The sequence below is a fragment of the Tachyglossus aculeatus genome, chromosome 10 (assembly GCF_015852505.1).
Source record: "Tachyglossus aculeatus isolate mTacAcu1 chromosome 10, mTacAcu1.pri, whole genome shotgun sequence".
In the NCBI taxonomy this organism is placed as follows: domain Eukaryota; kingdom Metazoa; phylum Chordata; class Mammalia; order Monotremata; family Tachyglossidae; genus Tachyglossus; species Tachyglossus aculeatus.
In genome coordinates this window covers 42,205,133-42,269,184 of record NC_052075.1, presented here as the reverse complement: position 1 = coordinate 42,269,184, position 64,052 = coordinate 42,205,133, and the positions used below count along the sequence as shown (strand labels likewise).

General features: G+C 52.7%; 4 protein-coding genes across 5 annotated transcripts; 2 read left to right on the top strand and 2 right to left on the bottom strand.

Annotated features, from left to right (window-relative positions):
• Positions 1-12,493: 12,493 nt before the first annotated feature.
• On the top strand, positions 12,494-16,328 carry PAX4 (paired box 4; the record flags this gene model as incomplete). Its single annotated transcript, XM_038751982.1, has 8 exons — positions 12,494-12,524; positions 13,412-13,459; positions 13,703-13,833; positions 14,081-14,296; positions 14,679-14,754; positions 15,072-15,197; positions 16,036-16,118; positions 16,227-16,328. Coding segments are annotated over exons 1-8 (813 nt in total), but the record flags the coding sequence as incomplete, so codon positions are not given.
• A 1,843-nt stretch (positions 16,329-18,171) lies between these two features.
• Positions 18,172-25,092, bottom strand: FSCN3 (fascin actin-bundling protein 3). Of its 2 annotated transcripts, none has more exons than XM_038753064.1 (7): positions 24,885-25,092; positions 22,486-23,182; positions 21,615-21,733; positions 20,558-20,717; positions 20,159-20,329; positions 18,712-18,791; positions 18,172-18,449 (listed from the first exon to the last, which is right to left on the bottom strand). In XM_038753064.1, the coding sequence occupies exons 1-6, from the start codon at positions 25,026-25,028 to the stop codon at positions 18,718-18,720; spliced, it is 1,365 nt and encodes a 454-aa protein (XP_038608992.1). In that variant the 5' UTR covers positions 25,029-25,092; the 3' UTR covers positions 18,172-18,449; positions 18,712-18,717. The 2 variants fall into 2 exon arrangements, with proteins under 2 accessions (XP_038608992.1, XP_038608991.1); XM_038753063.1 differs by lacking the exon at positions 18,172-18,449 and adding an exon at positions 19,007-19,212.
• A 1,794-nt stretch (positions 25,093-26,886) lies between these two features.
• Positions 26,887-29,974, bottom strand: ARF5 (ADP ribosylation factor 5). Its single transcript, XM_038752774.1, has 6 exons — positions 29,817-29,974; positions 29,476-29,556; positions 28,694-28,803; positions 28,349-28,420; positions 27,545-27,670; positions 26,887-27,417 (listed from the first exon to the last, which is right to left on the bottom strand). The coding sequence occupies exons 1-6, from the start codon at positions 29,881-29,883 to the stop codon at positions 27,331-27,333; spliced, it is 543 nt and encodes a 180-aa protein (XP_038608702.1). The 5' UTR covers positions 29,884-29,974; the 3' UTR covers positions 26,887-27,330.
• Positions 29,975-37,064: 7,090 nt separating this feature from the next.
• Positions 37,065-45,337, top strand: GCC1 (GRIP and coiled-coil domain containing 1). Its single transcript, XM_038753200.1, has 3 exons — positions 37,065-37,102; positions 40,299-41,332; positions 42,301-45,337. The coding sequence occupies exons 2-3, from the start codon at positions 40,310-40,312 to the stop codon at positions 43,591-43,593; spliced, it is 2,316 nt and encodes a 771-aa protein (XP_038609128.1). The 5' UTR covers positions 37,065-37,102; positions 40,299-40,309; the 3' UTR covers positions 43,594-45,337.
• Positions 45,338-64,052: the final 18,715 nt, after the last annotated feature.

The following is a 64,052-nucleotide window of genomic DNA, read 5'->3' as shown; positions in this document are numbered from 1 at the left end:
CCTCACTTCTACCTCCCTCCTCAACTGCTCGTTAGCTGCCTCCTTCTTGTAATTCTTCTTCTTGAACCCTCCTTGTTCCCTGCCATTCCTGACTTTCTCCAAACATCCTCTTATCCAACTTCAAAATAACAATAATAATTATTACGGAACCTGTGAAGTGCTTACTATGTGCCAAGCACTGAGCCAAGCACTGAGGTAGCTTCAAGTCAATTAAGTTGGACATAGACCCTGTCCCACACAGGCCCCACAGTCTAAGTAAGAGGAAAAGCAGGTATAGAATGCCCATTTTATGTGTGAGGAAACTGAGGCACAGGAAATTTAAGTGACTTGCCCAAGGTCACCCAACAGGAAAGTTGGTGGAGCTGGGATTAGAACTCAGGTCCTTTGATTCTCAGGCCTGTGGTCTTTCCAATCAATCAATCATCATATTCGTTGAGCACTTACTATATGCAGAGCACTACTTAGTGCTTGGGAGAGTACAATAGAGCAGAATTAGCAGACATGTTCCCTGTCCATAGCAACTTGGCTATGCTGCTTCTCAAAATCCAACAAAATAACAGAAAAATCCTGAGAAACGTGGCATACGGAACCAAGAAGCATCTCACTTCCATTCCACATATGGGGTAATTCTCAAAGCCTCTTGGGTCAGAGGGTCTGTTTCCCCCCTCAAAAGTAAGCAGTCCTTGGTGTCGAGGAACTGGGCTTTTTCTGGGCACACAGAAAAAGACTAAATACTAAGAAATGGGGAGTCTGAGGAAGGTGAACCAAAATGAAAGGGTGCCAAAGTCTCCGCCCCTGGAAAAGACAGTACCAGGGTTTCTGCCAGACTGGGGTAAGGGAAAAGTTGGCTTTGCAGAACAGCATGGGCTCTTAGAAACAGCGTGGCCTCGTGGAAAGAGCTTGGGCCTGAGAATCAGGGGACCTGGATTCTAAATCTAACTCTGCCCCTTGTCCGCTGTGGGCAAGTTACTTAGCTTCTCTATGAGCCCAGTGTGGGACATAGACTGAGTCTAACCTGATTAGTTTGTATCTAGCCAGTGCTCAATACAGTGCCTGGCACATTGTAAGTGCTTAACAAATAACATAAAAACAAACAACAACATTAACAACGAAAAAAAGTGCAGCAGGGAAGAGTGTCTCTTGAGAGAGAGAAGCCTGTCTGATCTCTCTGACAGAGACCTGGGTTTGCTGAACAGGAGCAATTCCAAGCTGGCACTAGCCAGTCCAACCACATTTGACTGATAATTCCTGCCTGGTGGAGGCAGAAATGGACCCATTCCAGCCAATTCCCTTGGGTTTTGGTTACAACTGCATGGACTGAAAGTCGCTGGGGACTTTGCTAAAGACCAGTTTGAATCAGCCCTCTACCTGGAGGCCTCTGGGATGATGGAAGAGGGAGTGATCCAAGAGCTTTCAGTCCAATCTCGTTCTATGGAAACGTGATCGAGACCCTGCGAAGGCTCAGGACTGCCAGTCCTCTGAGGAGAAAATGATCCTAAAAGAAAAACATCATTTGCCATCTTGATTTTGATTCCGAGATGAATCAATCTATGTGGGGAGGTGAAGGCAGTTTTTGGTTCTGCTGCCTCACAATAATACCAATAATGTATCATTGTGTAATATGAGTGATCGATTTTTATTTAGATTTTGCTCTGTGCCAAGCATTGTGCAAGGTGCTGAGGTAGATAGAAACCAATCAGATCAGGCACAATCCCAGCCTCACATGGAGCTTATGCTCTGAGGAAGAGAGAACAGGTATTTTATCTCCATTTTACAGCTGAAGAAATGAAGGGTACCTAGAAGTTAAGTGATTTGCCCAAGGTCACAGAGCAGGCAAACGGTGGAGCCAGGACTAAAATCTGAGTCTCTTGGCTCCCAGGCAAGTGCGCTTTCCACTAAACCATAGTACCTCAAGCTTGTCAATCAACGTGCACAGAGGGAGTACCCATTTCCATTATTGTCACCATCTCCACCTGCCATTCTGCCAATTCCATATGACCCTCCCCCTCTACTCCAATCTTCCATCTCCTCTGGGTCCTTCTGTGCTTCCCGCAAGAACAAGGATTCTTCTTTCATGTTAGGTAAAAGACATGGTGCTCAGTACCTTTAAGAAAGTTCACACAGTTCAGTGATGGCCCTAGACACTTGAAAAGTAGAATATTGGTTTAAAAGTGCCATTTCTTTTTTCTTATCAAGATCAGGTGGAATTTGGATAAACACATGGATGGGAGGTCCTAAATGGGGTTCTAGAGGGAAAATTTGAGATGCAGAGGGAAAAAAGTTAGTTAGGGGTATTAGCTGTTCCGTCAGGATGGTTGTCCGAGAGGACAGCCCTCACACAGTTCCTTCAAAGTAATAAACATAATAATAATGATAGTATTTGTTAAGCACTTACTATGTGTCAAGCAGTGTTCTAAGCGCTGGGGTAGATACAAGGTAATCAGGTCGTCCCATGTGGGGCTCACAGTCTTCATCCCCACTTCACAGATGAGGTAACTGAGGCACAGAAAAGTTAAGTGACTTGCCCAAAGTCACGCAGATGACAAGTGAGGGAGCTGGGATTAGAACCCACGACTTCTGACTTCCAAGCCCATGCTCTTTCCCTATGGGTACAGACTATTGGACTGGATGGATCATTTGTTTGCTCAGATGTATCTATCCCAGCGCTTAGAACGGTGTTTGGCACACAGTAAGCACTTAAAAAATACCATCATAATTATTATTATTATGTAGAGTGGAGCAGCAATGTATTTGCCTTCTCCCGACAAAACTGAAGGTCAGAGAGCAGGGGTTCTGTCCAAAATTCTATATGGCACTGACAACTGGATCTACCACCCACGCCAGTCAAAGTTTTTGAGACAGTTCCATCGGTGACTACCAACATGCCGTACTCAACATCAAATGTCCAAACTGGATCACTGACATTAAGGTCCCTGAAAGTAGCCTGCCTACCAGCATCGAAGCAATGCTCGTTCCCAACAACCCTAGTGCACAGGACGTGTGTGGAGAATGGATGTTGGGCAGACACCCAAATAGTTGCTGCATGGAAGGCTAATTTGGGAAGACCAGGATGTATGTAGAAGAAACTAGAGAAACCAAAAAACACAGCCTCCCCTGGAGAGGCATGGATGTGGTCTGCAGAGTTGACTATAAGATCATTATGGGTAGGGAAAGTGTCTATTAATTCTGCTATATTATACTCTTCAAAGTGCTTAGTACGATGTTCTGCTCATATAAAGCACTTGATAAATACCATTTGTTTGATTGATTGATTGATTGACTGACTGACAGTCTGGCAGGTGGAAATCCAGGCTGCAATGAGAATACAAGTCCTCCTCTAGACTGTAAGCTCAATGTGGGTGACTCTGTAACTCTGTTACATCATACTGCACTGCACACAGGAAGTGCCAAATAAATACAATTGGTTGATCGATAAAACCAGGCAGAATTAGAGAAGCAGCGTGGCTTAGTGGAAAGAGCACAGGCTTGGGAGTCAAAGGACATGGGTTCTAATCCCAGCTCCGCCACTTGTCTGCTGGGTGACCTTGGGCGAGTCACTTAACTTCTCTGTACCTCAGTTACCTCATCTGTAAAAAGGGGACTAAAAGTGTGAGCCCTGCATGAGACAACCTGATTACCCTGAATATACCCCAGTGCTTAGAACAGTGCTTGGCACATAGTAAGCACTTAACAAATACCATTATTATTATTATTACTTAATTAAAAAGAGGACCAGGGCTGCAAGAGCAGGAGCTGCAAACCAGAGGACAGTAACTATGGGTGCACGATGTAGAAGAGATTGCTGGTGGACTGTTAAACCAGTGTCTTTTCAGCACAATCCTCTCCCCACCCCTATGCACAAATAGGGTTTCACCATCAGCTGTGTCCTCTTTGAATGCAAGGGACAGCTACCTAGACGGAGAAAGTTGGCCTGTCACTGGGGAAAATTTGATGCTGGGATGTACCCCAGCCAGGAATGGGAGCCAGTGAAATGTGAGAGGAGGACTGGAAAAACATAAAAGAAAGGAATCAAATGGAGAGACTCGAGGAGTGACTCCGATAAGCAATGCAAACTTATTTGAATTCTAAATGCAGAAGGTATGTCCAGGTGGAGGCAGGTCTTCTACCTATGAGACACAGAGTAGGGGTGGAGGGTTTGGGGATGGGGGTAGAAAATCTGTCCCTGGAGGGAGTAGTGGAGACCCGCCTAAGACCTCAGCTGTTTTCCCCGAGAGAGGGAATGAGACTGCATCTTTCCCCTGGATTCCTGGCCAGGCGGCCTTTCCTCTGCCTCTCTCTCCATCCAGAACAAGCATTTTGTCGGTCAGTGGCTGAAGTGCAAACCCTTCCCCTCACCCCCCCCACCCCCCCCGCAATTCCCTCCTGCACCAGAGAAACAGGCCTTGTGTGAGGGGAGGTGGGGTGCTGCGAGGGAGAGGGAAGGAAAGGCACCCCACAGCAGGGCCCCGGCAGCTGTCAGTTTCCCTCCTCTTCTAAGCCGAGGGGGCTGAGGGACTGTTGGGACTTCCTGCCCATTGGGCCCAGTTTTAACCTTCCTTGGGGTTAAAAATAGGAAAGGGGGCTGAGGCCGGACACCTTTGGGGCTGAGCGGGCTACCACACAGTCAGAGCTCAACAGAGCAGCAGCAGCAGCAGCAGCAGCAGCAACACCTATCAGGGGCAGCGGGACTGTACCCCGACATAGGCAGAGCCCAACCTAGCTGCAACAGGGCGGCCAGTCATCTGGGTCACCCGACCCAGTTCCCCCGGGGCTGGTTTGACTCTGAGACTCGCTGCCTCTGGACAGAACCCCATCCGTCTCCCCGCCGCCCCACACCCCACTCGTGAAAGGGCCCCAGAGACCCCAAGGGATGAATACAGAGCTGCCCTCCGGGGAATCTGGAACAACTGTCTGGCCCTGGAGAGCAGACAGGGAAGAACCCCAAGTACCGAGGAGGCCAGGAGGCCGTCCCCACCGGCTCCATCCCTACTGCTGGGGTAGGGGATTTAAAGAGCCAGGAGCCAAAGCCAAAGGGTGGGTGGGTGAGACAGAGAGTGCTCTCTGTCACTCAGGTGTCCCTACTTTCGACGTTTGTGACACTTCCATTTTGACCCAGGAAAGGGCTCAGTTTCTCAAACATCCACCCACCCCCATCCGCTATATTGCTGGGCTGCAGCTTCTTCAGAAAGGCAAGGACTTCCTCCCCCACCCCCCAGTCCAATAATAATAATAATAATGATGGTACTCGTTAAGCCCTTACATTGTGCCAAGCACTGTTCTAAACACTGGGGTAGATACGAGGTTAAAAGGTTGTCCCACATGGGGCTCACAGTCTTTATCTCCATTTTACAGATGAGGTTACTGAGGGCTTTGGAGTCAGAGGTCATGTGTTCAAATCCCGCTCCGCCAGTTGTCAGCTGTGTGACTTTGGGCAAGTCACTTAACTTCTCTGTGCCTCAGTTACCTCATCTGTAAAATGGGGATTAAAAAACTGTGAGCCCCCCGTGGGACAACCTGATCACCTTGTAACCTCTCTAGCACTTAGAATAGTGCTTTGCACATAGTAAGTGCTTAATAAATGCCATTATTATTATTATTGACTTGCCCAATGTCACACTGCTGACAAGCGGCAGAGCCGGGATTAGAACCCACAACCTCTGACTCCCAAGCCCATGCTCTTTCCACTAAGCCAGTAGCGAGTCCCCTCTCATTCAGCCCTATAGAGAGGGTCCCCGCCCCATCCAACCTAATAGAGAGGATCCCCATCCCAACCAGCCCTACAGAGAGGGTCCCCACCCCATCCGACCCAATAGAGAGAGTACCCATCCCATCCGACCCAATGGAGAGGGTCCCCACCCCATCCAACCCAATAGAAAGGGTCTCCATCCCAAGCAGCTATGTAGAGAGGGTCTTCTCCCCATTCAGTCCAGCACCATGTCCCCACTCAGCACTCCCATCTCCATCCAGCCCAACAGAGAGGGTCCCCATCCCATCCAACTCAATAGAGTGGGTTCCCACCCCAACCAGATGAGTAGAGAGTAACATCTCCCCATCGAGTCCAATCGAGAGCGTTCCCACCTAGCATTTCCCCTCCATCCAGCCCACTAGAGATGGTCCCCACGTCATCCAACCTAACAGAGGGGCCCAGGATTCCAGGGAGGGCAGTCTCGGGGCAGACACCCAGCCGCAGACTGTCTCTCTGTTTCCCAGAGCAGCTTCCTTGGCCTCGGGGCCGAGGAGAAAAGCTGCTAGTGGCCCCGGGGTGGGGGAGAAGACTCACAGAAAGAAGGCCTAGACCACAACCCCCAGCCTGCTCCAGCACGCAGATCTGCTCAGCAGCCCATGAAAGACTAGCAAAGGGCCAGAGCCCACTCGCATGGGCTAGTCACTCTGGCTTCCTCCGACTGGCACAGGCCTCCCCTCAGTATAACGAACCCCATTCCCTGGTCGCCAGGACAGCTCCCGGGAGCACTTTCCTGCCGCCCTGCCCTTGCCCTCCTCCTGAACATGCCCATTTTGTCCCATTCTCCGGCTGGCCCCATGCCTACCACTCAGGCTGCCAAGACAGCTGGGCGGCGCTGGAGTTGAGCCCGAAGCAGAGTTCGCTTACCTTGGTCCCGCCTCAGTGTCCTGGACAAAAGTGTTCTCTAAGGTCCTACATCTCTGGCCCGATGTGGGGTGGGAGAGCAGAGAGCCCGGCAGAGGGTAGATCCTGGAGATGCCGGCCACAGAGAGGTGGCCAGGCCCTCGAGTGGTACGCTGCTTCAGAGCAGCAGAGCGATGGGAAGGGGAAGGGGCAGCATCCAACAGCATGAAGTGGAAAATTAGGAGGGGCCGGCAGGGGTGCCACCTTGAGCAGGAAAGGGGGAGGAAGACGAGGAGACCAAAGAGGAGGGACTTCATTTTTAACTCCCAAATCAACCACGGGGTCGTGGGAGTTGGTTTCCCTAAAGAGGAGTCACTTCCAGGGATGTAGAATGAGTTGTGTGAGTGTGTGCGCGTGCTCGGCTCTGTCCCAGGGGCACTGTCTGGAAAAGCCTGGACAGTGGACAGTGGAAGCGGAAGAGCCTGGACAGTGGACAGCCTGGAAGATGTATGCTCTCTATCACCTTGCCCCTTCTTACCTCACCTCCCTTCTCTCCTTCCCCAGCCCAGCCCGCACCCTCCGCTCCTCTGCCGCTAACCTCCTCACCGTGCCTCGTTCTCACCTGTCCCGCTGTCGACCCCCGGCCCACGTTCTACCTCTGGCCTGGAATGCCCTCCCTCCTCATATCCACCAAGCTAGCTCTCTTCCCCCATTCAAAGCCTGAAAGCGCACCTGAAAGCTCACCTCCTCCAGGAGGCCTACCCAGACTGAGCCCCCTTTTCCTCCGCTTCTCCTCCCCTCCCCATCGCCCCGACTCCCTCCCTCTGTTCTTGAGAAGTAGCATGACTTAGTGGAAAGAGCCCGGGCTTGGGAGTCGGAGGACGTGGGTTCTAATCCCGGCTCTGCCACTTGTCTGCTGTGTGACCATGGGCAAGTCACTTTGCTTCTCTGTGCCTCAGTTACCTCATCTGCAAAATGGGAATTAAAAGTGTGAGCCCCACGTGGGACAACCTGAATATCTTGTATCTCCCCCAGCGCTTAGAACAGCGCTTGGCACATAGTAAGCCCTTAACAAATACCATAATTATTATTATTATTACCCCCTCCCCACCCCACAGCACTTGTGTTTATATATGCACATATCTATTATCCTATTTATTTTACTAATGATGTGTACATCTCTATAATTCTGTGTATTTATATTGATGCTATTGCTGCTTGTTTTGTTGTCCGTCTCCCCACTTCCAGGCTGTGAGCCCGTTGTTGGGTAGGGATCGTCTCTGCTGCCGAATTGTACTTTCCAAGTGCTTGGCACAGCGCTCTGCACACAGTAAGCGCTGAAGAAATACGACTGAATGACGGCATGCCCCTGGCGCAGGCTGCAGATGGCTGTCCTGCGGCCTGCGGCCTTCTCGCCCTCTGCGGGTGCCCTCGGCTGCCCGGACCCGGGCGGGGGGCGAGACCCCCTCTGCCCCCTTCGACTCCCGGTGGGCTCCTCCTCTCAGACCCCCTTGCCCCGTCCCCTTCTTGCGGGCGGTCCTGTGCCCAGCCTAGAGCGCCTGGCCTAGAGGCCCGGGGCAGGAGCCGGGGGCGAAGGGCTTTGCGTCTGCCAGGCCTGCGTGGGCCTGGTTGGGGGGCAGCACGGGCCCGGGGCCCGGAGGAGGCCGTCGGAGGGCTGGTGAGGGGTCTGGGGGTCGCAGGAGCTTGGGGGTCCGGCGGCACCGGGGGCACCGGGAGTGCCCCTGGAGAGAGCTCCTCCGTGCGCCCCGGCGGACGGAGCCAGGGTCGTGCCAAGCCTCGCTGCCCGTGCCAAGCGGCCCCGGCTCCCTCCCCGAAGCTGGAGGCCTGGGGGGGCACCCTCGGAGGCCGGCCTGGTGGAGGGGGGCCGCCGCCGACCGGGGCGGGGGAGAGAGGCTGGCGTGGGCCTGGCCCCGGCCGGCTTTACGCACGGGCTCCGGGCCTGGTCTGGGCGCGGGGCCGGGCACCGGGGGGCTCCCTTCGTGCCCACGGGGGCGGGAGGAGGGACGGGACGGGCTGGGCCGGACGGAGACGCCCACGCGGCCGGCAGGATGGAGGGATGGAGGGATGGAGGGATGGATGGGCGGATGGATGGATGGATGGATGGGCGGATGGTTGGATGGATGGATGGATGGATGGATGGATGGATGGATGGGGGACCGTCTCTGTTGCCGATTTGTACTCTCCCAAGCGCTTAATCCAGTGCTCTGCGCACAGTAAGCGCTCAGTAAATACAATTGAATGAATGAGTGGATGGATGGATGATGGATGGATGGATGGGCGGATGGATGGGCGGATGGATGGATGGATGGATGGATGGATGGATGGATGGATGGGCGGCGGGCCCGCCGGGTTAATGTGTAATTGGGAGCAGATGGCGAGGACCAGCGGCAGCTCGGGGGCCGGCAGGGCTGATTAGGCCTGGGGCACGGGGGCGGGGGCCCCGGGCACGGGGAGAAGAGGAGGAGGAGCGGGAGGAGGAGGAGGAGGAGGGGGGGCGTCTGGTGGGGAGAAGGGCCGGTGGGGGGAGGCGGGCCGGCCCGGCGGCCGTTTGCTCCTCAAACAAGAGGAGGGCGCAGGGCAGGGCAGGGCAGGGCAGGGCGGGGCGGGGGGCAGTCGGGTGCCCCTGCCGCCCCCGGCCCCCAACCTGTCCCCCGGGCCCCGGGCCCCCCTCGCCCTCCGCGGCCAGGAGCCTTGTTTGCTCAGCCCCGAGAGCGCGTCGGCGAGGCGGGGGTTTATGGGCACCGGGGCCCCCGCCATCTGCCAGGGCCCAGCCCCGCTCCGCGGTGCCCCCCGGCCGGGCACCCCCCGGCCCGGGCCCGCGCACCTGGCCGCCCCGGAGCGCCCTGCTCTGCCCTGCCCGGCCCGGCCCGGCCCCGGGGGCCCCCGCCGCCAGCAGGCCCGGGCTGGGGGCGGGCAGGGGGGCCGCCCTCCGGGCCCCTCTGCCCCCGGACCCCCGGACCGCGCCCGGGCTGAGCCGGGGGGCGAGCCGGCCAAGGGCGAGCGCCGCCGCGCTCCCCAACTGGCCCCGGGGGCGCACGGTGGAGAGGCGCGCCCTGGGCCGTGCCCGGCCGATGCCAGGGCCCCCCGAGCCCGGGGGGCGGCCCTCTCCGCGGCCTGGAGAAGCTCAAGGCCGAAGGGGAGCCCTGCCACCGGCCCAGGCCGCCCTGCCAACCTCTCCAACGAGACGCTTCCCGGGGGAGCGGAGACGCCTGCCCCTAGCCTCTTCTTTTCGGGTCCGTCTCCCTCCCCCGCTTCTAGACTGGAAGCCCGGAGTGGGCGGGGGTCGTCTCTCTTTGTTGCTGAGTGGCAATCCTTCCATCGTATTGACTGAGCGCTTCCCGTGCGCAGAGCACTGGACTAAGCGCTTGGAAAGTACGATTCGGCCCCTGAGACGATCCCTACCCAACAACGGGCTCACAGTCTAGAAGCGGGGAGACAGACAGTAAAACAGAGCAAGTAAAGAGGCAGAATTGTACTCTCCGAGTGCTCAGTACAGTGTTCTGCGCACAGTAAGCGCTCGATAATACGATTGAGCGAATGAATGAATAGCCCCTGCCCGGAGTCTCCCCTGGCCAGGCCCATCCCCTGCCCTGAGTACCCTACAGGAGCGGGAGGGAGGAAGGAGAGGGCGTTCACACCTTCACCCTGTAAAGGGTCTAGCCACCCCTTACACAGCCATGTTCCTGGAACATCTATCTATTGGCCACGACCACCCCCTCCCTCGCACCCCTTTCCTCTTTGGCACTCACCTCGCCAGGAGCTTCACAAAAGTCTCCATGCGCCCAAAGCCACATCGCCACATCGCCACTTTTACCCTCGGGAGGCACAAAGGTCTGTGACATCCCACCCGATGAAAACTCGTTCTCCAAATGCCCCCACTACACAGTCATCCTCATCATCAATCGTATTTATTGAGCGCTTACTATGTGCAGAGCACTGTACTAAGCGCTTGGGAAGTACAAATTGGCAACACATAGAGACAGTCCCTACCCAACAGTGGGCTCACAGTCTAAAAGGGGGAGACAGAGAACAAAACCAAACATACTAACAAAATAAATAGAATAGATATGTACAAGTAAAATAAATAAATCAATAGAGTAATAATCCTCAGCCGCATCCCCTCTCCCTACACCATGCATTGCAATCCTGGGGGGCAGGTATGGGTGTCATCTCATCGCCTTCACCCCCCAAATCCTCTACCATCCACACACCTTCCAGAGAAGAATGATCTCATGCCGAAGGGGATTTCGGACCTAAGTCACCAGCCAAAGCGAAGGGGTAGGACTCCTCAAACACGTGGCTCGAATGGGCCTGATTACGTGCACCAAAGACTTGAGTGGAAGAAACGGAAGGGTCTGGACTCCCCTCCTTCCATGCTAGTGAGGAGGAGGAGGACGGTGGAGAGAGCAGAGTGACATTCCCCGGGTCCTTTTTCCTGCACCCCGAAAAGGTATTCGATGGGGGAATGGCTTGTCTGAATTAAGCGTGCGCACGTGTAGATGGGGGGCGGGCGGTATCTGCTCTCAGGATGCACGTTCAGGTAAGGTCTGCGCCCATGGTGGGCATTGGCAGCTCAGAGACATGGCACAGAGAGGGAGTTATGGGTTCAGAGCCCCTCAGGGGATGGGGGACTCCTGGCCCTGAGGGCTGGGGGCCATGGTGGGTGGGCAGGTGGCCCTGGCATGCCTGAGCTCAGGGACTGGATCAGACCCACACTGCACCAGTTCCCTCCTCCTCTCCCCTCTGTGCTCAGGGCCTGTGACATCATTGGCTGCTCCCAGAAGTCTGCTCTCTGCACCTGAGCCTGGGCTCTTTGCCGTCCTGGACCCCCTGGCAGGGACAGGAGCTGCTCTCCTGGGGAGGTTGGCCGAGGACTGCTGCTGGGACAGGACCCCCCCCGCCCCCCACGTCCTCCAGGAAGACTGGAAACAAGCCCCAGGAGCCCACCATCCTTGGAGAGGCTGAGCCTCCATCTGAAGCGTCCACTTGGCTTCCCACAGGTAGCTCCCTTTGCCTGCTCATTGTCTGCTCTGCCTCCATGTCTTTGTGGGGCCAGACTCAAACTTTCTCCCTTTGCCTTCTGCCCTCTCAACTCCCCATCTTTCGCTCCCACCACCCTAAGCAGTGATGATTATCATTACTTACTATTATTATTAATAATAGATGATTTCGTGTGCCTGGTGGGAAAGTGAGAGGCTGTTGTGCAATGGATTGGGGGAGAGGGGAGCAAACCTTGACTGGCTCCTAAGTTTGAACCCTCAGCCCACCCTCCAGCCCCATGACCCAGGGTACCGCACGATGGAATTCTACCCTTTTTTTCCAGCTACGTGATGGTTTTCTCTCTTTCTCTCTCTCTCTCTCTGGGTCTCTCCATCTCTGCTGAGGGGTAGCCCCTCAGAGGAGTAGCAGTGGAGAATCGGGGAGAGAAAGCCCCCAGACCAGCCACCAGTCTGCCCCTGCCTCTCTGTCGCTTGCTCCCCACTCCGGGACTTGGGAAGGGGTCACTTCGTCCTTCTCTCTGCCTTCCTTGGTTAGAAGAGCCCAAGGGAGGTCTGGGCTCCTTCGGGAATGGCAGGGGGAGGAGGACAGCGGCATTAAAGCTGGAGAAAGGGGTGAAGACGAGGGGCTTCCTTAGCTACTCAGTTTCCTGTCTGCAGGGGAGGGAGCTGCGTCTCTCCTGCCTCTTTGTCTTGAGCCAGAAGTTGTCTCCAGCTGCTCCCGGGGTGCCCGGGTTTCCTGCTGCCCCCGTCCCAGGCCTGCAGGAGGGCCATGCCAGCCTCAACATTCCCTCTGACCAAGGGGCCCCGCGGTGATGATCTGGGGGTCGGTTTGGCCTTAGGGAGAGAGACAAGGGGAGAAGAGAGCCAGGTGGGACAGCCGGGGGAGATGCCCGAGAGCGAGCGGGCCATAAAAGAAGGCAACCAGGGGTCCTCCCATTTGACCTCCCTTCCCTGAAGAGGGATCCCCGTGGCTGCCAAGACCCCAGGGCGGGGGCAGACCTAGTGACCCCAGGCTTCCTTGAAGCACTGGCGATCCTCCCTCTGCAGAGGTTGGGCAGAGAGCGTGGCCTGCGAGGTGCCCGGTATCAGAGCAGTCACAAGCTGGGGTCCTCACACACACACACACACACACACACACACACACACACACACACACACACACGAACCTGACAAAGTCACCCCGATCCCCAGACCTATAGCCTTGCCTGACTCGGGTCCCTCGCGGCTGGGCCTGTTCCGAGGCAGAACAGCCCAGGACCTTGCCGTGTCTGTGGTCCTTGGGCTCCGGTGGCCCTGACCAGGAGGGCGGTGCCAGTCATGGCACAGAAATAGCCCTTGGGGTATGAGCGGGGAGCGGGTCTTGACCCCCTCAGTTTCAGGGGAGACAAGGTGCAAACCCCGGGGCAGGCCCAGAGGCACCGAAGCCGGTCCTGGCTCCCCATTTCCCAGAGACCACCCAGGCCCAGGCCTCGCTTTGCCTGAGCCCCTGGGGTACCCTTCCTTCTGTTCTAAGTCAGCGGTGGAGTCTGGGACTGGGCAGCAGAGCAAGGGAGGGGAGGAAGGCTGGCCGCTGCCCATTTTCGCCCATGGGCAGTGGTGACTACATGGGAGAGAAGCCTATGTCAGAGGAGACCTCCAGGTCGGCGCTGGGGACACTGTGACTGTGCCACCCCCAGACACCACCAGCGCAGCCCGGCTTTCTCCGCCAGAACCAGCCCCCATCCCTGAGCAGGCTGAGCCGGAACCGAGGAGGGAACCTAGAGCCTCCCGTCTTTCTCCTGCTTCCAGTCCCACAATTGTCCAGTACAGGGCAGGCTGGCTGGGCCAGAGGCCCTGAGCATGCAGCTGCAAGGTAAGAGAAACCCTCATTTCCGGAGAGGATGGGGTGGCCTCGGGGGAAGGGGAGGAACAGCCAAGAAGGAAGAGGCCGCTGCTTCGGCTCTCCATTTCTGGCCTATTTTTCCTGTTACCCTGGGGGGCCCCAGCTGTTCTCCAGGTCCTGATGGGGGATCCAGGGCCAAGGAAGGGGATGGGATTCCCAGGGGGGTGGGGAAACCTGACCCGCAACAGCCCCGTTTCTGGTTCTCCCCACCAGGGGCCAGTGGGGTGAACCAGCTCGGGGGGCTGTTTGTGAATGGTCGGCCCTTGCCTCCGGGCACAAGGCAGAGGATTGTGCAGCTGGCTCTAAGTGGGGTGCGACCCTGTGACATCTCCCGCAGCCTCAAGGTCGGGTGCTGAGGGGAAGGGGAGATCCCCCACCCTGGAGTGGGCAGGGGTGGGAGCAGGGCCCTCCCTGAGGGAAGGAGGGAGGGAGAGAGGGCTGGGCAGATCAGGCAAGTGAGGCTGATCCTGGTCCCCCTAGGGCTAGGACCGGGGGAGGCCAAGACCCTGTCCACACCCGTGGGGTGACTCCCCTCTCGCCTGTGCCCCATCCTGAGACACCCATCCTACACCCCTGCACCTCCTACCCCAGGTGTCCAATGGCTGCGTGAGCAAGATCTTGGGAAGATACTACAGCACGGGAGCCCTGGAGCCCAAAGGGGTCGGGGGGAGCAAGCCACGCCTCGCCACCCCCATCGTAGTGGCCCGCATCGCCCAGCTGAAAGGGGAATGCCCGGCCCTCTTTGCCCACGAGATCCGGGGCCGGCTGTGCGCTGAGGGGCTCTGCACTCAAGACAGCACACCCAGCGTAAGGATTTACTCCCCCGGCCATCCCGTGGCCCGGAAGCTGGACTGGGCGGGAGAGGGAAGGGGCGGGCAAGCTGCCTCGCCCTGGCAGGCAGGAGTTCTCAGAAGCTGGAACCCTGATGAGAGGGCAGAGGGATGTCTGGGAAGCAGGACTCGGGCTTTGGCCTGACTTGTCCGGGGTGCCTTTCCTGACCTGCGGGCAAGCTTGAGGGGCTCAGGGGAGGGGTCTCTTTGGGGAGAGGGGTGGGCCCGGGAATGGGGAGAATAGGGATGTGGAAGGGGAAGAGAGGTACTGGGCTACAGAACGGTGAGGTCGAAGGGCACTGGAAGGGGTTGGGCTGCCCCTTTGGGGACAGTCCACCTCTCCCTTCTCTGGGAGCCAGGTCTCCTCCATCAACCGCGTGCTGAGGAGCTTGGAGAAGGACAGAAGGCCGCCTCTGGCGCTGCTCATACCACCAGGTGGGTCGGGGTGCAGGACTCTGGGATGGTACGGGGGTCAGGCCCAGGAAAAGGCACCTCCCTAAGCTGTCCTTAGTGTATTGCCCCAGCCTAGTCAGGCCCTTCCTACCTCTAACTACCTGCGAATATCTGCCCCCTCAACCCAGCCCTCCCAGCACATGTCGACAGTGGGCCAAGGGGTTGCCCACCCCTCTCCACCACCCCTTCCCCTCCCTCACCTCTTCCTCTCCTCTGGCCCACTCCGGGGAACAGGGCTTCTCTTCTACTCTGCCACATGCCCCAGCCTCTCCTCTCTCCTCCACCCCCACCCCCGACAGGTACCCCGGCGCTGGCACCCCCTTCCCTCCCGCAGGACCCTACGTTGTCCCGGGGGCCCCGGCCCGGCCCACGTCACAGAAACCGGACAGTTTTCTCCCCACCCCAGGTGGAGGCCCTGGAGCAAGGTGCTGGGGCTGTGGGTGGATGGGCGGGCTGGGGGGGCTGGACTCTTAAGGTAGGGCGCTCTCGGCCTTGGGGGCCCCAAGGTCCATCTGTAGGATTTTTAGCTGGCCGGTAGGTCCCCTGCCTAGAATGGATCCAGCCTGGGACGCCTCTATACCCAGGATTTTCAGCTTAAGGATCCAGCCTTCCTCCACCTTGGCTCTCGCCGCCCAATTCTGCGGCTCAGAAGTGGTAGTTGTGATCAGAGGAAGCCAGCAAGGGAATGCGAAGGCCCTGGAGCGAGTTGCGCTAGGGCAGGAAGGGTCAGGGGACCCGCAGAGAAATGCTCTAGGTTTGGTCAGACCTGGGCAGACTCAGGGGACCCGCAGAGAAACGCTCTAGGTTTGGTCAAACCTGGGCAGACTCCCGCAAAACGTTCCGAATGATGGCGTTCCGTTGAGGGGATCCCTCGCTGAAAGGCATGTGATGATGTCACATGCATCTGGGTGTCCAGTTCCAGCGAATGCTGTCACAGGGCACTCTTGCAGGGAAAGAAAAGAGGAGTGGGACCCCCGCATGACCCCAGAGCCCCGAAGCAGCCTCGGGGATGGGACTGGCGGAGGGAATAGGCAGGCTTCCCCTGCTGGCGACCTCGGAGGCACTGGAGTGGTCCACAGAGGTCAGAGGCCATGCACTGGGCCAAGAAGGGCAGAGCAGAGTTTAGGGGCAGAGAGGAGGTGTGAGGAAGAGGGAAGAGGTCTTGAGGGGAGGGGCTGGTGGGGCAGGGTTGGTGGAGAGAGATGTGGGGAGGGGTCCCTTGGGCAGTGCCTCCGGCCTCAGCAAGACTCCTGCTCCCCTCAGAGTTCCAGAGGGCGCAGTACCCGGACCCCATCACGCGTGGGAAGCTGGCGGCTGCTACCCACCTGCCAGAGGCCACAGTGCGGGTGAGGACCCTCGCCTGAGGAGTGGGTGGCGGGGAGGGTGAGGAGGGAGGAGGAAGGGACAAACCCAAGGAGCTCAGACGTGCTCCTTGCTCTCCCCTTCTCCCCCAGATCTGGTTTTCAAACCGGAGAGCCAAGTGGAGGCGGGAGGAGAAGCTGAAGTGGGAAACCCAGCTCTCAGGTGACCCCTTCTGCCCAGTGGAAGCCAGCATCCTTCAATGCCCAGCCTCCACCGGCACCTGGTCCCTCCTTCTTTCCCTCCCTCTCTCTACCCATCCTCTCCCACAGCTCCAGGATGGTTCTGTGGCACGCTCTCTCTCTCTCTCGGGCTGGGGAAACAAGGAGCCGGGGAGGGTGCACAACCCTTTCCCCCACACCCATATCCTGGGCCCCCTGTGGCCCCCACCATGCCCTTTTTTCTCTTTCTTTCCAGCTCCAGGCTCCGAGTGGATCGCTCTTCGGTGCACGCTCCCGGGCACGCCCGAGCGGCTGGCGGTCTTCAGCCCACCGCAGGGGGTGACCTCTGCACAGGTTCCCAAAACCCCGGGCAAGCTGGGACCTGGCAGGGGAGGGTCTATCCAGTGGAGAGCCAGGCCTCAGCCCCACCGCCTCCCTTTCCTTCTTCTCTGTGGGATGGGAGGGGACTGGTGGAGCCAAAAGGCTGGAATTGCTCTTCCCACTGGGGAAGCCCGGCTCTCTCCCACCCCCGTGATGACTTCCCGAGCTGTGGGGTGAGGAGGGGAGGGAGAGAGAAGGGACAAGGGGTACGGGCAGCCAGCTGGACTGGGAGTCGAAAGGGCCGCTGCCCACAGGGCTGTCCTGGCCGGTTGGCAAACCGAGTTTCCACCCTACTTTCTGTGGCAGCCCCGGCCCAGCCTCGTCGCCTCACTCCAGCCGGATTCCACCCCTCTGAATCCTCTGGGTTTCCGTCGACCATACCCAGGGGCGAGGTCTGGTGGGGGTCTGAGCACCGTCCCGCCCTGGGCCCTGGGAGAGCCCTGCTGGGGTAAGAGCCCCAACTCCAGGAGGGTGGGGGTCCCCAGTTGGGGTCTGGTGAGAAGGTGGAGGAGAGGGACCAGAGGCTGAGGGGTGGGGGCAGGGAGGGAAAAAATGAGGAGGGGGGGCAGAGATCACCCGTGCTTGGGGATGAAAGGAAAGGTAACAACTCTTCGGTCCCCATTGTGGGGAGCTCACTGCCCCCCCCCCATGCATTTCGTCATCACAGGACCAGTGCACCTGGGAACCTCGCTGCCGGAGCTCAGCCCAGTACCACCGTCATTCCTCTTCCCTGCCCTGCATGGGGTGCCCTGCCCTGTCCCGCCCTGCCCCTGCCCACTGCCTTTGGGCCCCTCTTCCTCTGAGGCTGGTCGGCGGGAACTCTTCCCTGGCTCCCAGCTCCAGGCACATCTCCCTCTCCACTCCTGACTTCCCATCTCCTCCTTTTGCATCTGCACACTCTTATCCTGAGGCCCACTGAAACGCCTTCCCACCGCCACCAATCCTCTCCTAGCCTGCTTCCTCCAGGAAAGACACCCTGATTCCCTGAGGGGTTTGCTTTACCCCCAGGGTGAACCCCTACTCCCCTTTTGTGTTTCCAATAAAAGTTTGGTTTATACAAAACCATGAGAAGGAAGGGTGGTGGCCATGGGCCCATCTTGCTGGAGTAGAAGGAGCCTGTCATGACCCGACTGTGTACCTGCATTGTACTCAGCTCCTGGTGCACTGGACCACTATCATCCCCGCCTGGGCCGGGGGACAGAAGCCACTGGAAGGCTGCTGAGGTCCAGATAAAGCCCCTCCAGTCCTGGGTGGGGCTGTGGAACAGGGGAGGGGAGAGGGGGCATTCCTGGGACACCCAGATCTGGGGCAAGAACATGCACAGAGGATGCTTCCTAGGCCTTCTCCACACACGCTCTACCTACCTCTGTTACCACTCGAAATGCCTGAAATAGAGGTGTTAAGCTGAGATGCTTGTGTGTGGAAACTTCTAAGCAGAGGCCACAGAAATGCAAGGTGGAATTATTTTTCACGGGAATCTGTCTCCGGTACCACCGAGCCTCGAGGATAAGTCTATTTTCGGACTCCTCTGCCAAGTATGCGGCCCCGGGCCCGGGGCGAGGCGGGGAGGGGTGGGGCAGGGGAGACCCGAAGCAGGACACAGGGGTGGGAGTGGCCACTATTGTATATTGACGTTGGGCGGAGGTAACGAGAGGGCTGGTGTGGTGTGGCAGGAGGACTGGGCGGGTGCAGTGGATGACTTCCTCCCGCATCCTGGCTCCGGACTTCTATCCCATCCTGGGGGTCGCTTTGGAGTGGGGAATCTTGACCACTGATCTGGGAGGAGGGGGAGACAGAAACCTTCAGCACTGGAGGGATGGATACGATTATGGGAAAGACAGACAGACAACACACACACACACGTACACACATAGACTTTCAGCATTAGAGGGACGGACACAATTATGGGAAAGACAGAGGACACACACACACAAACCTTCAGCATTGGAGGGATGGATTTGACTGCAGGAAAGATAAACAGACCCGCCGCCCCCCGCCCCCCAACATGTGTCCTTTCCTCAGCTCCCATCTGACTTGCCTGGGGTCAGAAATGATTCCAGCTCCATAGCGCTGGCTGGCCGCGTTCCCTTGCTCTCTGGGTGGCACAGGCTGGGGACCCTGGAGAGGGCAGATGGTACAGCCAAGCTGTGTTCCTCGAGCTGGGCTGGGAGGCAGGGAGGGCATGTGGTCTGCGAACTAGAGAGCTCTTGGAATGCTTTGCCAACCTGTCCCTCTTTGACAGGGATGTATCCTCCCTGCACACCTATGCCAGTTCCTCCCACTCCTCCCCTGCCCTAGCTGCCCCGTCCCCTCCTGGAGCCCTGCCCTTGTACCTAGAACTCCCAGAGACACTCGTAGGTGATGTCCTCACTGTCGGCCAGCAGGGTGCCACTGCGGTCAGCACGCAGGTAGTAGCCATTGGGGGCCAGCACTGCCAGCAGATTGCTCCCCCGGAGCTCCAGGCAGAAGTTGAGGGCAAATTCCCCCCAGGGCCGGAAGGTGCCATAGGAGGTTAATGACCAAAAGGCACCACCTTGCCCTGAGGTGGGAAAGTGGGGGGGGTCACGTGAAGCCCCAGGGAGGGTGAAGTGGCCTACTCTCCACCTCCTCGGGCTTCCTTACCACCTCTTCTGTGCAGTGGCACCTTCCCCACCTCCCTCCCCTGTTCCTAGAAATCAGCACCAGTGCTCCTGCTGCTGCCAAGTGCCAGCTCCCCATGCCCCCACAGCTGCTGCGTGCCAGTGCCCCCACCACTGTTGAATGCCCAGCTCCCTGTGCCCCCACCGCTGCCAGCGTCCAGCTCCTCATGCCCCCAACACTGCTGAGTGCCTAGGTCCAAGTGTTTCCACCGCTGCCAAGAGCTCATCTCCAGGTGTGCCCACTGCTGCCGAGCATCCAGCTCCCCATGCCCCCCCACTGCTGCTGAGTGCCAGCTCCCCATGCACCCACAGCTGCCGTGTGCCCAGCTCCCAGTGCCCCCACCACTGTTGAATGCCCAGCTCCCACTGCTGCCAGCACCCAGCTCCTCATGCCCCCATACTGCTGAGTGCCCAGCTCCCGGTGCTTCCACCACTGCCAAGAGCTCATCTCCCGGTGTTGCCACTGCTGCCGAGTGTCCAGCTCCCCATGCCCCGCACTGCTGCTGAGTGCTAGCTCCCCATACCCCCATGCTGCCGAGCTCCCATTGCTCCCACCACTGCCTAGTGCCCAGCTCTCAGTGTCCCCACGGCAGCTCAGGGCCCAGCTCCCAAAGCCCCCACCTCTGCCAAGCGCCTAGCTCCCAATGCTCCCACCCCCATACCCGTTAGCTGCTCTACCTCCCAGGCTGGGCAAGGGAGGGTGGCACTTCTCAGGCCTCTGCCCACCTCAGACCATTTGCTGCCCCTACACAAAATCACCCAAAGGTTTCCCCAGCTCCTGGCCAATCCAGAGCCTCTTCCTCCAGCAGAGGGGACCCCCGACCCCAAGCTCCGGAGGGCCCTCACCCTGGAAGTGGTAGATGCCCTGGCGGCAAGGCAGCAGCTGGATACAGTCGGGCTGGTCCATGTTGCACTGCAGCTCCTCGTGCCCAGACAAGGTGCCCACATAGCCGTAGCGGCCGCGTAACGCCAGGAAGTTGCGATTGGCCAGGCGCACCCCGAACTCCTCTTGGGGGCCTGATGGAAGGGTGAGGGTGGGATCAGCCGGGGAACGGGGCACTGGGGTCTCACCGGGGATGCGGGGGTGGGAGGAGGGGTGGGGGAGCGGGGAGGCAGGAGCCCGGCTCCTTTCAGGGCATGAGGTCAGCTTGAGTCAGGCCTAGAGGTCCTGAGGGGCCGGATGAGGTCAGCTTGAGTCAGGCCTAGAGGTCCTGAGGGGCCGGATACCCCGAGCCCTCAGTTTACCCGGGTGAATGGTACTGGCTGTCAGCTGCCCAGTGGGCACCGGGGTGAGGTAGCGCCCGTTGAAAGCCTGCAGGATGATCTTGCCGCAGTGCCACTGCACTGAGAACACAGTCTCCGGCTCCACGGTGTGCCCGTCGGCCACCACGCTCTTACAGCACCTCTGCGGGGAGGGAGGGAGGGACAGCTTCAGATCTGTGATTCCAGGTCCCGTTCACAGTCACGGCCCCTCCCCTGGGGGGGCACCTAGTTCTTCCCTCCCTCCCTCCCCTTTCCTCCCCTCTGATCCCTTCTGCCCTACTGGACCACCCATCCCCTCACCTTCTCACAGGCTCCCAGGAAAAGGAGGAGAGAAAGAGAGAGACAAAAGGGAAGCAAGGAAAAGAGATGCAGCACGGCCTAGTGGATAGATAGAACACGGGTCTGGGAATCAGAAAGACCTGGGTTCTAATTGTGGCTCTGCCATTTGTCTGCTGTGTGACCTTGGGCAAGTCACTTAGCTTCTCTGGGCCTCAGTTACCTCATCTGTAAAATGGGGATTAAGACTGTGAGCCCCATGCGGGACAGGGACTGTGTCCAATCCGATTTGCTTGTATCCACCCCAGTGCTTAGCGAGCGCTTAATAAATATCACAACTATTATTTATTGTCATTGGCGGAATCCAGTACCAGGACTGGATCCAGTCCCTTGGCCCCTCATCTCTCCAAAAGTCCCTCGGCCCCTCATCTCTTCCAGGGTTGCTGATCCCCAGACACCCCGACCTGTCCATTCCGCACTTGGGGATGGAGGCCCCAGGTCCCCACTGGGGAAACCGAGGCCCAAGGCCACAGGATCGTGTCTACCAACTCTGTTATATGTACTCTCCCAAGCACTCAATAAATACGATCGAGCGATTGATGGATCAGGGTGGAATTTAGATTAGGATTTAGGCGTCCCACCTCCCAGCCCAGCAGCCTGGGTCGCCTACCCGCCTGGCCCCGGAGAGTATGAGGCTGTGGGGAGGACCAGAGGCTCCCAGCGCCCGGCGCTGACCTCAGAAGCGCCTCGTCTGTGGCCTCACCTGGGCCAGGAAGCTGCCGTTGGCAGTCTGGAGCTGCACGGACTCAGTCTCAGGGTGGCACACGTACTGGAACATGGACAGCGGAGTCACCCGCTCAGGGCTGGTGCACACCTCCACGTCTGCGGGGGCGAGGAGAAACATCACGGGGGCCCGGTGGCTGCCCAGACCAGGCCAGGGCTATGGGCTCTGTCCTCTCCCCTTCCACTCACAGCCCACGCACCTCTTTCCACCCTGGCTCCCCTCTTCTCTGTCAATACACACCGAGCACCTCCTGTAGGAATGGGGCTGCCAGGCCCTCTGTAGCGGAAGGCCGGACGCCACCTCCCTGCCTCCTCTCCACCCAATGTCCAAGTTTCATCTTCCCTCCCTAGTTTTTCTCCCCCTCCTTTCCCTACCTGCCTTCCAACACTCCGGTGGGATGGAGAAAAGCAGCTGCAGCCCGGCGCCGCCTCCACGGAGCCACAGGAGAGGCTGTGCCGGCTGCTGCTGTAGCAGTCCCTGTGGCCGTGGTCGTGACTGTGGACTCTGAGGCGCAAGGAGCCTGAAATTCTGCACCTCTTGCCACAGTCCCTTACCGAGCTTTGTTTTCGTCTTTATGTTAGCCTTTCATTTCATCTCTCCTTACGGGTCTGTCGTCGGTGGCCCGACTCTTTAAATTTTAAGACTGTGAGCCACGCAAGGGTCGGGGACTGTGTCTACGTCGTAACTGAGGACTATTTCCCTGCACATAGTGCTGTGTTCTGCACACGGTAGGTGCTTAATACGATCACTGCCACTCCTGGTTGGGGGGGTCTGAGGCTCCATTATCCCACCCTGGGGGCACCCTAAATCCCCCCCGGCCCCGTCCAGCCCCTCCTGGCTCGGCACTTACCGTGGATGACAGACACGAACCTCCAGTCCTTCGTCTTGAGGGTGACCCAGGCCGGGCAGCGCCGCAGCAGAAACCACTCCTCCTCTCCGAGCGGGCAGACGCCCATGCTCAGGAGCGCCCGGCTGCCCTGAGGATAGAGCAGGCCGCCCTCCTCATCGGCCAGGGCCACCCGCCCCCCGGGCCGCAGATGCAGGCGGAACGCCGTCTGGGATGAGGGCTGGGTCACCAGCCGGCCCGCTCGGGAGAGGAAGTGGTGAGTGGACGTCTCCAAGTGGTAGAGCCCGTTTTGAAAGCGTAACAGGAAGCCGCAGTCGGCCAAGAAGGGCACGGGAGCGTCCACCCAGACCCGCCCCAATTTGGGGTCGGCCCGGGCGTAGCGACAAGTCCTGGGGCTGTAGATGGACACGTGGGCATGCAGGGCCAGCCGGGGCATCCACATGTGGTAAGCGGAGAGGCAGCGTGAGGTGCAGAAGACGTCCTCGCCGTCGGATTCCAGGTAGCAGCCGCTGAGCGTGCACTGCAGGGTCCACTTTCCATGTCGATGGAAGCGGAGCAGGAAGGAGCCGTGCTGGGAGGCATGGGGCAGGCCGCAGCGCACCGAGCCACTCGTCTCCGGGAGCAGGAAGTGCCCCTGCATGCTGTGCAGGCGAACTACCGCTTTGCGGCCATGCTCCTGACTCACCCACAGCTCCCAGGTCTGCCGAGAAGCCGCAGGGCGGGGGAGCCGTCAACCCCGGGTCGGGACGCTTGCTCTGACCCCGTCCGTGTGGATGCGCCGGAGGACCAGAGTCCCCCCGCCACAGATGGCTCCTCACATCCACCCGGGCCCTGCCAGGCCCACATCTTTGTCAGGACAGCAGTGGCAACAGCCACCATCCTTCGCTGCCCCTACGGTCACCAAGGTCACGGGGGCTCTCTACTCACCACTGAAGAGACCCTATTTCTGCACCCATCAAACTCCCAGTAGTGAGAGGAGCCCTCCAGCCCCTTCCCCTCCCCTCCCCCCAGTAGGAGAAGCAGCCCCCAGCTAAATGTCGGAGATGCTCGCCACCTCTCCCTTCCCACTGGTCAGAGGGCCGCGATTTCAGCTGTCTTCTCTTCGTTGACACTTCCCCGCCATCTCCCGAGCCCATCCCTCCCCTGCTCAGGCTGAGGCCTGTGGGGGCTCCTCATGACTGCTTCCTGTCCAATGGGCCGACAGTTGGTCAATTGTATTTATTGAGCTCTTACTGTGTGCCGCACTAAGTGCTTGCAACAGTACACTATAACAAGCCCAAAAGACCCCTCTAGGGGAGAAGGATCTGGGCGGAGCCATGATGTGACAGCCCGTGAACGGAGGCTCATGATTAGGAAGGGGTTTCTTTGGAAGGACTGGCTGTCGAGGAAGGGCATGTCGGGAGGAGAAACACTCAGAGGTGGGATTGAGGGAGAATGGGAGAAATGGCTTGTGCTTTACCAGAGAGGCTCTCTCGTCAGAATAAAAGGGCGTAACTCCCATTAGAGTGTAGGCTCCTTCTGGGTGGGGAATAAGATACTTTGTTCTGTTCTTCCCAAGTGAGTGCTCAGTAAATGCTGCTACTACTCGTTATTACTACTACTAACAACTACTACTAACATGAGTAGTCCTCATGCTCCTCTTCCTCCCCACTACTACTACTACTACTAGAAGCAGCGTGGCCCAGTGGAAAGAGCACAGGCCTGGGAGTCAAAGGACCTATGTTCTAACCCCAACTACCACATCTGCTGTGTGACCTTGGGCAAGGTACTTCACTTCTCTGTACCCCAGTTACTCCGCCTATACAACGGGGATAAAATCCTACGCCCTCCCACTCCCGCTCCCAGGACTGTGAGCCCCATGTGGGATAGGGCCTGTGTTCAACCCGATTAACTTGCATCTATCCCAGCCCTTAGAATGGTGTTTGGCACATCGTAAGTACTTAACAAGTCCCATAATCAATATTATTATTACTACCACTATCCCAGCCTTCTCCCTCATGCAATGGACTGATCTCTCTCTCTTCTCAAGGCAGTTGGGATTTGTCCCACCCCATCAGGTCTGGCCTAGCTAGGGGCCAGGGGCAGGGGGAGAGCTCAGCCCTCCCTGCTTTTCCTGACCCCTGGAGCCCTTGATTACTGCTGCCCACCCCCGCCCCACCCCAGGCCCACCTTTGTGATATCACAGCCCTCCTCAGGGACACACCCAGGGAGAGGGCAGGAAGTGAGGGAGGATGCCTCTCTCTGCCCCTCATCTAGGACCCATTAAAGACCCCAGTGGGTTTGAGGTAAGGGGGCCCTTTAGACCTGGGGGAAAAAAGGTCAGGACAAGAGAGTTTTGGGTCCTGGGCAGAGGGCTCTCCGTGGAGTCTGCCCCTCAACTCCCCACTGTGATCGCTGATTACCTGTCTCCTGCCCAAGCCCTTAGCCATGGCGGTGACACCGTTCCCGTAGGCCTCTGCGGTCAGGTAGGTGCCAGCCCAGCTTATGAGCCCAACCTTCATATCCTCGGACTCAGATCCATTCTCACTCCAGCCCTGCTCCGCCATGGGAGCGGTGTGGCCCTAGATGACTGCCCGTAGGCCATAGGGCTGGGGCTCGGCTCCCAAGACTGGGGAGGGAGCGATTCCAAAGGAACCACCTGGGGAGGGAGGGAGGGAGAGAGGGACGGAGGGCAGTGCTCATGGATGCGGGCACCTCTGTGACTTGGGAGCATTGTGACTGTGCTGTGGGGTGGGGGTGGGGGGGAAGGGTTGAGGGGAGGGGGCATAGGGAGAGCAGGATGGGGAAGGGGGGCCTTCTCCAAACATCTTTAAGGGTCTTCCCCACTGGGCAGCCCCGAGGCTGGCAGGAGGAGCCTGGATAGCACCAGGCCAGGGCCAGCTAAAATCGTACCGGGTGAGGAGCAGCATGGCCTAGTGGTTCAGAGGACCTCGGTTCTAATCCCGGCTCTGTTGACTGTCTGTTCCGTGACTTCTCTGTGGCTCGGTTTCTGCATCTGTAAAATGGGGATTCGACGCCTGTTCTCTCTTCCTACTTTGTCTGTGAGCCCCATGTGGGGCAAGGACTGTGTCTAACAAGATTAATTTCTACCTACTCCAGGGCTCAGAGTAGTGCTTGACAGCTAGTAAGTGCTTTAACAAATATAATACTAATAAAAGAGGTGGAGTAAGTTCTTTGCGTTGCTTGGAGAAAGGGACTGGAGGAAAGCAAGGCGGGATGGTTCTAAGAATCTGTCTCCTGGCCGCAGGAGGCTAGGGATGAAGCCGGCCAACGCCACAGACTCGGAGGATAGCTGCTGCTGGCGGTCATGGCCTGCGAATGAGCAGGAGGCCTCTCCTCCCGGCGGGACTTTCCTCCAGCTCTCTGGGCACGCTGCTGACACGGGGACCGGTGAGGGGGCTTGTCAGTCAGGGAAAGGGCTATTTCCTTTTCTCCATGGGAGTTCTTTAATTAGTGCACTCAGGGTGCCCTGACCTGGGAGAAGACAGGAAGACAGGTAACCTTTTGCTCCAAGGAAGCGACCCACATCAGGTGAAAGGCCGGATCCACTCAAGTCAAAACAATCGTTTTCGGCGACCTCTCCCCAGTGCAGAGCAGTGGCGTCTACCACAGTGAGCAGCTGCACCGCAGTGGGAAGGGCCATCCGCACTGCATCGGGGCAGCAACCTCAGGATCTGGGCTGGGCCGACTCAGGGGGAGACAGCCCGCGGGGGCCGAGTGAGATGAAGACCCGCTCAGGGTGGATAGTGTGGGGAATTTGGGCCGAAGTGGGGAAAGGGGCAATGCTAATGGGAAAGGATGAGGGCCCTGCTCCTGGGCAAGCCGGGTACCAACTTGCAGAAGTTTGCCCCGGCCGAAGCAGGTGGAGTCGGAGCGGGACGGGCGGAGGAGTCGGCCAGAGTGCCGGATGGGTTTCCGCCTGAAGCCGTTGCGGTGACCCCGTTGGCAAGAGTGCCAGGGGCCCGGAGCCCCAGGCGGCACAGAAGGGCTCAGGCACGCCTAAAGCCTGTCGATCCCAGAGAAGCTAGAGGTTCTGCTTCCCTCACTCAGGAGGCATTGTGGCCTACTGGAAAGAGCATGGCATGGGGAGTCAGGAGACTTGAGTTCTCGTCCCGGCTCCGCTCCTTGTCTCCTGTCTCCTGTTAGTCTCCGTGCCTCAGTTTCCTCATCGGTAAAAACGGGGATAAAACCCCTGTTCTCTATCCTTCTTGGATTGGAAGCCCTTTGTGGGAATAGGACCGTGCGTCTGCCCCCGCTATTAGGCCAGGGCTCGAGCCATAGTGAGTGCTCACCGAGAGCACGATTAAGATGGCTCCAACTCCTGTCCCCCCTGACACCACCTCCAACCCTCACCAGGCTGGGACAATGTGCCCCCCGCCCCAGCCGTGGCCCAAACACAAAGGATACAAACCACAGCAGATTTATTACTCGAGATCCAGTGCCACACAACAGCTCCACCCACCGCACTTGGCCCCCACCACAGACCGCCACCTGGGGAGGTACCCAAAAAACGGAGGAAACAAAAGCAAACCAAGCCCCCTTGGGCCGGTCTGGGGGGGAAGGGCAGCCCTGCCCTCCGCCAGCCCCTCCCACAGCCCCCAGGGAGGCAAGAGAACCAGCCCAGCACCCGCCCCACCCCCCCGGTGGGGGTGGGAAGGGGGCCCGGGGCCCTGCTGTGACCCTCAGTGGGCTCAGGTGAGGGAGAAAACATGCAGGCAGGAGTAGCCACGCCCGGGGGTGGGGGAGGGATGAGGGCGGGGGAGAGAGAAGGGGGCAGGAGGGAGAGCTGCCCCTGAGGAGTCCTTGAGAAGCCCCCTGGGGGTTTACACTGGAGACCCCCAAGATCAGCTAACGCTTCGAAAGCTCATGGGAGAGCCAATCCAGCCCGTCGTACAGCCCCGTGCCCTGCGTCGCACAGGTCGCCTGGACGTACCACTGTGGAGAGGAGAAGGGCAGGGTCAGCGGGGCGGGAGGACATTCAGCTCTGGGAGTGCCCCTCCCCACCCCTGCCCGGAGCTGCCCACCCCACCCCCTGGACCCAGCCCGAGCGGGGAAGACTCACGGTACGACTGCGCAGACTCTGCAGCCCTAACTTGTCCGTCAGCTCGCTCACGGGCATGGCGTTGGGCATGTCCTGTTTGTTGGCGAATACTAGCAGCACGGCATCCCGCAGCTCGTCCTCCTGAAGCTAGTGGGACGAGGTGGCGTGAGGTGGGGAGGGGGGAACGTGGACTGGCGGTGAGTCCGAGACCTTTCCGCTCCAAGAAGAGACCCGGCTTTCTCTCCCACTGCCTCCCGTTCCCAATCACCTAGGGGAGACTCTCCGGAAGACGTCTGCTCTGGTACCCTATCCTTCACGTGGGGCAAACCATTCCCTGCATTCTGCCCTTCAGACTCTGGCTTTGGAACAAGAGAAAGGATGAGGGCTAATAATCTCCAGTCACAAGGTGGCTGGGTACCGGATGCCCAGTTGGCCCAAAGGAGACCCTCTCTGCTGCATCCAGAAGAAGCAGCATGGCTCAGTGGCAAAAGCCCGGGCTTGGGAGTCAGAGGTCGTGGGTTCTAATCCCGACTCCAACGCTTATCAGCCGTGTGGCCTTGGACAAGTCACTTCACTTCTCTGGGCCATTTCTCGGTGACCTCATTTGGAAAATGGGGATGAAGACTGTGAGTCCCACGTGGGACAACCTGATCACCTTGTATCCCCGTTAATGCTTAGAATAGCGCTTCGCAGAGAGTAAACATTTAACAAATACCATCATTATTATTATCCAGGGTAGCCACATCTCCTACAGGCCCGAGAGCGGCCCTGATCCTGAGCGAGGAGCTCAGTCACCTGTGCTCCCCTCCTCCAAGCCAGACTCACCATCTTCTGTAGCTCGTCAGCGGACTCCTGGGCCCGCTCCCGGTCATTGCTGTCCACCACAAAGATGAGGCCCTGGGAAGGGAGGGAACGGTGGTAAAGGCTGGGGGCGGGGGGCAGGGTTACGTGGGGAGAGTGTAAAGCCGGTGTGGGCAGGGATTGTCCCTCTTTATTGCTGAGTTGTACTTTCCGAGCACTTAGTACAGTGCTCTGCACACAGTAAGCGCTCAAGACATGAGATTGAATGAATGAGTGAATGGAGGGACCATGTTGATCTGTCTTCTTGTCCTTAGGCTCTTGAGGGGGTGGTTCCTGACCCTTCCCCAAAGGGCTCCAGGCCCGGCCCACCTGAGTGTTCTGGAAGTAATGCCGCCAGAGGGGCCTGATCTTATCCTGGCCGCCCACGTCCCACACAGTGAAGCAGATGTTCTTGTATTCCACCGTCTCCACGTTGAAGCCTGTGGGAGAGAGGGAGGGATGGAGGGAGGGAGGGGTGGGGGCAGGCAAAGAGGGGCCCCGGGGAGCCACTCCGGGGTGGGCCCGGGCCACGGCGGGGACAGGTCGGCCAAGCCCCCCGGAGAAAGGCCGGGAAGAACAGGGGTCGGAGGAGGGGAATAATAATAATGATATTAGGGGAATATAATAATTATATTAATAATTATATAATAATAATAATAGGGGAAGGGACTGAACTCCAAGGTGACAGGCCGTCGGGGAGCTCAGGGTTGCCAGTGGGGTGGAGCTGTGGGCACCTGCAGCAAGCAAGCAAGCTGCAGAGAAGCGGCGTGGCTAAGTGGAAAGAGCCCGGGCTTTGGAGTCGGAGGTCATGGGTTCAAATCCCGGCTCCGCCAACCGTCTGGTGTGTGACTTTGGGCAAGTCACTTCACTTCTCTGGGCCTCTGTTACCTCATCTGTACAATGGGGATGAGGACTGTGAGCCCCCCGTGGGCCCACCTGATCGCCTTGTAACCTCCCCAGCGCTTTGCACATAGCGCTTACCAAATACCATCATTATTATTATTATTAATTATCGTTCTACGGTGACGGGGGGGTGGGAAGGACGGGCCGCCCCCTCCCCAGGACCCCTCTGGGAGATTCTTGGGCCGGAGGCGGGGTCTGGCCGGGCTCACCAATGGTGGGGATGGTGGTGACGATCTCGCCCAGCTTCAGCTTGTACAGGATGGTGGTCTTGCCCGCGGCGTCCAAACCAACTGCAATCAATCAATCGATCGTATGTATTTATTGAGCTCCTACTGTGTGCAGAGCACCGTACTAAGCGCTTGGGAAGTCCAAGTTGGCAACATCTAGAGACGGTCCCTACCCAACAGTGGGCAACCGAGAAGCCCAACTGAGCGGCCGGGGGCGGGGCCGGGGAAAGATGGCGAGGAGGCGGGCCGGGCTCCGCCCCCTCCCCGGGCCTCAGTTTCCCCTCCCGAGCCGGGGGGTGGGGGTGGGGGACCCCCGGACTCACCCATGAGGATCCGCATCTGCTTCTTCCCGAAGATGCGCGAGAAGAGCGCAGACACCGTGAGGCCCATGGCGGGGCCGGAGGGGGAGCGACAGGGATGGAGATGGAGGAGGAGGAGGAGGAAGAAGAGGAGGAGGAGGAGGAGGATGGAAGGGGAAGGGGGAGGGGGACCAGGTGCCAACGCCACGGCCGCCTCCGCGCGCCCAGGCCCCGCCCCAACGTCACCGCACAGCACCGAAACACCACCCCCTACGTATACGACGCCCCCGAGCCCCGCCCCTTACCCCCATTCATCATCATCATCATCATCAATCGTATTTATTGAGCGCTTACTCTGTGCAGAGCCCTGGACTAAGCGCTTGGGAAGCACAGATTGGCAACATCTAGAGACGGTCCCTACCCAACAGCGGGCTCACAGTCTAGAAGGGGGACACGGAGAACAACACCAAACATACTAACAAAATAAAAGAAATAGAATAGATATGTACAAAATAAATAAATAGAGTAATAAATATGTACAAACATATATACATATATACAGGTGCTGTGGGGAAGGGAAGGAAGGTAAGATGGGGGGGATGGAGTGGGACGAGGGGGAGAGGAAGGAAGGGGCTCAGTCTGGGAGGAAGGGGCTCAGTCTCATTCAGTCGTATTTATTGAGCGCTTACTGTGTGCAGAGCACCGGACTAAGCGCTTGGGAAGTCCAAGTTGGCAACATACAGAGGCGGGCCCTGCCCAAAAAGCGGGCTCGCAGTCGAGAAGCAGCGGGGCTCAGTGGAAAGAGCCCGGGCTTTGGGATCTGAGGTCGTGGGTTCAAATCCCGGCTCCGCCACTTCAATCAGTCAATCAATCAATCGTATTTATTGAGCGCTTACTGTGTGCAGAGCACCGGACTAAGCGCTTGGGAAGTCCAAGTTGGCAACGTATAGAGACGGTCCCTACCCAACAGTGGGCTCACAGTCTAGAAGGGGGAGACAGAGAACAAAACCAAACATATCAACAAAACAAAACAAATACAATAGATAAGTACGAGTAAAATAAATAAATAGAGTAATAAATATGCACACACACACACACACACATACAGGTGCTGTGGGGAAGGGAAGGAGGCAAGACGGGGGGATGGAGAGGGGGACGAGGGGGAGAGGAAGGAGGGGGCCCACTCTGGGAAGGCCTCCTGGAGGAGGCGAGCTCTCAGTAGGGCCCTGAAGGGAGGAAGAGAGCTAGCTTGGCGGATGGGCAGAGGGAGGGCATTCCAGGCCAGGGGGATGACGTGAGCCGGGGGTCGACGGCGGGACAGTCGAGAACGAGGCCTAACAGTGAGGAGATTAGCGGCAGAGGAGCGGAGGGTGCGGGCTGGGCTGAGCCTCTGCTCCTGATGCTTCAAAGACAGGGTTACATTCACCTTGGTGGTACTCTTCTCTACAATCATGGCAGAATTCAAACCGTTGCTTCACTGATCTCCAGTGGAGTAGGATCTCCTGATCTCTGGGACCTTGTACACAGTTACGCTGTTGGAGGCTTCTGCAAAGTTTTCTTCTCCATGAAACTCATTGAGCTCCCAGCATCTGCCCACTCTCTAGGTACGGCAAGACACCCTTCAGGATCTGCCGGGTCCACTTCTGCCCTCTGACCCTGGTGACCCACCGAGGCCCGGCCTGCTTGCCCAGGTCACACCAGCTGACAGCTGGGTGACTTTGGGCAAGTCACTTCACTTCCCTGGGCCTCAATTCCCTCATCTGGAAAATGGGGATTAAGACTGTGAGCCTCCTCAAAAATCTCCAGTGGCTACCATGCATTCATTCAATCGCATTTATTGAGCGCTTACTGTGTGCAGAGCACTGTACTAAGCACTTGGAAAGTACAAGTTGGCAACAAATATTCATTCATTCATTCAATCGTATTTATTGAGCGCTTACTGTGTGCAGAGCACTGTAATAAGCGCTTGGAAAGTACAAGTTGGCAACATATAGAGACGGTCCCTACCCAACAGCGGGCTCACAGTCTAGAAGGGGGAGACAGACAACAAAACAAAACATATTAACAAAATAAAATAAATAGAATAAATGTGTACAAGTAAAATAGAGTAATGAATATGTACAAACATATATATATATACACATACATACAGGTGCTGTGGGGAGGGGAAGGAGGTAAGGCAGGGGGGATGATGACCTTGTCTCCTCCCCAGTGCTTAGAACAGTGCTTGGCACATAATAATAATGATGGTATTTGTTAAGCACTTACTACGTGCAAAGCAGCGTTCTAAGCGCTGTGGGGGGGGAGACAAGGGTGATCAGGTGGTCCCACATTGGGCTCACAGTCTTCAATCAACCTACACATCAGGCAAAAACTCCTCACTCTCGACTTCAAGGGTCTCCATCACCTCACCCCCTCTACGTCACCTCCTTTCTCTCCTTCTCCAGCCCAGCCTGCACCCTTCACTCCTCTGCCGCTAACCTCCTCACTGTGCCTCGTTCTCGCCTGTCCCCACGTCGACCCCCGGCCCACATCCTCCCCCTGGCCTGGAATGCCCTCCCTCCGCACATAATAATAATAATAATGTTGGTATTTGTTAAGCGCTTACTATGTGCCAAGCACTGTTCTAAGCGCTGGGGTAGGTACAAGGTAATCAGGTTGCCCCACCTGGGGCTCACGGTCTTCATCCCCATTCTACAGATGAGGGAACTGAGGCCCAGAGAAGCAAAGTGACTTGCCCAAAGTCACACAGCTGACAATTGGCGGAGTCAGGATTTGAACCCACGATCTCTGACTCCAAAGCCCAGGCTCTTTCCACTGAGCCACGCACATCCGCCAAGCTTGCTCTCTCCCTCCCTTCAAAGCCCTACTGAGCAGGAGGCCTTCCCAGACTGAGCCTCCTCCTTCCTCTCCCCTTCCTCCCCCCAACCCCCCGCCTTACCTCCTTCCCCTCCCCACAGCACCTACATATAAGTATATATCAATCAATCGTATTTATTGAGCGCTTACTGTGTGCAGAGCACTGTACTAAGCGCTTGGGAAGTACAAGTTGGCAACATATAGAGACGGTCCCTACCCAACAGTGGGCTCACAGTCTAAAAGTGGGCTCACAGTCTAAAAGAATAATAATGGCATTTATTAAGCGCTTACTATGTGCAAAGCACTGTTCTAAGCGCTGGGGGATACAAGGTGATCCGGTTGTCCCACGTGGGGCTCACAGTCTTAATCCCATTTTAGATGAGGTAACTGAGGCACAGAGAAGTTAAGTGGCTTGCCCAAGCCCCCACAGCTGACAAGTGGCGGAGCCGGCATTCGAACCCATGACCTCTGACTCCAAAGCCCGTGCTCTTTCCACTGAGCCACGCTGCTTCTCATATATATGTTTGTATATATGTATTACTCTATTTATTTTACTTGTACATATTTACTATTCCGTTCATTTTATTTTGTTAATATGTTTTGTTTTGTTGTCTGTCTCTCCCTTCTAGACTGTGAGCCCGCTGTTGGATAGGAACCGTCTCTAGATGTTGCCAACTTGGACTTCCCAAGCGCTTAGTCCAGTGCTCTGCACAGAGTCAGTGCTCAATAAATACGATTGATTGATTGATTGATAAGCTTGTATCAGTAGGCGGAGCCGGGATTTGAACTCATGACCTCTGACTCCAAAGCCCGTGCTCTTTCCACGGAGCCACGCTGCCCTTTCAGTACCACAGTCCCTTCCAGACGGTGAGCCCACTGTTGGGTAGGGACCGTCTCCAGATGTTGCCAACTTGGACTTCCCAAGCGCTTAGCTTCCCAAGCGCTCCTGATCACCTCGTAACCTCCCCAGCGCTTAGAACAGTGCTTTGCATATAGTAAGCGCTTAATAAATGCCATTATTATTATTATTATTAGCACAGTGCTCTGCACACAGTAAGCGCTCAATAAATACGATTGAATGAATGAACGAATGACTGTTCAAATCTCCCCCTCGTCCCCCTCTCCATCCCCCCCATCTTACCTCCTTCCCTTCCCCACAGCACCTGCATATATGTATATATGGTTGTACATATTTATTACTCTATTTATTTATTTATTTTACTTGTAGATATCTATCCTATTTATTTTATTTTGTTAGTATGTTTGGTTTTGTTCTCTGTCTCCCCCTTTTAGACTGTGAGCCCACTGTTGGGTAGGGACTGTCTCTATATGTTGCCAATTTGTACTTCCCAAGCGCTTAGCACAGTGCTCTGCACATAGTAAGCGCTCAATAAATACGATTGATGATGATGACTGTTAATACGTAGCCCCGCCCCCTCAGAGCTCGTTACCACATAGCCCGCCCCCTCAGTCCTAGGTTAATACATAGCCCCGCCCCTCAGAGCACGCTAACACTTCTCCTGTATATATATATATATATACATATTTATTACTCTATTTATTTATTTTACTTGTACACATCTATTCTATTAATTTTATTTGGTTAGTATGTTTGGTTTTGTTCTCCGTCTCCCCCTTTTAGACTGTGAGCCCACTGTTGGGTAGGGACTGTCTCTCTATGTTGCCAACTTGGACTTCCCAAGCGCTTAGTCCAGTGCTCTGCACCCAGTAAGCGCTCAATACGATTGATTGATTCTCTGGGCCTCAGTTCCCTCATCTGTAAAATGGGGATGAAGACTGTGAGCCCCCCCGTGGGACAACCTGATCTCCTTGTAACCTCCCCAGCGCTTAGAACAGTGCTTTGCACATAGTAAGCGCTTAATAAATGCCATCATTGTTATTGTTCTCTGGGCCTTAGTTCCCTCATCTGTAAAATGGGGATGAAGACTGTGAGTCCCCCGTGGGACCCCCTGATAATAATAATGATGGTAGTTGTTAAGCACTTACTATGTGCAAAGCACTGTTCTAATCACTGGGGGGATACAAGGTGATTAGGTTGTCCCATATGGGGCTCACAGTCTTAATCCCCATTTTACAGATGAGGGAACTGAGGCCCAGAGAAGTGAAGTGACTTGCCCAAAGTCACACAACTGACAATTGGCGGAGCCGGAATTTGAACCCGTGCCCTCTGACTCCAAAGCCCGAGCTCTTCCCCCTGAGCCACGCTGCTTCCTTGTAACCTCCCCGGCGCTTAGAACAGTGCTTTGCACGTAGTAAACGCTTAATAAATGTCATTATAATTGTTATTATCCCTCCCCAGCGCTTAGAACAGTGCTTTGCGCATACTAAGCGCTTAGTAAGTGTCATCATTATAATTGCTATCATCTTACCTCCTTCCCTTCCCCACAGCACCTGTATATATGTATATATTTTGGTACATATTTATTACTCTATTTATTATTTTACCTGTACATACCTATTCTATTTATTTTATTTTGTTAGTATGTTTGGTTTTGTTGTCTGTCTCCCCCTTTTAGACTGTGAGCCCACTGTTGGGTAGGGACTGTCTCTAGATGTTGCCAACTTGTACTTCCCAAGCATTTAGTACAGTGCTCTGCACACAGTAAGCGCTCAATAAATACAATCGATTGATTGATTGATGGATATCACCCCAGGAGAAGCAGCGTGGCTCAGTGGAAAGAGCCCAGGCTTTGGAGTCAGAGGTCCCAGCTCCACCACAAGTCTGCTGTGTGACCTTGGGCAAGTCACTTCACTTCTCTGAGCCTCAGTTACCTCATCTGTAAAAATGGGGATTAAGACTGTGAGCCCCACGTGGGACAACTTGATAACACTGTATCCCCCCCCCCCCGCGCTTAGAACAGTGCTTTGCACATAGTAAGCGCTTAACAAATGCCATCATTATTATGATTGATGATGATGATGATGATATTAGAGGAGCAGTGTGGCTCAGTGGAGAAGAGCACGGGCTTTGGAGTCAGAGGTCATAGGTTCGAATCCCGGCTCCGCCACATGTCTGCTGTGTGACCTTGGGCAAGTCACTTTTAACTTCTCTGAGCCTCAGTTACCTCATCTGTAAAATGGGGATTAAGACTGGGAGCCTCATGTGGGACAACTTGATCATCATCATCATCATCAATCGTATTTATTGAGCGCTTACTATGTGCAGAGCACTGGACTAAGCGCTTGGGAAGTACAAATTGGCAACATATAGAGACAGTCCCTACCCAACAGCGGGCTCACAGTCTAAACGGGGGAGACAGAGAACCAAACCAAACATACTAACAAAATAAAATAAATAGAATAGCTATGTACAAGTAAAATAAATACATAGAGTCATAAATATGTACAAACATATATACAGGTGCTGAGGGGAAGGGAAGGAGGTAAGATGGGGGGATGGAGAGGGGGAGAGGAAGGAAGGGGCTCAGTCTGGGAAGGCCTCCTGGAGGAGGTGAGCTCTCAGCAGGGCCTTGAAGGGAGGAAGAGAACGAGCTGGGCAGATGGGCAGAGGGAGGGCATTCCAGGCCCGGGGGGAGGATCACCTTGTATCCACCCCCAGCGCTTAGAACAGTGCTCTGCACATAGTAAGCGCTTAACAAATCATCATCATCATCGATCGTATTTATTGAGCGCTTACTATGTGCAGAGCACTGTACTAAGCGCTTGGGAAGTACAAATTGGCAACATATAGAGACAGTCCCTGCCCAACAGTGGGCTCACAGTCTAAAACGGGGAGACAGAGAACAAAACCAAACATACCAACAAAATAAAATAAATAGGATAGATATGTACAAGTAAAATAAATAGAGTAATAAATATGTACAACCATATATACATATATACAGGTGCTGTGGGGAAGGGAAGGAGGTAAGATGGGGGGACGGAGAGGGGGACGAGGGGGAGAGGAAGGAAGGGGCTCAGTCTGGGAAGGCCTCCTGGAGGAGGTGAGCTCTCAGGAGGGCCTTGAAGGGAGGAAGAGAGCTAGCTGGGAGGATGGGCAGAGGGAGGGCATTCCAGGCCCGGGGGATGATCACCTTGTAACCACCCCCAGCGCTTAGAACAGTGCTCTGCACACAGTAACCGGTTAACAAATGCCATCATTATTATTATCATTATTATAATTATCCCTTGCAGCCCTCCCAAATGGGCCCGCCCCGCCCCGCGCCTGCGCAGCCCCGCCTCTGGCACGTGCAGCGTCCGGGCCGCGCGTCACGCGCTCCTCCCGCCCCCTTCCGGCCTCGTGCGGTGTGGTGGTGGGGGGGGGGCCTGGAAACTAACTCTTTACGTCACTTCCGGCGTACCCGGAAGTGCTGCGCCCGGCCTTGCGGCGGTTGGGCGGGGGGCGCTGGGGGGCCCGGGTGCTGGGTTCGAATTCTGCCCGGCCGTTGGCGGGCGCGACGGGAGGGAGGGGCCCGGCGGCTCCGGAGACGGTGAGTGCGGGGCGTTCCATCCCCTCCTTCGGCATTCATTCATTCAATCATTCATTCATTCAATCGTATTTATTGAGCGCTTACTGGGTGCAGAGCACTGTGCTAAGCGCTTGGGAAGTACAAGTTGGCAGTGTACCTATCTATTCTATTTATTTTATTTTGTTAGTCTGTTTGGTGTTGTTCTCTGTCTCCCCCTTTTAGAGTGTGAGCCCACTGTTGGGTAGGGACTGTCTCTAGATGTTGCCAATTTGGACTTCCCAAGCGCTTAGTACAGTGCTCTGCACATAGTAAGCGCTCAATAAATACGATTGATGATGATGATAAAAGGGGGAGACAGAGAACAAAACCAAACATACTAACAAAATAAAATAAACAGAATAGATAGGTACAAGATAGGTATATGTACAAGTAAAATGAATAAATAGAGTAATAAATATGGACAGACATATATACAGGTGCTGTGGGGAAGGGAAGGAGGTAAGATGGGGGGGATGGAGAGGGGGGCGAGGGGGAGAGGAAGGAAGGGGCTCAGTCTGGGAAGGCCTCCTGGAGGAGGTGAGCTCTCAGTAATAATAATAATAATAATGATGATATTTGTTAAGCGCTTACTATGTGCAAAGCACTGTTCTAAGCGCTGGGGAGGTTACAAGGTGATCAGGTAGCCCCACGGGGGGCTCACAGTTTTAATTCCCATTTTGCAGATGAGGTAACTGAGGCACAGAGAAGTTAAGTGACTTGCCCAAAGTCCCACAGCCAAGTGGCGGAGCCGGGATTTGAACCCATGACCTCTGACTCCAAAGACCGTGCTCTTTCCACGGAGCCACGCTGCTTCTCAGTAGGGCCTTAAAGGGCCCACGGTGCGTGGCGGGGCGGGGGGGGGGCGCTCACAGTCTTCCTCCCCATTTTCCTGACGGGGGAACTGAGAAGTGAAGCGACTTGCCCAAAGTCACACAGCTGACAGTTGGCGGAGCCGGGGTTAGAACTTCCATTCATTCATTCAGTCGTATTTATTGAGTGCTGTGTGCAGAGCACTGTACTAAGCGCTTGGGAAGTCCAAGTTGGCAACATATAGAGACGGTCCCTACCCAACAATGGGGAGAAAAAGCTTGGCTCAGTGGAAAGAGCATGGGCTTTGGAGCCAGAGGTCATGGGTTCGAATCCCAGCTCCTCCACATATCTGCTCTGTGTCCTTGGGCAAGTCGCTTTTAGACTGTGAGCCCACTGTTGGGTAGGGACTGTCTCTATATGTCGCCAACTTGTACTTCCCAAGCGCTTATTACAGTGCTCTGCATACAGTAAGCGCTCAATAAATACTATTGATTGATTGATTGACTTCTCAGAGCCTCATTTCCCTCATCTGTAAAATGGGGATTAAGATGTGGAACAACCTGATCACCTTGTGTCCCCCACAGTGCTTAGAACAGTGCTTTGCACATAGTAAGTGCTTAAATGCCATCATTATTATTATTATTATTAACGGGCTCACAGTCTAGAAGGGGGAGACAGACAACAAAGCAAGACATGTAGACAGGTGTCAAAGTTGTCAGAACAAATAGAATTAAAACTGTATACAATCTCACCTGGAGGAGATGGCCCCAAAATAATTTACAGATAGGAGGAAGACCAAAAATCGGGGCTATATATGAGTGAGTGGAGTAACTTGATATGTTCAGAAATCTGTGTCCCACCGTTTACAACTGTGTTTGGCACACAGTGAAAGCTTAATAAATACCACAGTGATCAAGCTGCTGTGAGTGTAGACCCTGGGCTCTGCTCCTGAGAACGTGAAGGTTGCTCTCGACGAGGGAATCAATCGATCATCAACTTGATGATGATGGTATTTGTTAAGCGCTTACTATGTGCCAAGCACTGTTCTAAACGCCAGGGGAGAGACGAGGTAATCAGGTTGTCCCACGAGGGGCTCAATCCCCATTTGGCAGATGAGGAAACTGAGACAGAGAAATTAAGCGATTCGCCCACAGTCACACAGCTGACAAGTGGCCGAGTCGGGATTGGAACCCACGACCTCTGACTCCCAAACCCGTGCTTCACCCCCTCCCCTCACCCATCAAGCAGTCGTATTTATTGAGCGCTCACTGCGTGCAGAGCGCTGTACTAAGTGCGTGGATGAGTACGCTCTAACAGTATAACATTTATTTTACTTGTATATATTTATTCTCTGGGCCTCATCATTTCTCTGGGCCTCAGTTCCCTCATCTGTAAAATGGGGAATAAGACTGTGAGCCCCCCATGGGACAACCTGATCACCTTATAACCTCCCCAGCGCTTGAACAGTGCTCTGCACATAGTAAGCGCTTAATAAATGCCGTTAATATTAAATATTAACTTTTATTTTATTTTGTTAATATGTTTTGTTTTGTTGTCTGTCTCAAAACATTTTAATAAAATAAATAGAATAAATATGTACAATAAATGGAATAAATATGTACAAATAGAATAAACATATTTACGATCCTATTTATTTTGTTAATGAGGTGCATCTATATATTTCTGTATATATGTTTGTACATATTACCCTATTTATTTTACTTGTACATATTTATTCTCTGGGCCTCATCACTTCTCTGGGCCTCAGTTCCCTCATCTGTAAAATGGGGATTAAGACTGTGAGCCCCCCGTGGGACAACCTGATCACCTTGTAACCTCCCCAGCGCTTAGAACAGTGCTTTGCACATAGTAAGCGCTTAATAAATGCTGTTTATATATATATATATATATATATATATGTATATATATATCGGACGCATTCTCTGCCCACAACGACCCAACCTGAAAAGTTGCGGCCACGGGGTGATGGGGGACCCTCTCTGTCTGTCCCCTTGCTCCACTCACCTCTCCCTACTTCTGGGCTGGAGATCCTATTCGGGCCGATCTGGTCTCCCTAACCTTCTTTCCTCACTCTCCTTCCCGGGCAGGCGAGCCGCCCTCCCTCACCCCCACGCCGGAATCAATCAATCAATCGTATTTATTGAGCGCTTACTGTGTGTGGGAAGTACAAGTTGGCAACATATAGAGACAGTCCCTTCCCAACAGTGGGCTCACACTCTAAAAGGGGGAGACAGAGAACAAAACCAAACATACTAACAAAATAAAATAAATGGAATGGATATGTACAAGTAAAATAAATAAATAAATAGAGTAATAAATATGTACCAACATATATACATATATACAGGTACCGGAACCATGGAGAAGTTTGGGATGAACTTCGGGGGAGGCCCCAGCAAGAAGGACCTCCTGGAGACCATCGAGAGTCAGAAGAAGCAGCTCCTTCAGTACCAGGCCCGCCTCAAGGATGTGGTGCGGGCCTACAAGAGCCTCCTGAAGGAGAAGGAAGCCTTGGAGGCCAGCCTCAAAGTGCTGTCTGTGTCGCACGAGGCCGACGTGGGCCCCCCGGGACCCGGCCCCTCCCTGGCCGACCCCACGGACGACAGGTGCTCCACGCACAGCGAGGACAGCACGGGCACCGCCACTAGCTTGGAGACGGCGGGCAGCCTCACCAGCACCAAGGGCGAGCCGGGGCCGGAGGACGAGAGGCCGGCAGCCGGCCCCCCGCTTCCGAAGTCGGAGGAAGCGAGTGGCTCCGAGAGCGGCGTCAGCACCAGCAGCGGGGATGTGCCCGCCGGAGGCGGGGAGGCCGACAGACGACTGCATCAGCTGAAGACCCAGCTGGCCACCCTGACCAGCTCCCTGGCCACGGTGACCCAGGAAAAGTCTCGCATGGAGGCCTCGTACCAGGCCGACAAGAAGAAGATGAAACAGGACCTGGAGGATGCCAGCAAGCGGGCCGAGGAGGAGAAGGACCGACTGGAAGGGGAGTTGAAGGGTCTGCACGAGCAGATGGCGGAGATCAAAGCCCGACTGATCGCGCAGCAGCACGACCGGGCCCAGGAGCAGGGCGACCATGCCGTGATGCTCCGTGAGCTGCAGAAGTTGCTGCAGGGGGAGAGGGCGCTCCGGCAGGACGTGGAGCTCCGGCTCGAGGAGACCCGGGAGGCCCTGGCCGGGCGAGCGTTCGCCGCTGACCAGGTGGAAGGCTTCGAGCTGCAGACCAGACAACTGCTCTTCGAAGTGGAAGAGCTCAAGAGCGAACTGCAGTCTTTGCGGGAAGAGAAGAGCCGGCCAGACCCCCGCCTGCAAGAGCTGCAGGAAGAGACCGCCCGTCTTAAGAGTCACTTCCAAGCCCAGCTGCATCAGGAAATGAGGAAGGTAATCTCCTGCCTCCCCTGTGCTGCGGGGATTTTCCCTCCTCGCCGCCCCAGTAGCTGAAGAGTCGCACCTGCTTTTTCCCTTCACACTGAAAATCAGTCGTATTTATTGAGTGCTTACTGTGTGCGGACCACTGTACTAGGCGCTGAAATAGGTCACTGTTGGCCTCTGGGAAGCTCTGGGGCACCTGGTGGGGACGGTGGCAGTGGTGTCCTAGAGGATGGTTCCTAGGGGCTGGGGTGTTTGTGGATGCTGGTTGGGGTGGGGCCAGAGGACCTGGCTTCTGGCCTTCGATCTGTACCAGTGTTTAGGGTGCAGACCCAGTAGGGTACTGGGTCGGGGGGGTCTGTGTGGAAATTGGCGCTCTGTCAGGAGGGAGGCGGCTGCCAGCCGTCCACCAGTTCTGGAGGCTTAGTGCTCCCCGGAGGTTTTCTCCTGGGGACTAAGGTGGGGCCCACCCAGCTCTAGCTGTATCCTAGAGGGGCACGCCCGGTCTCCGAACAGAGTTTGGAGCAGAAACAAGGTGGGGGAAATATTAGACCTCATAGAAGGGGAGGCAGAAATCGAAGGACAGGCCTCCCACGTAGCAGTTCCTAGCGCCTAAACATGCTACCGAATGAGGGTACGGGTGGGGGAGAGGGAAAGCCCCGAGCCTTCTGAGTGGCGGGGAGGGGCGCGGGGAGTCAGGCCGGATGAGCATTCGCAGCTGACCGGCTAAAAGCATTCAAGCCGCAGACCAAACTACTGCTCTTAGTTGAACGAGCTCGCTCAGTACGGGGCTGGGGACGGCTGGTGTGGGTCGGCAGAAAAGTACTCAAAAGTCCCCCTTTGCCCGTCTCCTCCGTCCACTCCTGAGGTAGCTCTGGTCCCCCTCCCCGCCCCCACCAGTTTCCTCAGCTCTGCCGTCAATCAGCAGCAGGTCCGGCAGGCTCCTCCAATGTCATTCTAACCGTCTCCTTTGTTCGCAGACAGCCCTCGCCGAGGATCAGCTCCGACAGCACTCGCAGATGGAGGAGCAGAGGGTGGCTGCCCTGGAGGGCCAGGTCTCCGAGGTTTCCGAGCTTCTGGGCACGTACGAGAAAGCCAAGCAGAAAGACCAGCTGGCCATCCAGAAGCTAAAGGATCGCATCTTGCAGCTGGACATGGAGAACAAGACCCTGGCCCTGGCCGCCTCTAGCCGCTCCCCGCTGGATAGCCCCAGTGAGGAGGCCAGCCTGGATGTCAACGTGCTGAAGGACAAGATGGAGAAACTGAGGCGGTTGCTGCAGGTGGCCTCCAGGAAGAGCCAGGCAGCCCTGGATGTGGAGAAGCTGAGTGAACTGGAGATCCTCCCGAGCTCAGAGACCGCCGACGGCGAAAAGGCCACCGCCCTGTACTACCAGCAGGAGCTGAAGCAGCTGAAAGAGGAGTTTGAGAGGTATAAAACGAGGGCCCAGGTCGTCCTCAAGAGCAAAGCGACCAAAGACGGCAACCTGGCCAAGGAGCTGGAGGAGGCGCAGGAGCAGCTGGCGGAGCTGAAGGAGAAGTACATCTCCCTGCGGCTGGCCTGCGAGGAGTTGGAGCGGCAGCGCCGGCAGGAGGCCGAGGAGGCGAAGCAGGAGTTGGTCCGGCTGCGGCAGGCCCACCGGCAGGAGCTGGACAGGAGCCAGCTGGAGTTCAGGGACCGGATGGCCAAGCTGGAGGAAGAACTGCACAAGCAGAGGGACCGGGCCCTGGCCGTCCTCTCGGAAAAGGACCTGGAGCTGGAGCAGCTGCGTTCGGTGGCCCTGACCGCCGGGCTGCAGGGCCACAAGGCCCCGCCGGGCGGGGGGAGCGGCGAAGACGGAAGCGACCCTTCCTCGGACAGCCTGACCCGGGCCCTGCACCTGGCGGCGGCCAACGAGCCCACCTTCTTCCTGTACGCCGAGCAGCTGGCCCGGAAGGAGGTGGAGATCGCGGCCTCGAGGAAGCAAAGGCACAGGCTGGAGGTGGAGGTTCACCAGTTGCAGGACAGATTGCTGGTGGAGGGGGAACGGCACCGGGAGGAGGTGTGCGCCTTGCAGGGCCACATCGAGAAGAGCTTTAGGGACCAGAGCAGGGAGGGGGCTAACCTGGAATACCTCAAAAACATCATTTATCGCTTTCTGACTCTGCCGGACTCCCTGGGCCGCCAGCAGACCCTCACGGCCATATTGACTATCCTGCACTTCAGCCCGGAGGAGAAGCAGGACATCATGCGGGTTCCCGCCGGCAGCAGCTGGTGGCCTTCCGGCAAGAGATGAGGCCCCGGCTGGGTTTCTCCCCCCACCCTCCCGGCCGTTCCCTCCCCCGCCCCTTGTCCCTGGGTCCCCTCCGTGCGGGGAGGAGGAGTCTCGTCCCCGTCTCCGTTTCCCTCAAAGCCTCGTTTGCCTCTGTCCCGGTCCGAGGTGGCCGGGGCTTCCTCGACGAGCAGAGTCTTTTTTGCCAAATGATGCCGTTGGGGCCAGCTCGGCCCCACTGACGGTGTTTCACTTGAGAAGAAGGCCCTCCTGGTGGGCTTTTGGGATCGGAGGGGACGACCGTCAGGGGAAAAGTGATACATTTTTAACGAGATTTTTTTTTAACACTCCCGAGGCCCTGCGGAGACATGAACCTCCGACCCAACACAGCCCACCCCCCCAGAAGCAGCTCAATAGATCCGACTCTCCTCTTCCCCATCTCACCCCCTGAGTTCTATCCAAATGCGGGTAGGTAAAGGAAGGGCGTGGGACAAAACAAAGGGCCGCTTGCCGGACCCGCAGAGGTCAGTTTCATTCTAGCTCAGTCGAAGGTGGGAGGGTGGGTCTGGACCTAGGTGCAATTGTCCAGCCGCAGAGCTTGACCGGGGTAGGGCTGCGGCCAGCCAGAGAGGACCCGGGACCCTAAGATACCTTCACAATGGTCCTAGTCTCCCTGATTTCTTTTGAAAGGATGAGCTGGGCTTAGGGTGGGATTTCCCGGGAATGTCACCAGTGCATTGAGTCCCCTGGACTTGTCTCCGGTCAGACTCCTCCCTCTCTCCCACCTCTCTCCTTACCAGCCCGGTCCTTAGGTGGGGAATAACGGCTAAGTGTGGGGTGAACAGCCGATTGCCTTGCTCTGTTTTCTTCAAAGTTGGACTTCCAGACCTGAAGACCTCCCTCTACCTGGATGCAGAGAAATGTTTTAGCGGCTGATGATTCGATCCTCTGTATCTCTGGCCCAGATCCCAGCTCTGATTTAGTTCCATTTATTACCATTATAGTTACTTCATTGTATCTAACCTATCGCCTGGTTGTTTCAGGCAGCGTTCTCTAGCACGGGTCTCTTGAGATCCGGGGCTGGGTATTACCAAAAGGGAGATTGTTTGGGCCTTTTAACCGCTAACTTTGCTAGCGACACTTCATTCTCAATGCAACTCCTAAATCTATAATTGAGTGGACTCCTCCGCTTATGAGGGACACAGTCCTGTTGGGCGTTAGAGGATGCAGGCCCAAGAGATTCGTTTTGGGTAGTAGCCTTGTAAGCCAGACTAGTACTTATGAAGGCATTACCCACCTTCTTTTCAAACTTACCACATCTCTCGGCAGCCTTCTGAAAAATCGGTGGGGATGGGGAGGGTGAGGGAGATGGGACCCAAGATTTGGTTCGCAAGGCTGAGAAGACAGCCTGTGGTCATTCCAGAATCCAGCTGCCGGTCTCTAGCTGGTGGTTTGGTGGGTGGACGGCGGAATTGGGGGAAGGCGGTGAGGACTGTTGCTTTGCTGTCACCAGCAGGACCTAACATTTCTCTGCACCTTTGCCCTGGGGCGTAGAGGAGTTTTCTTGTGGAGCTGGGAGCTGGGCCTCCATGGAAGGAGTGGCCACCAAACTTACTGCATTCCTTCTCCTCAACTCCTTCCCACGGGGTGACTGCTGGACCTAAGATTGAGACGGTAGCTGCATGGTGATGGACTGAGGTGGCTACAAGGAGCTAAACATGTTTGGAACAGAAGTGGTTTGCTTTAATAAAGACGTTATCAAATTGTATGTCTGTTTGCATTGAACTCTGGGCGTTACTGTAGGCCTCCTGGCTGGCAGGAAGAAAAGAATCTGGTCCCAATCAGTCAGTGGAATTCGAGTGCACCAGTTTATTGAATTTTTGGGAAAGTCCAATACAATAGAGTTGGTAGATGTAATACCTGCCCGCAAGGAGGTTATAGTCTAGAGGGAGTATTTATTGGGGTGAAAAAAAGGCCCATTTCCTTGTAATGGGGCATCCTGTCTTAGGTTTTGGTAAAACTCAGCGGGATCACCCAAGCACTTTACTCAGATTGTTATTGAGGTTTATTGAAAAGTAGTACCACAGGAAAAAGTAAGGTGGTCTAAACTTGTTTTCAAAATACCATCAATAAATATCAATATGCTATAGGCCCTGCCATAAGAAAAGAAATGCAGTTGCTATGTTCTAATGAATACATAGCTAGACAACATTTAAAACTAAGGATGTTACCGTATTAAAAACTGATTATGATCGACTGATTGACAGTGCCCAATCAGGAGGCTTTCCTGGCCCAATGAGTAATTAGCAAAGTCACAGAAATAAATCAGTGGTATTTATTGAGTGCTTACTGTGTGCAGGGCATGGTACTAAAGCACTTGGGAGAGTACATTATAATAAGAGTCAGTAGACACAATTCCTAGCCTTCAGGGAACTTAGACTCCTGAAATCAAAGCCAGTCCAATACAAGAGGAAAATATAAAAGTTATCAAAGCCAGGGTATGAATGACCATTTTCAATGATTTGTCATGGAGCCCAGCTCCTACCTGTTCATTCATTCAATCATATTTATTGAGCGCTTACTGTGTGCAGAGCACTGTACTAAGCGCTTGAAAAGCACAATTCAGCAACAAAGACAATCCCTGCCTACAACAGGTTCACAGTCTAGAAGGGGGGAGACAGACATCAAAACAAAAGGGCATCAATAGCATAAATAGAATTATAGATATAAACATCAAATAAAAATAATTATAAGTACATATATACACACAAGTGCTGTGGGGTGGGGGGATGGGGAGGGGAGGAGGAGCAGAGGAAAAGGGGGGCTTAGTCCAGGAAGGCCTCCTGGAGGAGGTGAGGTTTCAGTAGGGCTTTGAAGGGGGGAAGTGTGCTAATTTGGCAGATATGAGGAGGGAGGGCATTCCAGGCCAGAGGTAGGAAGTGGGCCAGGGGTCGACTGCGGGACAGGCAAGAACGAGGCACAGTGAGAAGGTTAGTACCAGAGGAGCGGAAAGTGCGGGCTGGGCTGTAGAAGTGAGAAGGGAGGTAAGGTAGGAGGGGCAAGGTGATGGGGAGCTTTGAAGCCAATAGTGAGGAGTTTTTGCTTCATACAGAGGTTGATAGGCAACCACTGGTGATTTTTGAGGAGGGGGTGACATTCCCAGAATGTTTCTGTAGAAAATTCCAGATATCAGAAAATGCTTTTCCTCCTTTGCTCAGTTTTCCGATTAATGCTTCCAGAAATGCATTTCATCATGCCAAAGCCAAGGAGAGAAGAGTGCCTTGAGGAACACAACTCTAGAAAGAAGCATGGGAAAGGAATCATGCTGTCCTGACTGGTGAGTGAGCACCATGAGGTGATCCCCACCCCCGCCAAACCAGTCAAGGAAGATGGGGGAATTTCTGGCCACTGGCTAGTGTTGAGGCTACAGTCCCCGTGATTAGGTTGTGGCAGTGTGATCTTGATGGTGGAGTTTCCCGTTGGAAACAAGTGGCGAGCCTCGGTCCAATCTTAAAAATCTACGGGGCAGAGAATCCGTGTAAAGACTGTAAGTTTCTTGTGAGCAGGGAACATGTCTACCAACTTTATTATATTGAACTCTCCCAAGTGATTCAAATTACTCCTATAGTCAGCCTTCGAGCCACATTACCCATGGAGAGGCATTTACCCCAGTGCCATTTAACTGTGGCATTGCAGCTTTAGTACGTGACAGATTGCACCAACGTGAGTATTGTCATCACCCGTTGAAATCGAAACTGATCGCACAGTTCAAAAGCCAAGTGTTCAGTTCAGAAAATAATGCCCAGGAATCACAGATATTACCTTGGGGGCATGTAATGCTGAATCGAAAAAGCCATCCATTTTTGGTTTGTCTTAAATATTTAATAAAAGCAGAAAATGATGTACTGGAAGAGATGAGGTTTAAAATTAACCTGGGAAACCCTTAAAGCGAAAGTCCAAATTCTCCCTCTCAATGGACCCTGAAAGAGCTTTTAAGATTGTTCTTTCCAGAAATTGCTGCTTTATGAAATACAGCCGAAGTCAATGGAAGCCTAGGGAAGGCCGTGTGTGTATGTGTGTTTGTGTGCCTATTATATATTTTTGATTGTATGTTGTGGACAGGGAATGTGTCTGCCAACTCTGTTGTACTCTCCCAAGCACTTAGTTCAGTACTTTGCTCAGAGAAAATGCTTGATAAGTATCATTGATTGATATCATTTTCACTGTTTTATATAACTGTGGTATTTGCCAAGTGCTTACTATATGCTGAGCGCTGTACCAAGTGCTGAGGTAGATATAAGATGATGAGGTCCCAAATGGGGCTCCCATTCTAGAGAGCACAGGTATTGAATTCCCATTTTGCAGATGAGGGACGTGAGGCACAGAGAAGTTAAGCGACTTGCCCAAGGTCACAGAGCGGACAAGTGGCAGAGCCTGGGATTAGAACCCAGGTCCTCTGACTCTCAGGCCTGTGCTCTTTCCACTAGGCTATGCTCCTTACCCAATATGTATACAACATACTGAAAATGTGTAGAAAATAGAAGGCAAACAATTTTAGCTGCCCATTGACGTTCAAAACTGAAAGTGTAGTAGTGACTAGGTAAAAAGACGGGAACAGTGACCCAAAGGGCAAAGTTGATTCTTTTGGTTTTTCAGCTTTGCAGCCAAACTGGCAGTTGCACATCTCCCCCGGACAGGCAGTGGCTTTCAGTTCCCCCGAGGCTGCAGACTTCTTATTGTATGCATTCGAAAAGGACCCTCATCCTAGACGCAGTCCACTAACCATTGTTAGAAAAGCCCGTAAAGACCTGGAGGTCTGAGGCCTTTTGCTCTACACCCTAATTCTATTTGTGCGCATTTGCCCAGAAACAGACAAGAGAAAACAGGGAGACCCCAAAGGAGCCATTGTAATGACTAAATGGCCAATTATCACAAGATCATGAAAATGCCATCACCCTAAATACCTGAAAAGGCACAAGGCAAGAATTGTTGAGCTATATTCAGAATTACAATAAAGGAGGCGAAGGCTAATCCACATTAAGTCCATCTGACATATTGGAGTCTACATCTCTAGTTAATGTCCCTGCTTCTGCCTAGCCAAAGAATCACAGTCCTCTAGGCTAGGAATCAAATGAACATTCAAAGCTAATTAATTCCACCCTCATACTAGCGGGGATGGGTGGGAGGGGAACTGATTTAGACCGTGTACCAGATCTCTTAACTGTAGCAATTACTTTGTTTTTATGAAGCAGTCGAGGTGTTCATAGAAGAAATAGCCCGTCTACGTTAATAATGATGGTATTTGTTGAGCGCTTACTATGTATCAAGCACTGTTCTCAGCACTGGGGAAGATACAAGTTAGGTTGGACACAGACCCTGTCCCTTATGGGGCTCGCAGTCCAAATAGGAGGGAGAACCGGTATCCCCATTTTACAGTTGAGGAAACTGAGGCCCAGAGACGTTAAGTGACTTGCCCAGGGTCACTCAGCAGTTGCGTAGCAGAGCCAGGATTACAACCCTGGTCCTCTGGCTCCCAAGCCTCTCGTCTTTCCACTAGGTCACACTTGTGCTTATTAGAAATTCTTTCCTTGTCTGAGACCCTGTGAATGATTGGTATTGTTCTCAGATGATGTGCAGTTACTCTGTTGCAGAAACCTATGCAGATTACAGCATCCAGAAAATCCAAATTCCCCAAGTGAACTCTGTCCTCAATGTTTAATATTTTAAAATAATCCAAACTCTCCAGATACTTCAGGTCGAGGGAATATCCTTGTGCTCCTACCTTGCTGCCACTTGTTAATCAATCTTTCTTTGTACTTTTGCTTTGGGGTAATTTAGTGACAAAGAAATGAATCATGTAAGCTAAGGGAATTGGTTCGAGTTGCTTTCTGAATAGATGAGATTGTTGTCAGGACCATGTTACTGTTATTCATTTATCTTCCTGCTTATTAAATAGTAAAATTAATCACCTTGAGTTGGTGGCTCCTTCTCCAAGGTAACTCAAAACCTCTTTGGGGGCGTAGAGGGGAAAGAACCTTTATCTGCATGTCCTGCTGACACCTCAAATTAAAACATATCTGAAACGGAACTCACCTTCCCACCCAAATCCTGACCTCTCCCTGTCTTTCTCACCACTGTAGACAGCATCATTATCCTCCCTATCTCACAAGCCCGCAACCCTGGTGTTGTCCTCGACTCATCTTCCGCATTCAACCCACACATTCAATCTGTCACCAAATCCTGGTGGTTCTATCTTCCCAACATTACTAAAATTTGCCCTTTCCACTCAAACTGCTACTATGCTGATCCTATCCTGCCTTGTCTACTGCATCAGCCTCCTTGCTGTCCTTCCTTCCTCCTAACTCTCACCACTCCAGGCCTTGCTCCAGCGCTTAGAACTTGGCACATAGTAAGCGCTTAACAAATACCATCATTATTATTCACTCAGCTGCCTGGATCAGTTTTCTAATGAAGCATTCAGTCCACTTCTCCCCACTCCTCAAGAACCTCCGGTGGTTTCCCATCCACCTCTGCATGAAACAGAAACTCTTTCCATTAGCTTTAAAGTATCCAATCATCTTGCCTTCTCCTATCTTATCATCGTGCTTTCCCACTACAACTACACTTTTCTCCTCCAATGCCAAATTACTCACTGTACCTCGATCTCAGCTATCTCAATCAATCAATCCATCTCAGTGTCGACCCCGTGCCCACGCCCTCCCTCTGAGCTGGAACTCCCTCCCCTCCATATGCAAAAGACCACCACTCGCCCCACCTTCAAAGCCTTAGTTAAATTACATCTTCTCCAACAGGCTTTCCAGGATTAAGCAGCATGGCATAGTGGATAGAGCCTGAGCCTCGGAGTCAGAAGCTCATGGGTTCTAATCCCGGCTCCACTGCTTGTCTGCTGTGTGACCTCGGACAAGTCATCAGCGCTTAGAACAGTGCTTTGCACATAGTAAGTGCTTAATAAATGCCATTATTAGTATTATTAAGCCTTATTTCTCCCTACTCCCTCTCCCTTCTGCATTTCCTAGGTACTTGGATCTGTACTCCTTTAGCATTGATATTCACCCCACCCTCAGCCCATAGCCCTTATGTAAGTATCATAATTTTTTAATTTATATTACTGTCTCCCCCTTTTAGACTGTAAACTCCTTGTGTTCAGGGGGGTGTCTACTGACTCTTGTATAGTTCCCTCCTAAGTGCTTAGTACAGTGCTCTGCCCACAGTAATCACTCAATAAATATTGATTGATTCTTTCTACACTAAACCCTCTTGTACGTCCATTGGCAAGTGAGTGCACTCCAGGGCCAACCAGAGAACGTAAGTCTTGGGACTGCTGTTGTCTTGCCTCTTCAAGCCCAACCTGCAATTTCCAAGTGGCCGAATTGTGACCAAAAGGTCATTTATTTCTGATGGTATGAAAGTGAGGTTGGAGCCACCTACCACAGCTATTAAACCACAGGAGTTATCTGTTCTATTTCTTATATTTTTCAAGTTGAAGTGCTCTTACCCTGGTGTAGAAATGACCTACTTTGAATGTGGGAGGTGCTAGATGTTTAATCAGATACTAAAATGGCTCAATATTCAGGGTTTTTTTTTTCCCCTTTGAATTCATAGTAGCTAGACACCAGCCCTTGAAAATCAGCCTGGGCCCTCAGGGCTTGAAAGACTCTGGAAAAATAATTGCTTTGAAAAAAACAGAAATAACATCCTTTGGTTTAATGACTATACTTACTGGGCTTCTGAGATTCACTTTCAGAAAGGCAAGGGATAATTTTGAGGCCTAGTAAAGTTGTTTGCAGACCCAAAGAGCTTTTGACCCTACCTCCAAAACTGCCTTATAATGGGGGCACCGGTTTGCTTGAAGCCTTGTTGTGGGTAAAGTGGAAAGAACACTGCTCTGAAAATCAGGAAAGCCAGGCTCTGGTTCCAGCCTTGCCTATTGTAAGTGCTCAATAAATAGCATTGATTGATTGATAGGATGACTTCCAACAGAAATAGTTGGAAGCAACCTTTCCCAGATGAGGTAGAAGCTCAAAATACTGTTCTAAGGACATTATTGAAATATTGAGTGTATGTATTCTTCCTTCTGCAGTTATATAATAATTAAAATGTTTTGGGGATGAATTTACATTTTCAAGAGAGCAGAATGAACCAGGGATTTCCATGGAAGATTATCTAAGATGAATCAGTCGATGGTATTTATTGAATGCTTACTCTGTGCCTCTAGACTGTGAGCTCACTGTGGGCAGGGATTGTCACTGTTTATTGTTGTATTGTACTTTCCCAAACGCTTAGTACAGTCTGCACACAGTATGCACTTAATAAATAAGAATGAATGAATGAATGAATGAGAGAGCTCTGTATTAAGTGCTTAGGAGAGTACAATGCAACAGAGTTGAAAGACACTTTCCCTGACCACGAGCTTAGAGTCTGGAGGACAGTATCATTTTCAACCTAACACTTTTATATAGTATTTGTTGAGCTCTTACTATGTGCCAGGCACTGTACTAGGTGTCAGGCCGTTGTAGATACAAGCTAATCAGGTTGGACACAGTCCATGTCCCACATGGGGCTCACAGTCTTAATCCCCATTTTACGGATGAGGTAACTGAGGCCCAGAGAAGTGAGGTGACTTGCCCAAGGTCTCACAGCAGACAAGTGGCAGAGCTGGGATTAGAACCCAGGGTCTTCCGACTCCAAGGCCCGTGCTCTATCCATTAGGCCACACTGCTTCCCGTGAGAGTGAAGATGAGTCTCCTTTGAAGAATAACTGACTACCAAAGCCTTCCCAGTGTTGTACAATTTGTGCCAATGTGCTGCCGTAGCTTAACTACCTCTCAGCTCTGCTTGTGTAGGGCAGGTCAAGAGCGGAGGCCCAGGATGCCTTGGTGGGAGGGTGGGAGGGGGGTCCCGGTGGTGTTGCTCAGGAGCACACCTCCTCCTGGAGGCATTCCCTGAAAAATTCCCACCCCTATCATCAGGTCATTCCGTCAGCCACCTATTCACTTCTGGGAATATTGTTTTTTCCATGGATTAATTTGTTCATTTTGATTTCCTTCTGTTAATACCATTTGTCACTACATATTCAATCTTGCTCTCAATATAGGCACCCGATTGGTGGCTGTTCTAAGGAAGCAGCCACTTCTTGATTTGTTTTTGAGGAATCCAAAATGAGTCCATCCTAAACTTTCCCATGCCAGTTTGGTAGGTGGGACCAAACACACGCTATGGGAGTTGGGGGTGAGGGGGGTAGATAAATCTACCGAATTATAATAATAACCTTGGTATTTGTCAAGCACATACTATGTGCCAGGCACTGTACTAAACGCTGGGGTAGATGAAAGGTAATCGGGTTGGACACAGTTAATACAAGCACTTATCCTATCCCACCTCGATTATTGATTCAGTCTCCTTGCTGACCTCCCTGCTTCCTGTCTCCCCACTCCGGTACTCCACTCTGCTGCCCAGATCATTTTCCTACCAAAACGTTCAGACCACGCCTCCACACTCCTCAAGAACCTCCACATCAAACAAGAACCCCTCACCATCGGCTTTAAAACACTCAGTCACCTTGCCCCCTCTTACTTCATCTCACTACTCTCCTACTTCAACCCAGGCCTCACACTTTTTTCCTCTAAGGCTAACCTTCTCACCGTACCTCGATCTCGTCTTTCTCGCAGCCGACCTCTTGCCCACATCCTGCCTCTGGCCTCCTTCCTCATATCAAACTGACAATTGCTCTCCCCCATTTCAAAGCCTTATTAAAGGCACATCTCCTCCAAGAAGCCTTCCCTGACTAAGCCCTCCCCTCCTCTTCTCCTGCTCTCTTCTGCATCTCCCTGACTTGCTTCTTTCATTCCCATTGCCAGCCCTATGGAACTTATATATATATATATATATATATATATATATATATATATATATATATATATATATGTATATATATATATATATATATCTTTAATTTATTTATCTATTTATTCATGTATGTACATTAAAGCCTGTCTCCCTTTCTAGATTGTGAGCTTGTTATGGGCAGGAAATGTGGGCATTTATTGTTTTATTGTACTCTACCAAGTGCTTAGTACAGTACTTTGCACACAGTAAGCGTTCAATAAATCTGATTGAGTGAGTGAATGAATGAACACAGTCCTTGTCTCACAAAGGGCTCACAGTCTTAATCCCCATTTTCCAGATGAGGTCAGTGAGGTCAGTGGCATTTATTAAGCGCTTACTATGTGCAAAGCACTGTTCTAAGCGCTGGGGAGGTTACAAGGTGATCAGGTTGTCCCACAGGGGGCTCACAGTCTTAATCCCCATTTTACAGATGAGGGAACTGAGGCACAGAGAAGTGAAGTGACTTGCCCAAAGTCACACAGCTGACAATTGGCGGAGCCAGGGTTTGAACCCATGACTTCTGACTCCAAAGCCCGGGCGCTTTTCCACTGAGCCACGCTGCCATTATTATTATTATTACAAGCTCCTAGGAGGGTGGGACCATGTTTTTTCTAATGTTGCCTAAAGTTTCCTAAAGCAGACTGTAAGCCTCTAGTGGGTAGGGAGTACTACCCCAAGCGCTTACTACAGTGCTCTACCTACAGGAAGCATTTGATAAATACCATTGATTGAGCTATGTAGCATATTAGGCCCATAGTAGACCCTCAACTGCTGATGCTGATCAGGAGGAGGATAAAAATTTCTGGGGACAATTGGAGCCGGGCATTTTCCAAGCAGAGTCTTGCAAGAATTGTTCGGAGAGTATCAGGTCGTTCTCGGAGGTCAGGCCTTAGTCTGTTGGGTTAGTTCGGATTAGAGTTAAATGACTAAACTTCATGAACTTGTCCTTTGTCGCATAGTGGATAGGGCACGGGCCTGGGAGCCACGAGGTCATGGGTTCTAATCCTGGCTCCTCCACTTGTCTGCAGTGTGACCTTGGACAAGTCACTTAACTTCTCTATGTCTCAGTTCTCTCATCTGTAAAATGGGGATTAAGACTGTGAGCCCCACGTGGGACAACCTGATTACCTTGTATCTACTCCAGTGCTTAGAATAGTGCTCGGCACATAGCGCTTAACAGATACCATAATTATTATTATCAGTGTGTAGTACAGTGCCTGGCACATAGTAAGCACTTACCAGATACCATCACTGTTAGTATTAAGAGGTAGTGTTTATGGTAAACCTTTCAGAATTTATTATTATAACTGTAGGTAATAATAACCCTAATCATCATCATAATAATAAAGTGTGGTATCTGGTAAGCAATTACTATGGGCCAAGCACTATGCTGAGGTAGATACAGTATGATCAGATAATAATAATAATAATAATGGCATTTATTAAGCGCTTACTATGTGCAAAGCACTGTTCTAAGCGCTGGGAAGGTTACAAGGTGATCAGGTTGTCCCACATGGGGCTCAGAGTCTTAATCCCCATTTTACAGATGAGGCAACTGAGGCACAGAGAAGTGAAGTGACTTGCCCAAAGTCACACAGCTGACAATAATAATAATAATAATAATGATGGCATTTATTAAGTGCTTACTATGTGCAAAGCACTGTTCTAAGCGTTGGGAAGGTTACAAGGTGATCAGGTTGTCCCACGTGGGGCTCACAGTCTTAATCCCCATTTTATTCACTCAGTCAACAGATGAGGTAACTGAGGCACAGAGAAGTTAAGTGACTGGCCCAAAGTCACACAGGTGACAATAATAATACTAATGGCATTTATTAAGCGCTTACTATGTGCAAAGCACTGTGGCTCACAGCCTGAGAGGGAGGGAGAACAGATACTGAATCTTCATTTTGCGAATGAAGAAACTGAGGCACAAATAAGTGGCTTTCCCGACGTCACAGCAGGCAAGTGACTGAGCCGGGATTAGGATCCAGATCCTCTTACTCCCCAGGCCTTGGGCTCTTGCCACGAGGCTATACTGCTTCAATTTAGAGCACTATGCAATTAGAGAAAAAAAAAAGTTCCCAACAGCCATCATATTACCGAACACAATGTGACTGAATACACTACTGAATCCTGGCTCCCCCACATGTCTGCTGTGTGACCTTGGGCAAGTCACTTAACTTCTCTGAGCCTCAGTTACCTCATCTGTAGAATGGAGATTAAGACTGTGAGCCCCACATGGGACAATGTGATCACCTTGTATCCCCCCCAGTGCTTAGAACAGTGCTTTGCACAGAGTAAGCACTTAACAAATGCCATCATTATTGTTATTATTATTATTATTCTTACTAACTCTATTCTGCGGGATAAATCCCTACAGTAATTAGAGATTTACATAAATAGCACCATTTACATCACTTAGCTGAAAGACTATAATAACAATAACAGTTTCATCCAGCATTTTCTTTTTTGGAACAGCAGGAGCTATTCATCTGTGGTAGCTAATCGACAGTAATCACCTGAAAGTTTAGTTTTAAAGCAACACTTGTACGATTGGCACGTGAAGAGGCATATTCAACCTCGATTTTTTTTCTGCAGCCTGAAGGGAAAATGAATGTGAAGCTTCCCCCACTAGAGGGCTGTGGGCGGCAGGAGGCACTGAACACATTCTTGGCCAAAGATTGTGAAAGATGGAGTCAATTTTCCTGAAAACATCACTTTCTGTGTGATCACCCTTCGTGTGCTCCAGAGTTACTCCAGTGACCAGCAGCATGGGCTGGTGGGTAGACCAGAAGGGACTAATCCTAATCCCGACTCCACCACTTGCCTGCTGCGTGGCCTTGGGCAAGCCACTTAACTTCTCTGTGCCTCGGTTACTTCATCTGTAAAATGGGGATTAAGACTGTGAGCCCCTCATGGGACATGGACTACGTCCAACCTGATAAAGCTTGTATCTACCCCAGCGCTCAGAATAGTGCCTGCTTCATGGGAAGTGCTCAACACTTCCCATAGGGAATAGAGAAGCAGCGTGGCTCAGTGGGAAAGAGCACAGGCTTTGGAGGCAGAGCTCATGGGTTCAAAATCCCGGCTCCGCCAATTGTCAGCTGTGTGACTTTGGGCAAGTCACTTAACTTCTCTGTGCCTCAGTTGCCTCATCTGTAAAATGGGGATGAAGATTGTGAGCCCTCCACTGTGGGACAACCTGATCACCTTGTAACCTCCCCAGCACTTAGAACAGTGCTTTGCATATAGTAAGCGCTTAATAAATGCCATCATCATCATCATTAACAAAGCCCATAAAACAAGGCAATTGCAAAGGGAATAAGAGAATAAGATCTTCTTAAAACATTTCCTAAACCTGTTGCCTGGTTTCCTTTATGTTCGTCATTCATTCATTCAGCTGTATTTATTGAGCGCTTTCTGCGTGCAGAGCACTGTACTAAAGTCTTGGAAAGAACAATACAGCAATGAAGAGAGACAATCCCTGCCCACAATGGACTTACAGTCTAGAAGGGGATTTCTGATTTCTATGGCTAATTTACAGGTATTTGCTAAAGGATTTTGACCTATTCTATAGTAAATAAGCCTTCCTAGAAAAAGATCACAGCAGGAGGACCTAGAAAAGTGCTCTTCATAGTGTTGGTATCCAGGAAATGCTTTTTGAAGATGATGACCACAATGCTGGCATTTAGACCAGAAGCTGAACAGACCAGTCTAGAGAAGCAATGTGGCCCAGTGGATAGAGCAGGGGCCTGGGAGACAGAGGACCTGGGTTCTGATCCCAGCTCTGCCACTTGTCTGCTGTGTGCTCTTAAACAAGTCACTTCACTTCTCTATGCCTCAGTTACCTCATCTGTAAAATAGGGATTGACTGTGAGCACCATGTGAGACATGGACTGCGTCCAACCTGTCTTGTATCTACCCCAGTGCTTAGTACAGTGCCTGGCACAAAGTAAGCACTTAACAAATACCATTAAAACAAAACAAAAACAAAAGATTTCCATGTAGATTGGCTTCATTGTTATTGTCTTGAAATTCAATATCAGTGTGGTCAGCCTTCCTTACTGGGAAATTTCCACATCTGTCCTCCAGCTCTTGTTATTACTGTTACTACTAACATTTATTAAGTGTTTCTGAGGTGCTATGTTCTGGGGAAATTACATAAATATCACCCCAGATGCAGTCCCTCTCACAAAAGGGAGAAGATATAGAATGATAAGAATAGTTAAATCGTAATAATTATAAAAAATATGATTGATTGATTGATTCCTTCACCCCACTTTGCTGCTCTGCTGCTCTCTTTGTACCCTTTTCGGTTGGGTTCTTCCCTCTGGCCATTTTTCTTTAGGGTGGCCGATGATGGCCCTCACTAATATCAGGAAAGGAGATGCTCATGACGTCACCCGTGGTGCCGGTACACTGGGCATACAGCTTGTGATGACAAACACACAGCTCGTTTGTGACCCAAAAACTTTGAGCACCCATTTTCCTTGTTGGATTCACACTAGCCACTTGTCTTGTTAATATTGTACATGGAGTAGTTGGGGCAGTGTGATATTCTGTTTTTCTCTGGAGAGGACAAATATCAGCGAATACTCAAGTACATGTGATTTATTATTCCTAATAAAAAATGAGTTGAAAATGATTAAATCTCAATCTCTCTGTCTCTCTGTCTCTCTCTGTCTCTCTCACTCATTCTACATGACTGCAAATGACCTTAGGATTTGTTGCAGGTGCTGAGCTTTCCAGCTTCTGTTTTGGCCTGCCGTGATCCCTGTCGAAGCACTGGCCCATCCCGCTGCTTACGCTCTGTGCAGCAGGGTAGGGCCTTCACTCCGTAAAATGTTCATCTCGGGGCACAAAAGCAGCTGCTGAAGGGAACAGCTTCATATGGTGGGCGAGCGATCCTGTCGCCGTGGCACCAAGCAACCTCCAGAGAGACAGAGCTGTCAACCCTCACCCGGCCCCAAGAGACCAGCATTCCGCCGCGGCTCAGCTCAACTTCATCCTCCGCCTCCAGACCCCAGGTGAGATTTCTGATGGCCACCAGAGCCGGCCTGCTTAGAGAAATGAGGGGCGGCAGCCTGCTTGGCATTCTGGACTCACCCGGTGCTTGAGAAAGTAGAATCGGTTCCCCCATCAGATTTGCCATCTTCTACTTTTGTTTTAGTTCTACAGCAAATCGTTTCCTGGGGTGATTCAAAATGTGCCCTGTGACCAAGAAAAACAATCTGCTCTACTTATCAGCACGTTCTTAGCGATATTAGTAGTCCATAAAAAATTCTGGCGTATCGAGACTCTGGCAATGACCGTCCCTGGCTAGGTGAGCATCGCCCTGCTTCCTGAGAACAGGGACAGGAAACGAAGAGCAAGCAGAGATGCTTACCACTTGGCCGGTTTCTGAATTTGCCTTTAAAGATGTTTCCCTGCCATCATTTTTAGTTGGAGATTTATCCTTGAGATGGTGAAAAGGGATCAACCGGGAATGGTTATCCCTTAGTTAGTTATTTCTCATCGTAACCCAAGCTTTATCTGAGGGGATTTTTCTTGGGCGGCTCTGGCCCTGCAGCGATCTGTAAAGGGAACCCACTCTGATACAGTCTGAAAAGTGCATTTTGTACTGGGCTCTCTCTTTGATCGAATTAATCTGGGCTTTTTTGTAGTTCTAAATGAAGCCTATGGGTTGACAATGTAGCTGTTTAAAGGGATTTTAGGGGATAATAGCCAATGCAAATACTACCATGAGAATGGCAACTTGCTTTTGCACTTTCAATCACATAATAACAGCAAAGAAAGCTTTTAAAATGAATTGAAATTTTGTGGCATGCCATCTAGGATTATTTGGGGAAACAGTTCTGAATGCTTGTGGCCGTGTAAAAGAATGGTACTATGGTCAGCTCTTAAGCTGACAAGTCTCAGATGGCAACCTTATGCTAACTGGTGCAAGGTTGGCTAGCATTTTTTTTTTTTTATCATTTTCTTTCTCTCGGATTATCTGCAAAAATTCTCTTTGATTGCCGGTATTTGGGTCTGAAAAACTTTTCTATTGTTGAAGAATTCAATTCAAACCCCTTGCAGCTGCTGATCCCTTTATTGTTCCAATAGTTATGTGTACGCGTCTCAGATGAATGTAGCCAAGCCTTTTAGGGCCTTAATAGGTGTCTGCATAAAGGTCATTTATTCCCTAGTACTTGTTTTAACAAAAGTTTACCCACCAACAACAACCTCAGCTAAAACATTCCCATTAATCAATTCCCCCACGATGTAAAATGCAAACCCTTTCGAAAGTATGCCTCTCCAAGAACGAACAATATTCTCTCCCCGATGTTGGCCAAACAGAAAATACGGAGCTCGGCACCCGCCTAGACAAAGATTTCCAGCTAAAATGACTAATTTTAGAAGACTCAGCACAAGTGTAGCCTTGGCCAGGCTGTAGGAAGCTGGCCTGTGATCTAATGGGACACTTGCGCCTAACGGAGGTGAGCAATAGCTGTTCCTTTGGTTTACATTGTTTTTACATCAGCTTTGGAGCCGCCTGAAAGTCAGATAAAAGCGTAGTGGACTTCGGGCGTTTCTCTGGTCTCTTCTTTTGGCACATCTTTTAGAGGGAAGAGACTGCCAATTAATTAACTGTGGTATTTATTAAGCACTTACTATGTGTCAAGCACTGTTCTGAGCACTGGGGTAGATACGGGTTAATCAGGTTGGAGGCAATCCCTGTCTCCCGTGAGGTTTGCTGTCCAAGTAGGAGGGAGAAAGGGATTGAATCCCCATTTTACAGATGAGGAAATTAAGACCAGGAGAAGTTAAGTGACACACAGCTCAAGGCCCAAGGCTACACAGTGGGAAAATGGCAGAGCTGGGATTGATTGGGAAGCAGCATGGCCTAGTGGATAGAGCCTGGGCCTGGGACTCGGGAGGACCTGGGTTCTAATCCCCGCTTTGACACTTGGGCTCTACTGGAGGAAGGCCACCTGCACGTGGTTACACAGGAGGAGATCAGAGTTGACAGAGATCATCTTCTCCCTCAAACAAGTCCTTCTCCGTCACGTTAGTTGTTTTGGATTTTCCTGAGCTACAGATTTGCTGGATGAGAAGAGTAACAACCGCTCTCACCAAATCAAAACGCCTCCATCAACCACTAAGCAAATGATTGCTTAGGATAGAGCACAGGCCTGGGGGTCAGTAGGTCATGGATTCTGATTGTGGTTCTGCCACTTGTCTGCTGTGTGACCTTGGGCAAGTCATTGCACTTCTCCGTGCCTCAGTTACCTCATCTGTAAAATGGGGATTGAGACGGTGACAGGGACTGTGTCCAACCCGATTGGCTTGTATCCATCCCAGGGCTTAGTACAGTGTCTGGCACATAGTAAGTGCTTAACAGATACCATAATTATTGTTATTAACAGAGTGAGATCAGGGGATCACTTTGGCTTTTGAGGAGAAGTGAGGGGAAGGAGAAATGGAGTGTGAAGAAAGTGGGGAGCATTTCTCTTGAACCTTTCTTGCTTATTTTATATGTACTCCTGCAAATGCCCTTTTCCTGAGGTATCGGAGAGGTCTTATAATAATAATTATAATAATAAAAAGTAATAATAATTGTGGTATTTGTAATGTGCTTACTATGTACCAAGCACTATACTAAATGCTGGGGTAGATACAAGATAATTGGGTTGGACACCATCCCTGTCCCACATGGGGCTCACAGTCTTAATCCCCATTTTACAGATGAGGCAGCTGAGACCCAGAGAAGTTAAGTGACTTGCCTAAGGTCACACAGCAGACAAGTGGCCGAGCAGGGATTAGCACCCAGGCCTTCTGATTCCCAGGCCCGGGCTCTTTCCACTAGGCCATGTTGCTTTTTCTGCAGGTCTGTCTGCAGAAGACCATCATATTAATTAATTCTAGGAGGAAGAGGAGAACTGAAAGGTCCAGAGCCCTGTGGCACTGATCTGTTAGTAGAGTGGAGGGAACTGTGGTTTTAAAACAGATCCAAGGCTTCAGGGAGCGTAAGAAGTTATTGTCATTAATATGTTTATTGGCCATTTCCCTTCATTCTGAGGTCTCATACAAGACTTGGGTTCATGTCTCCCAAATAAAAGTAATTTTTCATCCAAACCCATCTTGAAATTTGGGAGTACAGTGCCTAACTTTGTTATTAATTCCTGACGACTCGCCACTGACCTCTCGCCCACATCTTGCCTCTGGTCTGGAACACCCTCCCTCTTCATATTCGACAGATGATCAATCTCCCCACCTTCAAAGCCTAATTAAAAGCACATCTCCAAGAGGCTTCATTTCCTCTTCTCCCACTCCCTTGTGTGTCACCTTTGAACTTGGATTTCACCCCTCCCTCATCCCATAGCACTTATGTACATAGCTGTAATTTATTTATTTATAGTAATGCCTGTCTCCCCCTCTAGACAGTATGCTCAATGTGGGCAAGGGAACATGTCTACCAACTCCGTAATACTATACTCTCCCAAGCACTTAGTACAGTGCTCTGCACAGAGTAAGTGCTCAAGAAATACTATTGATTGATCGATTGGTACAGAAACCTAAATACGATTTCCATCAGCTATAAGATGAAGTTGCATCTATCTGCATTATGATACAGGCTTGAGGGTAGAATCATTTTTGCTGTAATATGGTAATTGTGTTCTTGAAAAGCTTTGGGTGTGTGAAAAGCATATGATACAACCATAGACTCAATGGGAATTAATGAGTCAAGGGAGTTGATGACTCAAAGATATCATCATGACTGATACTTTTCAGTACAAACTCTGATATTATCGATATGCCCTTTACTAGCAGAATTCTTTACACCCTCAAATTCATTGTTATTTTACCATAACAGATCCCCCCAGGTATGCTAGAATGTGCCTAGGTGTTTTGGCTAGAACATTGTTAAGGAATTTGGGAATGAACATTCCTCTGGCAATTTGAGCTTGTTTGGACAAAGGAGACCATAGCATTGGAAGAAATGGCTTGTGCACATGAATATGTGTGCATTGCATGCAGCACTGGCACCAGAAGTGCAATAATGGATGTTTTCCTTAATGTGGGATTTTGCAAGAATGTAGTTCCTGTATTTTAGGACAGCTGGATTTCTGGAAAACGGGAGAGGGTCAAGAGAGGGATGGGGGTTGAGATCTCTCTCTCTCTGTCTCTCTCTCTCTCACTCACTCACCCCCCCCCCCACCCCCCATATAGATCCACACACACAGACACTACAGACACTCAAACCCAGTTCCTTATGCTCCCGTTCAGGCAGTTCCACACACAGATACAGATATCTTTGCCAAATCCCTTAATTACTGTAAGAGGCTCCATGGAAATATACAGATTATAGGTTTCATGGGTCTATTTTTATTGCTGAGCTTTATATGTCAATTCAGAGAAGCAGCGTGGCTCAGTGGAATGAGCATGGGTTTTGGAGTTAGAGGTCATGGGTTCAAATCCCGGCTCCGCCACTTGTCAGCTGTGTGACTTTGGACAAGTCACTTCACTTCTCTGTGCCTCAGTTACCTCATCTGTAAAATGGGGATTAAGACTGTGAGCCCCACGTGGGACAACTTGATCACCTTGTAACCTCCCCAGCGCTTAGAACAGTGCTTTGAACAGAGTAAGTGCTTAATAAATGCCATTATTATTACTATTATTATTATTATTATCATTATCAAGCTTTAATGCAAATTTGTCCTGAGGTTTGGGTTGGATCTTACATTCATGCTGTGGACTTACATGCAATATTCATGCATATTAAAATGGTCATAGGCTTTAGGATGCACCCCTTGAAAACTCTCACAGTTGGCAAATGGCGAGATCATGTAATGACAATATTCTGAATATCGTACATTTCAGCTGTTCTGATTACTCTTGTATAATTTTCCACCTTTATGGTGGTTCAGTCTACTTTGTTGAATAGTAACATTTGTTTAGGATTATTCAACAGTGTCATTTGTTTGTGTTCCCTGGTTGTTAAGTGTCCCACGGGCACCTTAGAAGGTGAAAGATGAGCTTTCTGGGTTAAATGTAATTAGCTTTAGAGTGGTTATTTATCTGAACCTGTCAAGACTGTTCAAGAATTCATTGCAAATGGGCTAGCCAGCATATCCTTGAGAGCTTTATATTGTCCACCACTTTCTTTGAATGCCTTTAGATTCACTCCCCAAGATGATGGTGAGGCCATATCAAAGCTGCAGAAAAGTGATAGTTAGTTTCAGGCTGAGACCCTAGGGGATTGTACTCTCCCAAGTGCTTAGTACAGTACTCTGCACCTAGAAAGTGCTCAATAAATACCACTGATGATGATGACTCCCTGCCTTTCCTCTTTGGGGACACAAACATCAGAGGGGTGATGAGAGCTGTTGGCCCTAGGATTGAGATCTGGGGGTGTTGACTGGTCCCCACAGCCTTTCGGGCAGGGCAAGAATCCTCAGGTAGCCAGCTCCACCCTGTTAGTGGCAGTGGTGGGCCTGTTTCACGCCTCTCAGATTTTCCTTCCACCACTGAGGTCGAGTAGCTCTTCGCTCTGACTTCTGCTCCTCAGAGCTGTGCTCAGCCCAATTTCTGCC

Coding starts and splice junctions, on each gene's coding strand:
- FSCN3 (XM_038753063.1), bottom strand. CDS start 25,028: ATGGCGGAGCAGGGCTGGAGTGAGAATGGATCTGAGTCCGAGGATATG. Junction 21,734..22,485: donor GTTCGTGTCTGTCATCCACG/GTAAGTGCCGAG, acceptor TCGCCCCCGCAG/ACGTGGAGGTGTGCACCAGC. Junction 20,718..21,614: donor ACGGCAGCTTCCTGGCCCAG/GTGAGGCCACAG, acceptor CCCTCCCCGCAG/AGGTGCTGTAAGAGCGTGGT.
- ARF5 (XM_038752774.1), bottom strand. CDS start 29,883: ATGGGCCTCACGGTGTCTGCGCTCTTCTCGCGCATCTTCGGGAAGAAG. Junction 29,557..29,816: donor GCAGATGCGGATCCTCATGG/GTGAGTCCGGGG, acceptor GATTGATTGCAG/TTGGTTTGGACGCCGCGGGC. Junction 27,671..28,348: donor CTGACGAGCTACAGAAGATG/GTGAGTCTGGCT, acceptor TCGTCCCACTAG/CTTCAGGAGGACGAGCTGCG.
- GCC1 (XM_038753200.1), top strand. CDS start 40,310: ATGGAGAAGTTTGGGATGAACTTCGGGGGAGGCCCCAGCAAGAAGGAC. Junction 41,333..42,300: donor TGCATCAGGAAATGAGGAAG/GTAATCTCCTGC, acceptor CTTTGTTCGCAG/ACAGCCCTCGCCGAGGATCA.